The sequence below is a fragment of the Humulus lupulus genome, chromosome 5 (genome assembly GCF_963169125.1).
Source record: "Humulus lupulus chromosome 5, drHumLupu1.1, whole genome shotgun sequence".
Classification (NCBI taxonomy): domain Eukaryota; kingdom Viridiplantae; phylum Streptophyta; class Magnoliopsida; order Rosales; family Cannabaceae; genus Humulus; species Humulus lupulus.
In genome coordinates this window covers 223,874,134-223,946,222 of record NC_084797.1, presented here as the reverse complement: position 1 = coordinate 223,946,222, position 72,089 = coordinate 223,874,134, and the positions used below count along the sequence as shown (strand labels likewise).

Sequence of the window (72,089 nt, the reverse complement as noted above, 5' to 3'; positions counted from 1 at the left end):
CCTGCCTATATACATATATACTTATATTTATTATAATACTTTTTGAAAAGTGTTAAATTTTGTGTTATGGAAATGGGTTTTTGTTGTAGTGTCGTCTGAGGAAATTTGGGTTGAATATTGATTCTTGCTGTAGCATATGTGGTGTAGAAGAGGAAACTCATAACCATCTTTTCTTTGGCTGTTCCTTCAGTGCTCATTGTGCTCATATTTTGTTGGGATGGCTGGATAATAGAACCAGAATGTTCTCTGTGGAAGGAATTTTTAAATGGATAAAAAGATCCAAATTTAGTAGATTCAAGAAGTTAGTGAGTTGGTCTATCCTTTCTAGTCTCATCTATCATGTTTGGAAAGTTCGTAACATAGCATATTGGGATAGTGTGGTTTGTTCTGTTCAGTATACGATCAGAAGGATTAAGTTGGTTGTATATAATAGATTTCGTTACACAGGTTCTTTAGGAATGAATGTAGATGAGTTGATTTGGTTTCATAAGATGTTTGAGTTGTAACTAGCTTTGTTTAGCTATTCATTGCAGCTTTTGTAATCTTGGTTTTTGCAATATAATTGACTTACTTACCAAAAAAAAAAGTAATGATATGATAACTCTTATATAAGAGTGTGAGTGTGATGTTAAATTATAGATATTATTTTAAAATTAATTTAAACTTAATATTATATATATAGTAGAATAGTTTTTTAAATTTTTATCAAAGATATTTGAATTAATGTCCAATACATATTAATCAGTTTTGTTGAGTCATCAAACCACTTCACTGGTTCCCCACTTTGCAAGATTAATTGTATTCTCTCCTCATTCATAGAGACACTTCAAGTATAGTTTCCAAATTTCAATTCTTCTTCTTCCCAATTGACTTCAACTTCTTTTTCACTGCAGTGTAGGTATAGGAAGAACTGGAGCATACTGTGTAATTCAAACAAACTCACATATACCTCTTTCGTAAACTAGAAGGGAAAGGGAATTGGAACTGGGAAAAGATCAGTCACTATCAACATCGGTCACTATCCACATGCAGTAACATGAACTTTTGATGTAGTGTAGATTTGTATATGTGATTAGTTTGTATAATATATTATATTTTGTATTGTAAATACTTAAATTGTATATAATATAGCTCATTAATTTTATAAAAATTAGTTTGGGTATTTTAATAATGTTTATATATATATAATAAACAAATAATTAGAAATGCTATAATAATAAAATAACAAAAAAATATATATTTGATTAAAAATCATAATTTAATTAATGTATATTAATTTTGCTACCAAATTTTAGTAGCAAAACTATATTTTTAAATTATTTAAGATTTATTTACTACTAATTTAATAATTGTTTGCTACCAAAATTTGGTAGTAAAATCATTTTGTTGGATTTTAAAATTTTAATGACAATTGCTTTGGCTACCAGTTTAAAAGAAATTTGCTAACAAATTGTTGTAGCAAAACAATTTTAATAGACTCAAAAAGTAATTGTTTTGCTACTAAATTTATTATATTTTTCTACTAAAAATTTAGTAGCAAATAAGAACTATTAGCTACAAAAAAATTTGGTAGCAAAATACTTTTAGCTACGGGGTTTTAACTACGAAGTTGCTACCAAAAAAATTTGGTAGCTAATAATTACTCAGCTCGGGGTACAGCTGGCAGATGGATATGTGGAAAAATAGCCAAGTAGGATATTTGGTTAACGATGATGTGAGGAAGCTCGAGACTCAGTTCAATTCGTACATGATACACGTGTTATTATCATACCGCCTCTCAGGGTGACAATTGAGTTCGAGACTTATAATGACCAGATCTAACTTTGGGCGCTCTAAGTTTATTGCGAGATAGGGTTCAGATAGACTCTGAACACGAGCTCAGATGAGGCATTCAACTCATGGAAACCTGGATAAAGCGCACACTGAAGGATCCGAAGAGATTCGGAGGCTCCTTATGCGCTCATTAATGCCCAGGTGCATCGTATATTTATCATTTATTATCTGAGATAGCAGGAGTATATTCTATTATGTTACCAAATCATATCCCAATGTAAATGGGAATAATCTGTATTAAATTTATATCTTATTTATTCATGCAGTTACTCAAACATATCCAGGAAATTCCTCTATAAATATCAGGAATAAAGGACAGGGAAGGGGAAGACAATTTTTTGTATTACTAAAACTCTGCAGAAATTAAGAGAGAAAAGTAATAATATTGACTCGTAGACTAGGTGGATTTTGACCACTGAACCACGTAACAGTTGCGTGTATTCAAGAGGGTGCTTATTATTTCATTACAGTTTATAATTTAGCACTAATTTACCTGTTTGATTTCTCAATATATTGTTGACGAAAAACTGCATCAATAGTCTGGTGCTTTCATTGAGAGAAAATTAGTGCTTCGCAAGTTTCAGTCGACATTCATCATGGTGCTCACTCAATGGATGCATGATAATGAGATGGAATAGCCTAGTGGGCAGGAGGCCCATCGTACTGTTTTTCTCACTGAAAGGTACCCAAATGTTCAACAACGTCCTGGGAAACAACCAGTGGGTCAGGACGTCGCTGGGAGTTCAGCGTCACTCCCACCAAATCTTAATCCAGGCTACTTGACTGTCGTCGAGATGGAAAATGCCCATTTAAGTAGCCATCTCGCTAGGGAAAACAGGCAGATCGAAGAGGTCTTGGCTCGGTTAACCCCTCTTGCAATCGACGTTAATGTCGGAAATGTTAGGAACGAGTTTCCTAATACGCAACGGAATGGTGGTGGGTTGGCCCATTGTACAAAAACAAAATTTGTAACATATTTAAACTAGCTTTAAATATTCGGATCCATTAATATACATACTTTAATCATAAGCAAGAAAAGAATAGAAAAACATACACTACAACAGATTTGATATTTCATAATGCATGATTATAATTCTATTAAAAAAGCATTATAATAACTTAGATAAAAAAATTTAAATGCAATACTCTACAAATGGAGGTGGGCTTTAAATTAAAATAGTTTGTAAAGCCAAAAAATAATAAGGATTGAGACGAAAATATCCCAAATATTAACACTAAAGCCAAAAAATACTCATCACCCAAAGCCCTTTCTCTCTCTGTAATACTAATAGTCTAATACAGTGCAACCATTGATCCAAAGCAAACCCAGCCCCCCGATCGACCGCCCAGTCAGTAGCCACCACCGGTCACCAAGCACCAAGTTTCAAGTCACCTCCGAGTCCCAGCGGCAACCCAAAGTCCGCGCAGCTCTAACCATCTCCAGTTCACTCAACCCAAAACTCTGAGGCGCTGATCTTCTATCTCCGGCAAGCTCCAAAATATAAGGTTCTGCCCTCCTCCATTCATCTATCTATCATCACTTTTCCTGCTAAGGCCAAATGCATTTCGATTTTTAAGTTTTATTTGCAGAAACTAGGATGAGAAATTGGGATTTAAATGGTTCGAATATATGCATTTTTTTGGGAGTTATTTTCTGAATATATGTGTCTTTTGATTGTTGCAATTGGGAATGTAATGGTTCGAACTCTGAATGTATTTAATCTTCCTTTGATGATGATATTCTTTCTATGTATTATCCTAATTATATTCAATTTTGTTTGGGGTGCAAGTATTCTATTTGATTAGCATATAAATGTTAGGGTTTATTTTATATTGTTGATTTTATCCTAGGTACTGATAAATTTTATCAATATATAGATGTTTTGGATTATGATATAGTTAATATTATTGGATAATTTGTTATCAGTTGTATTTATCGTGTACTGTTAGTTGTTTTCAGAGTTTTTCACAAGTGTTGGTTTTTTATTTTCCTAATTTGATATTCTCATAAGGTGCCTGGTATATTTAAAAAATTCTTATTTTGAGATTTAGTTTTGGTTGTGCTTGCTTTATTTGCACTGACATACATATAAATATAATTAACTAATCATAATTGGTAACCATCCATAGTCGTGGTGGAGAGATAAGAAGAGAAGGATTTACTATGACTATATTATATATCGAGAGATTGAAACCGTACGTTAATTAATTGTATATATAAATAAGAAATATACATATATATATAGATATTAATAATATACATTTAAAATTAAGGAAATGCATTAGTTACGTAAGTAACACAACCGTGCAATACTCATATATATATATATTATATGTAACTTGGCACAAGTCTATCCTTTTGTAGTTGAGAATAATCAATTCATGCTCTCCTAAGCTCATTAAATAAAATGGAAATGTAAGGAAAAGAACAAGAATATTAAAAAGACATGTATCCACCAGTGGCTGTCTTCCCACTCCTCTTGTCTCACTTGCCGCAGCACTTGTCTCCCTCCTTCTCCGTTGACACCGCAGCATACCATCGAGAATTGCAGTTCCCAAAGGGAATGAATTTTAGTAATTCTGTTTCTTTCTCTCTATGTTTCTCTACTAGTATTCTCTACAAACAAGCAAATACAAGTTCTATTGTGAATCTGATATGGTATTTCTCCTCCCATATATCTTCTTATTCACTATCTTTATCTGCCTTAACTTTGGTACTAATAATATGTAAATATTCATCTATAATTGCCACTCTAGGCTCCATCTATGATCTATCTTTAGCTCAATTGGTTTATATAGAGTTGTGAGATTTTGCATTTCAGCATAGCAAAGGCTGTAACGACCCAAATTTACTAATAAGGCTTAGGGGCCTTGATTAGTATGCATGGAGGGAAATAAGTGAATTATTGTCATAATATGTGAATCTATGTGAATATGTGATAGAGATGCATGTTTAGTCGAATTAAATATGCATGTGGGTCCCGTTTGGATATTAGGGGCATGATTGTGATTTTAGCCCGTTGAGGGCATAAATGTGATATGTTTGCGATATATCTGTGTGGCACGATCTGAGACAGTTCTAGGGAGCCGTTAGTCAGAAAGTCACAACGAGGTTAAGAATCTGACTTGGGGCGAGTCGAGGGGTATATCGGGTATGAGATATCTTTTGCAATTTTCGGGTTTTGGAAATCAATATTTGGAGATATATTTGAGGTTAGAATGTCTAAGAGGGAATATTGGGGAAATTTACCATTTTGCCCTCGAGGACGTTTTGGTACCCCGAGCCTTGAGGTAACCACATAGACTTAAGTTAAATAAAACAAAAAAATAGGAAACTTCCAGACTTCTCTAAACCGACTCTATCTCTTCCTTCACCTCCCTTTGGAAGACTTTCTCTCCATTTGAAGCTTGGGGAAAACTCTTGGTGAATCAAGCTAAAGACTAAGAAGTGGAGCTGAGATTTTGGGGAGATTAAAGCTTGGAACCTAGAGGATTAGCTCAGAACTTAATTAAGCATAGGTAAGTTTCTTAATATGTTTAGTTATGTTAATTTGCAGCTTGTTTTAGGTTGAATATTAGAGTTTTGCATGTTGGAGGGAAGAAGATTCAACTTTGATTTTTATAAGGATTTTGTTTTGAGTTTCTGTTGGGTTTTGCTATTGAATCAATAGTATAGTCTTTGTGATAATTGGTTTGGAATGTTGGCTTGATTCTGGGGATAATTAGACTGGTTTTTGAGGTGAAAATTGTGAGTTTTTCTGGGCTCGAGGGGTCGGGTCGCGGCGCTGTTCTTGCTGAGCCGCAACCCCTTAGAACTTGGGGTGCCTGGAAATGAAGGCCCGCCGCGGCGCCCTTTAGGAAGGCCTCAGGTTGCGCTGGGGGCCGCGGCATGATTCCCTAGGGCCACGACGCTTAAGGTACTTTTGGGTTTTTAAGGGGTTTTAGGCTCGGGAATTCACTAGTTAAGGCTCAGGATGGATTTTATCACCCGGATTGATAGAATTCAAGGCTCCGGAGATTAGAATTATGGCTCGAAGCTATTTAGTGGATTAGAACTTGATGGCTGAAATTGTTAATGCGTTGTGACTAGGGTTTCAGCGAGGCTCGGACTAGGGAACTGTGCTCGGGACATTGGTGCCTAGAAAGCTCGAGACACAGGTAAGAAAACTACTGTTCCTATAGAGCTTGTGTTGCAAGGCTCCGCCCTATATGATTGTGTTGCGGGGCATGGCCCTTTGACTGGATTTATGTGTGTTTTAATATTTGTTCAGTATATAATGTGTATGTATTAATGATGGAACGACAAAGGCCGAGAATGGCAAGGGGTCGGGTGCAACGTTTAGCACGCGGAGTGCGAGTTGCCAGGGTGAGACCCCAAGGGATACCTAGGATATCCTTACGGTGTAGACCGCAAACCCATGGCCTGGTAAAGCGCCTGGGACGGCATGGCCGTACTTGTATGATCTGGTGTTGGCTTGATTTTATATGAAGTGTTTGTTATGCGCTTATCATCTGTTTGTGAGGGTTTTCTTGCTGGGCTTTGACTCATGGGTGCTCTATGGTGCAGGTAAAGCCAAAGGGAGGGTCGATCAACCTTGAGTATGGCGAGCGGGACGAGCAGCGCGTACATGTCCGGTCTGTCTGGCTGCCACGACCAAGGGTGTTTTTGGGAGACGTTTGTACAAAACCTGAATTTTGTCGTTTAGTTGACTCTAACTAAGTTTTGAGCTGTAAATATTTTTAGACAATGTTTTTGGGATCCCAAATGTTATTTGTCTTATGGTTTTTCAATGAAAGGTTTATTCTCAAGTTTATGACTCTGATTATGATTTAATTACACCTTTGTCTTAAAACCTCGATTAGTGAGTTAATTGCACATTTAAACTCACTTAGTAACGACTCTAAGGCAGTAGGACGTTCCAAAGGCCGTGTGGTTGTGTTTAGATGTTGATTTTGGGCTTCAGTTTTGTAATGCCCCAAAATCTCTAATAAGGTTTAGGACCTTGATTAGGAGGCCGAGAGGGTCATAATTAATTTATTATGTTATTAAATGTTTATATGGATATTTAGGTATATTAAATATGCATGTGAACCCATTTCTGATTAATTGGGGGATTTTCATATTTTGGTCATTTCGGGCATATTTGACATATATGTGATATGTGTGTGGTATTTCATTATTATTTCGTTATGCTAGGGTTACTCAGTACGGGACGATCCTAGGAGGTAAGCTAGTGGAAAAGTCACAACAGGATTTATTCTTGACTCAGAGTGAGTCAAGGGGTATTTAGCATCACCGGGTTATTGGGTAATGAGAATAAATATTTGATGATAAATTGGGAGTTAATAAGATCAGGGGGAAATTCAGGAGGTTTTGACTATTTTGCCCCTGGGGACATTTTCAGGACCCCAAGCATTAGGATTTGTTTGAGGCTACTTAAGCTTGAAGTAACCTGTTAAGAAATAAAAAGAACGTTCAGTAAGTTCTCTCTCCCTCAAAGTTCTATTTTCGTCTCTCGATCACATTTTTGAAGGAAACTTGAGTTCTAGGACATGGATTCAAGCGAGGATCAAGGCATAGCGATTCTAGGGAAGATTAGAAGCTTATTAACCGGAGGATTTAGTTGGGAAAGAACTCAATCAGAGGTAATTCAAGTTTTAAGTTCTAAGTTTTTAAATTTTTTAAGCTTAAATTGGATTTTGTATTTTGATGAGTTTTTGGATGATTTGAGAATTGGGTTTTGTTGGTTTTGGATCATGGGGATGTTTGGGAATGTTTGGATAGGTTTTTGGAAGGTTTTAATAAGGAGAAATTGAGGTTTTGGCTGGGTTTTGAGGTGGGGCCGCGACCCTATTCTTGGGCGCCGCGGCCCGAGCTTGTTCCAGGTGGGCGATGGAGCTGAAGGGCCTAGGGGCCCTAACGCTTGGGAAGGAGGGCTGCAGCGCTTGGTGCAGGTGCCTGAGGCTGGAGCCTCTGTTATGGCTGGGGGCCGCGGCTCAGACAAATGGGGTCGCAACACTTGAGGGCATTTATGGGCGAAGTGATTTTTTGATCATGGGAACTCAAACCTTAGGCCTCGGGATCGTTCCTACTATCCGATTTAGGAGGATTCTACGTCCCGGAGGATGGGTCTTGGTATCGGGATTGGGTTTTAGAACTTGAACTCATTGGATCACTGTTTGTGGTTGTGACTAGGTTATCGCTAGGGGCTTGGAATCAGGATCGTGCTTGTGGCTCGTTTATTGGTAACATGTGCTTGGAGCAAAGGTAAAAAAGCTGCACCCTATATATATGACATGCATGGTTATTATTGAGGCATGTTGAGTGTTTAAATGTGGACATTGATTGCATATTAAATGCTTATCAGATCTTACTTATTTGTAATGCATGAGAAACATGTTGTTAGGACATGCCATGAATGTTAAATATGAGATTGATCAGAGCTTGGGTCTCTGTGGTTGTGCATGATCTTAATTATGCTAGCAATTGTTAAGTAAGCATGTTGAATGCCCTGTATTCGGATATTTTACATATGATATATACCTGGTAGCATTAATTACTTGTGCGTGGCACTGGCTAACTAGCTAGATTCGGCAATGGTGTCAGATCCGTCTGTCAAGCTGTGACTTACTAGTCAAGTTCAACAACGGTACTTAGCACTAGTCGTGTGTTACTGACCTAAGAGTCAGGAGTGGCATAAACGTCATGAACGTAGAGTCAATAAAAGATTAGATCTAATCAACATCTGCATTGAATGACTCATTATGAGCATTAATTTCGGGCCGACCCTAAGTTCGATGAAAACTAAAAGCGCTTGCCTAGTTCTATGACTAGTTACTCAGAGTCGGGGCCAGAAGGCCCAGGTGACCGTATCGTCACATGGCTAGAGGGAACGGAACCCACAGTAGTGACTCTATGGTCACTTGATTGGTTTACATTGGTGTCGTGCTTATTAATCACTTGTTCTGTTCAAGCTAGTGACGTGATCACTTATTTGTAAAGGGAACGGAACCCACCTTAGTGACTTTTACAACTATCACTCTTCTATTTAGGGCTATAAGCCCAGCATGGTTATCGGAACCACCGGTGTTAAATCACTTATCTGATTAAGATTGATTTGATAGTCATCCACTCAGGAGGGCAGGATTCCTTATCCTGGATACCCCATCATCACTTGAACTTATTTGCATGCGTGATTAAGGATATTATTGCTAGGCATTCACTTTATGATTTGATGACATGTTATTACTATTCATGAGCATATTGAGTTTTCTTGTTGAGCTTTGGCTCACGGGTGCTATGTGGTGTAGGTAAAAGCAAAAGAAAGTTGGACCATCCTTGAGTTGGAGAGCTTAGGTGACGATGTGTACATATGCAGCTGCCCAACCGCCACTGCTGAGGGTTGAAAGAGGAACTAGGGTTAAACCCTATTTTTCCACTTATGTCGGCTGGTTGTAAATGTTGTAATAAACCTTTAAATTATAATTTTGGGATCCCAATGTATAGAGTAAACGTTTTAGTGAAGCGTTATATCTTAACTAAAATTTTTAGCCCTAACCCACTAATCATACTTAGTTACACTATTATAGACAAGTGACTTGATTAGTGAGTTTAGCACTGTTTAAAATGCACACCGTAACGATCCCTAGAGTTTAGGGCGTTACAAGTTTCGTCTTGATTTGGCCAACCTTTTTCTCTAGTCTAGGCTATCGGATTATAATTACTACTACTGATCATATATACACCTTTCATATATGATGAAGATATATCATGATTAGCGAAATATATATAATTAAAAAGAGTTCACCAAACAAAACACATAACATTCTTCATAACTATATATATACTTATAATGAAATATGGGCAAATACAAAAATATAGGGTTTGGTTTATTCCTAAAGAATATTATAAGTTATCATATAAATAATTAACAAAGTTCTTCAACATCTAATAATAAGATCATTTGATTATGAAAATATCATAAAATTAATCCTAATTATTCATCGGAACAAAGGAACTTGATCCATTCTCGTAGCTTCTGCATTTCTACTGGCCTGGTTGATTATTATTTCATGTAGATGACTAGTGCTTATTTGTTTTTATATAGCATTGGGTATGTATGTTAGAATAATTTGTGTCATGAATATGATAAATCTTTTGTTGATCAAACTATATTACTTTTCATTTTTTACTTGTTCCCATTTGTTCTTTTGAAGTATAGTGCTCTGTTTTCTCTGTTACTTGAGAAATGGTTTCTTTTGAGGCTAAGTTTTTAAATAGATTTTTTTTTCTTCATATTATTACCTTATGTGTATATATATAATTTATTTAAACATGAATGTATTCGTTATTATGTTACTTAAAATAAATCAAATAGTTGATATTGAATGGTTATAGTTGTTGTATAGTGCAGATGGATAAAACTTGGGTCCATCTTAACAGGTTAGTAAAAAATATATATATAGTTTAGGATTTAAGTTTAAGTTTGAGTTCAAGGACTTCATTATTGAAATATGCTCTGACTATTGTAGAGCTACAAAGGAATACGAGAAGGGAGCTAGGGAGTTTGTGAAGACTGCAATGATTAATGTTGGTTTTCCGAATAAGATTCTTTGTCCTTGCAAAAAATGCCAGAATTTAAGACATCGACTTTCAGATGAAGTTGTTGAACACTTGGTAGTGTATGACATGAAAAATCTTATATCACATGGTTCCATCATGGAGAAGATTTACATCAAAATATCAAGACAAATATTAGGTCTTTAAATGATGTATTTCAAACTGCTGAAGTATGTTCGACTAATAATGTCGAAGCATATTCGACTAATGTTGATGATTTAGATTATGATAATAGCGATGAAGATTTTCATAGGCTATTGTTGGATGCAGAATCACCATTGTATGAAGGTTGCTCAAAGTACACTAAACTTTCATCTATTGTTGGCCTATATAATCTGAAAGCAAAGCATGAATTCTTAGATGTTGGTTTCACTGAGATGTTGGAGATGATCAAAGCTATGTTGCCAGAAGATAATCTACTTCTAACATCCATGTATGCAGTTAAAAAGTTTCTGAAGAAGTTTAATCTTAACTATAAGCATATACATGCTTGTGTTAATGATTGTTGTTTGTTTATGAAAGAAAATATTGATGCCCAACAATGTCCCAAGTGTAATTCTTCAAGATGGAAACAAAATGAGCACACCAATGAGATTTTACTAGGCCAACCTACAAAGTTGTTGAGATATTTTCCCATTACACCAAGGCTTCAAAGGATGTTTAGATCCAAGGAGACAACTACAAGTCTAAAGTAGCATTTTACTAATAAAAGCACATATGGGAAGATGCGCCACCCAGTAGATTCAGAGGCTTGGGATGCAATTAATGAGAGATGGCAAGATTTTTCACTTGAACCTAACAACCTTCGATTAGGACTTGCTGCTGATTGCATTTACCCTTATAAAAGTATGAGTTCTGCATACAGTTGCTAGCCAGTAATGCTCGTTGTATACAATTTACCACCTTCATTGTGCATGAAGGACGAGTTTACCTTTCTATCTATGTTGATTTCGGGACCAAAGCAACTTGGAAATGATATAGATGTTTATTTGGAGCCCTTAATAGATGAATTACTTGAAATGTGGAACATCGTTTATGCGTATGATGCTTCTACGAAGAAATTTTTCAATTTAAGGGCAATGTTGCTATGGACCATAAATGATTTTCCTGCTTATGGAAATCTAGCTGGATTGGGGTTTTATGCCCTAATTAAAACCCAAATTCTTTGTAATCTCATTTTATTATCAATAAAAGAATAGAAATCATTTTTTGACTTGGTTAATCACTTTGCTCACATGTTTTATTTTCATGATTATTTGTTTAATATAAACTTCTATTAAATCTCGAGCATATAACTAATCTTATTTATAGTGACGTAATCACAGTGGAATATAAATATGATTATATGTTCAAAATAAGTTAGTCCTAAGATTAGTTAGTGCATAGGATTTACACTGACTTGCCAATCTACGATATGATCTACTTACACATTACAGTGTTATGTTCTTTCCAGAACATTAGCAAAGTAGATAAGATCGGATGTATTTGTTACATCGGACTGGACAGATATTGATAGTTGATAAGATAAGTAAACATACTGTTATTATCTATTCTAGTCATATCATATAGTTGACCATAGATCAATTCAATCTCAATTATGAGTGGTTAGTATTCTAACTGATTGTATTATTTGAGTTCTTTGACTTGTTCGTTACCAGCTTACCCTACGGACTAGCCCATACTTATATCTTGGGAACTCGGTACTATAATTGAGTGGGAGTGTTAATCATAGATATGAACATCTATAGCTTCTGATGAAGAAGTGAAATGATGGTTTCCTTTTAGTTTGGTTCAAGGTGTTAAATGATAGAGATCTCATTTCAGTAATTACATTAGTTTACTGAAATATCATTTACAAGGAACTAAGTGTTTTAAGGATAAAATACAATGAGGGGTAAAATTGTATTTTAGTTCTATCTCATTGTAGACCGTCTATAGAGGATTGAGTGACAATTATGGTTGTAACAATGGATAATTAATACCATATCTATATTTGTTATAGAGCATTCTATGAATTCAAAAGTGCAATTCCAAGTCTATAGTGGAGTCACGAGGAATTAATAAGTTAGTAAATTTATTTGTTAGATTTATGATAACTTATTGGAGCTTGATTTCATAGGCCCATGGTCCCCATTGTACCTTGGATAAAATCATCTAGATAGTCTCAATTAATTGATTTAATCATCAATTAGAATTATCAAAGTTGACCAGGTCAATTTTGGATAGTTTCACAGAGTTGTGTAATTTTGAGAGAAAAGAGAAATTATGGCAGATTTATTAATTAAGATAAATTGGTATCTAAATTAATAAATAAATTTAAATCAAGGTTCAAATTATAAATAATTAATTTGATAAAGGATTTAAATAATTATTTATTTAATTAAATCAATAGAAAATAATACAGGCCTTGATTTTAAGTCCAATGGGCTTATAATCAAATTGGAAATTTCATGGGCCTATAGCCCATGATAATTTCTACCTAGGGCTTCAAAATGGCTATTATTTTATTGATTTTTTAATTAAATTAAATAGCCTAATTGAGTCTATAAAAGGAGTGCTTAGAGAGAAGTCAAAACTGAAGTTTGATAAGTCACAAGTCAGATTTTGTGATAGTTTTAGATTCTCTCTAAACACAAGTCCTTTTCTAAGCCTCTTTGTTATTTTTGTTTCTTCTCTCAATATCTATCTCATGTGTTGAGAATTTCCCACACTAGTCTAGGTGGTTCTAAGGATACATTGGAAGATTGTGAAGAAAATAGAAGATCGATTCAGTTTCTTGATAATACTCTGCGACGGAGAGGATACAAAGTTAGAGAAACTGAAGGAAGGACTCTTTAATTCCGCTACGTATACTGTAAGTATTATATTATTTGTTTCTCTTTGAATTCAATTTTAGAAACATGTTTTAGGCTATCTCGTATTAATTTGTTTAATTTTTGATATACATGAAAATAAATAAAGATCCTGTATAAGCTAATCCAACAGTGTGAATAAAGAAAAATATGGTCGTCCTATTTTTAATGAGTATACAGATGTTGTTTGGTTGAAGCATAGTAAGAAGATGTCTTATTGAAATCATAGCAGATTTCTACCAAAACAACATCATTATCGAAGGAAGAAGTATACGTCCATGTTAAGTGAAAAAGCTTTAGAATGTCCAACTATATTGACTAGTATTGAAGTGGTTGAGCAAGTGAACAAATTGACTAATAGTTTTGGAAATGGTAGGAATATGGGTCACGATGAGGGAGAAAAAATGTGGAAGAAAAAGTCTATTTTCTGTAGTCTACCCTATTGGGAGATTTTGCTTGTTTGTCATAACTTGGATGTCATGCACGTTGAGAAAAATATTTGTGAAAGCATACTCAATACATTGTTGAATTGCAAAGGGAAGTCAAAAGATCACTATGAATCGAGATTAGATTTGGAAGAGATGGGTATCATGACAAATATCCATCCTTATGAAGAAAAGGGCATCATTCGTCTTCTTGCCGCAACCTACGCATTATCAAAAGTTGATAAGAAATTATTTTGTAAGAGGTTATTTGACTTGAAATTGTGTAGATGTGGAGAAACAAAAGCCAACGGGTCTTAAATCTCATGATTATCATGTGATTATGCAACAATTATTAGTTGTTTCTATAAAGGGTTTAATGGAAGAAGGTTGTAGAGTGACAATTCTTCGACTTTCTAAGTTTTTTTATGGATTGTGTCAGCGTGTGGTTAACAAGGAGGGGAATATAAAGTTAGAATTTGAAGTTGTTGAAATTCTTTGCAAACTAGAAGATTATTTTCCACCTTCTTTCTTTGATTTAATGATTCATTTAGTTGTCCATATACCACGAGAAGTTAGGCTATGTGGTTCTGTGCAATTTCGATGGATCTACCATTTTGAAAGGTACATGAAAGTACTAAAAGGCTTTGTATCAAATTATGCACAACTAGAAGGATGTATTGCGAATCGTTATCTTTCCATTGAATGTGTACACTTTTGTGAGACATTTTTAAACCATAATGATGAATTGATTTCTTTTGGTAATGTTCAATATGATGAAATCATAGAAGAACGTCCACTATCAGCTGGAAAATCTTTTGAGCTTGACCAAGTGGATGCAACAATAGCACACCGTTATGTGCTATTCAAATCATGTATTGTCGCACCATTTGTCAATATGCATATCAATGAGTTGAAAGAGAAGCATCCAAACTTGAAGGATAATCAAACTTTGTTGTGGAATCGACATTCAAAAGAATTTTCTATGTGGTTTTATGAGAAGGTTACAAACATAACTAATTTTAATTTTCTATTTTGATTGTTTTTCAAAACTTTCATGTAATAACAAATATTTTCTTTTTCAGCTATCTAGATATGAGAAGGCAGATAACATATTAGCTCAATTGGCTGAAGGCCCAAGCCGCATTGTCATTTCTTATAAAAGTTATATGATCAATGGGATGCAGTATTACAAAAAAGGAGCTGAGAAAAGTACTCAAGACAGTGGTGTGTACTTAGAGGCTCATGACAGTGGGCAATTGGATGATAAAGAAGAGTATTTCAGCGTTATCAAGGATATAATTTTACTTGATTATCGCACCTTTGAGGTGCCACTATTTTGGTGTGATTGGGCAAATATTCGAAGTGGTGTTAAGAAGCTTGAGTACTAACACTTGTGAACTTTAGTGTAGGGCAAACTCAATCCATTAGGGATCCATATATATTAGCATCGCAAGTTAAAAATACATTTTATGCAAGAGAAAATGAGTCGTCTAATTGGTATATAGCTTTAAAAAGGCTTCAAATAAAGGGTGTTTTTGGCTAGAATATAAAAAATAATGAATTTTTACCATTGATGTATATTTTTTAATCTTCCCTTATTTCTCTCTCTCTTATACGCTCTGTGATATTACTCTGTCACTTATATCCTTAATCTATGATCTATGTTTTTTTGGTGCAGTGATTTCAACTAGAAAATGACTATACTACGAATAGGAAAAGACAACAAAAAAAGAAAAGCATCCTTGAAGTATTATCTTCGTGGTGATGACTTGCTACATGACCGTCCAATTCGTAAAAGAAAGATTTCTCTATGTAAATTGGCTGCACCAGCTACTAGGGTTGTCATTGACTCACCACCAGCTCTTAGTACAAGGGTAGCAACTCGTCGCATGATTCTAATTGACTCACCTAAAGTGATAGAGGCAGCTCTTGACCAAAGTATAACTAACTCTCCTATTGCAAGTCAACAGAAGGTAGACATTTGTAGAAAATCAACTCGATTACAAAATACAAGTACTACATTTCAAGTTGAATTTGAAGCAACACCTCAAGATCATAATGAAAATAAAGAATTAGAGATGATTACCAAGAAGACTAGAGGCAGAACTATCCTAGCTAATCTTTCTAGAAGGAATGGTGAATTGATAAAAATCAATTGGAACATGAATGGGCAACCAATTGGTGAGAATTCAATACAATTTGCATCTTTTCTTAGTACTCTTGTGAGAGAGATTGTTCCTTACACTCTTTCCGATTGGAGGAAAATGACACCAAGCATGATAGATGTTCTTTGGACATCTATTCAAGTATTGTTTTGTGTAGTAGTTGTTAACCTTTAAAATTATTTTGACTTTTTTATTTATTGGATGTTAGCTCAGATGTTCCTAAATATAATTATTTATACTCTTAACCTCTTATCTTATTGTAGGCCAAGTATGGTTTACATCAAGATTGGGAAAAGAAGTATTGCTTTCAAATGATGGTTGACCTATGGAGAGCCTCAAAATCTAGGCTTGTTAAAGACATTATTAGTGCTAAAACTGAAAGTGAACGACAAGCACTAAAACAAGATTGCATCAAGAGTGATGTAGATTGGAGGGCCTTTATTAAACAGAAAACTAGTAAATAGCATATGGTATGTATATAACTAATTAATTCAATGTCTATTTAGTTTTTTTTCACTACTGAGCCAACACCCCTCTTAAATAGGCTTTACGGGCTAAATTTCAAGAGAGAAGAAAGAAAATTATTCCACACACCTTAAGCAGAAGAGGATATGTTCGAACAATTGATGATATGGTATTTCATAAACTAAAAAAAGATCTTTTAATTTAAGTTCATCTAATTGCATTATTTAACTTGCTCCATGATATTCTATGTAATATGCAGACTAAACAAAATCAAGGTGGGAAAATAATTAGGGTTCAAACATGTCAAAAAGGCCATACTAGGAAGAATGGTGAGCCAATCAACTCAACAACTTCTGAATTTTTGGTGAGTACATCTTACTCATAATTTTGGATGTTTATACTCACTCTTACTCTTATACTTTAGCTTTAAAAATTGATATGTAAGGACAATTAGACGACATTATAAGTGAAAACCCAAATTCTGAAACTACAAACAATATCGAAGAGGATGCACTGACAATATTGTTCGGTGAAGACAAGATTGGCCAAGGAAGAGGGATGTCAAAATCAAAATCAACTGTTGTTCATATGTGTCAAGACAAGATTGAAGTACTTGAAAAAGAACAACACAACATGAAGAAGCAACTTGCTGAATTGCTCAAATTTTTTAAGGAAAATGTAAAAATTCTCACTTATCCATGTTTAAATATGTTCTATCATTCTGTTAAGTCAAAATCTAACTTATTGTCTTATTTTTAGGGTGCTAAAGTATCAACAAGTGACAAACAATCTCACGTTGCTCATTCTCCAAAGGTAAACAATTATTTTGTGTCCTTTAAATATAATTTATGATATGTGTCATGGGTCATGAAAATTCTTGATTTTTAACTTTGTTCTTTGGTTTATGTTCATGTTGTTAATTAAAGCCTTCAAGTTCTTCATTGCATCATTGTGACAAGAGTGTTGTCCATGAAGAGAGTCATAGCTTTTCAGATATGAATAGTGCTTGCTACGTGCTTGATTGGAAAGGTAAAATGGTTGCTGAAGGTCGTTGGTCTTCTAGTGATACAAACATATATGTTCATGGGATTCCTCTTGGACCTGAATTCATGCGAGTGTGGGTTGACATTGCTATCTCACCGAGTGCTTATTTGTTTTGTCCTAGCCACTCAATGCTCACCATACAAGAAGTTGTTGGCTCTATTATTGCATGGCCTTCGGAGAAAGTTGTTCCAAGATGTCATTTTAAAAGTAGAGCTTACAGTTAAGGTTAGTTTTTTTTCCTCTGTGTTTATACTTTGAGTAGATATAGATTTATTGCATGTGGAAGTTAATGCGCTATGATACGAAAACTTGAGAATGTGGAAGTTGATTTATTTACCAGCTTAGGAAATTTACAGCTCTACTATATAATTTTACTTTCCCAAGACCATATTTTTAAATGGGTTCATGGTGTTTTAGGAAATGCATAGCAATGTATCTTTGTATACACATATATATAAATCTTTTAACTGTTAGAGATGGTCTAAGATGCAGAGTTGGATCTGAGGTGAGTTTTCTTCAATGAATACTTAGATATATGTTATTATATATCATCACGCACAGGTCAAACTATTCTTAGGCCGAAGAAAGTCAAAACAGAGAGGCTTAATTTGCTCCACTAATATATGGTAGGCCTGGTCATCATGACATATTAATCAATATATGATTGTAGCTAGCCTTGATTGACTATTGTGGCTCTGGTGTGCACTAAGATGTGTCTGACTTAATTGGCTCCTATTGTTTGTGCTATTAAGTCCATTATATGTTTCATTTTCATTCTTAATATCAACTTTACTTGGCTAGAGGTCATGAACTTTAAATCTGAGTTGCTACTTTACCATTTATGTTTTTTACTCTTTTAATAAAAGGGTTACTAAATCATATACTCTTTGAAAAATTGACCAATCAACAAATAATTGACATTCTTCTGCTAGTGTATTAGTTTTAGCTTAAAACAAGTAACATAGTTGTTTGTAGCAGGCCTTGATTAACAGCCCTGGCTTTGGTAGCTGCTGAATATGAAATTTTCGCTTTAGTGGTTTAATTATTTTTGTATTATTTCCGGTTTTAATTAATAATTTTTCACCTCAAAAGGCCAAAATAAGGTTACGAATTTTTGTTTCTCTAGTTTGTTGAAAATAGTTGAAGGAGTATCATTTTGATTATCAATTTCTACAATTATTTACAACTAGCCAAAACAGAAAGAGATCATACATATATATGTGATAATCATTTTAATTGTCATTTTGATTATTTTTCCTAATTCTTATATGATATTTTAATTGTCAATAAGGATGAAAGTATTTGACGGTGGTTGGGCTGAATTGATACCAGAAGCACTGGCATTAATCTTTACAAATTTACCAGATAAACTTCACTCAGTGTTACTCCTTTGCAAGTCATGGAGCAAAGTTATTTTTGGGTCTGATTGCTGGCCTGGCATGACATACATTTTGAAGGGTTGGATGACTTACTAGATATATTGACATTTTTAAGGCTGATTGAGTTAGTGTTTGAGACTTATTATAGTATTTTTTAACAGTTAATATGTTGAGTTTATTAGACACTATATATTGCCTCAAGTGTTTTGAATCACAAAACATGCTTATAGATTAGCAACATGCTAACACACATAACGTCTTTCACATTTTAATATATAAATATAGTTATAATAAGTAGCTACAACTGAAATTATGTTGAAACACAAGTCATTATAGATATAAATTAAGATTTATTGATCACCAACTGATTTAATTAGTATACACAATACGTAAAGTTTAACACTCTCAATTGATACGCCTCTCTCATTACGTACATTATGCACGCCACGTAAATACGTATTTTTAGATTTTAAATTCAAATAGAAAGTTTAGCATTAAGTTATTTGTATTAAAATTTATACGTCAATTTTTTTAAAAAAATATTTATTTTTGATATTTTGATCATGATATTATAAACAACTAAACAAAATTTTAGTTAGATATTTATCCCTTATTTTAAATTTAAATTCAAAGGTTAATAATGGACCAAAATTATAAATATCAATGCTCCTAGTAAATAAATATACAACAATTCTCATTCATTATCTACACTATCCAAAGAGAGAATTTGAAGTATTTAGAAATCTCGAAAGAGAAATGTAGTGAGCAAGAGAGAGCATATCAATAACTGGAGGAAATATTCTTGAATTTTATTTATTGCGATACTTAGTTATTTTTCAAACTATATTTAGCATCGTTTTGTTTTTTTACATGTATCTATACATGTAATATTATTGAGGCTATCGCACCTTATTAGACAGTGATTTAAGCAAGCTTTTTTAAGCAGTAGCGTATAGGTCTAAATCTGAAAACCTAGGTTTGGGAATAGCAATCAAAGGATCTTTTTTCTGAACAATAATCCCAAATTTGTCTGACAGTTCAACTTTAGTACCACTGGGCATTTTCCAGTCAAAACAGTGCAAGAACGAAGCCAGCATAAGCATAACCATCTTCTCTCCTAAGGAAATTCCAGGACACATTCTTCTCCCTGATCCAAACGGTAAATAGTTGAAAGTCTGACCTGAAAAGTTATAATTAATGTCACCTTGGCTTTCATTTCCTAGGAACCTCTCAGGTAAAAACTCCAAAGGGTTTTCCCAAACACTAGGATCTCTTTGCATGGACCAAACATTTAGAAAAATAGCAGTTCCTTTGGGTATAGTATAGCCACCAACAACGACAGATTGGCTTGGAAAACGAGGTATTAAAAAAGGTGCTGGGGGGTGTAAACGTAAAGTCACTTTAAGGACAGCATTCAAGTAAGTTAGTTTGGACAGATGAGATTCCTCTACGTTGTTGTTAAGTCCAACAACTTGTTTGAGTTCCTCTTGAATTTTATTCAATACCACTGGTTTATTTAAAATCTCTGCCATTGCCCATTCAACCGAGGTTGTTGTAGTGTCTGTTGCTCCCAAGATAGTGTCCTATATTTAAAATAACAATATTTGTATGCATAAGTCATTATATTAACATTATATTCCTATTTGAAAAATCCTCTAATGAATGAAACATAAGACAATCGTAAAATGAAGTTATGCATGTAGAGCATTGTAATTTCAGTGTGTTGATTAAACATATAAATTCCATATATAAATATAAGTACCACAAGCAAGGCTTTGATTTCGGGCATGGTAATAGGAGTTTTGGTATCTTGATCCTCATGAAGCTCCATAAGGAACTGCAGCAAGTCCTTCGTCGTGGACACATTGGCCTCGTGATTAATAATAGCGTTCTTCCGCTTAGCCATGGCGTTGTCAAACATAACTTCAAACATTTTGGTAATCTTTGTTACATCTCTTGCAATTCCTTGTATATCAAACCACTTAAGCATTGGAAAAATATCAGAGATATTAAATTTTCCTAGCAGCATCACGATATCCTCTGTCACCTTCTTAATTTGAGCGCTGTCAATAGTGGCATCTACTCCTTCAAACGATGCACCAATCGTCATGTTCATGATCGAGTTAATGGCAGTTTGACACACCAAGCGCCCAATAACAACAGGGGTATTAATCCTTTCGTAGAGGTACCTAACAGATTTTCTCACCTCTTCTCTTCTCAACCCATATAGATTATTGAGTACGGTATTACTTGACATCTCATGAGCGAAGATCTTTCGGAGCTTCTTCCATTCTGGGCCATACGACGCAAAAGCAATATCGTTTCCACCATGTGTCAAGATTAAGGCGGCAATACTAACGTCACGATTTGCGAACACTGTGTCATGTTCGCGAACCACTTGGCCAATGAGCTGCGGCGAAGAGATAACCACACATAGCTTGTTTCCCATCCAGAACTTGAAAATTGGACCATAAATCTTGGCCAGAGCGGAGTAGTCTCGGTGAAGGTTTGGACTCAGATAAGGAAGGTATCCAACTAGCGGCAGACCGCGAGGGCCTGGCGGCAGTGGTGGCTTGGATGAAAACTTCTTGGTTGTCCACCAAAACCATATCAAGGCAGAAACCGCAAAAGAGAAAAGAATGAGAATGTCAAAAAGGCCATGCCCATAATATTTGACGTTCGTGAACATAGTTGCTAGTAATACAGTATACTAGCTGGATAGGTAATTATACAATTGAGATAGCTATACATACATATATATAGTGTATCAGATTATGTATAGTCTGTGACTTCTTTTCTGTTTAAAATTACTTTGGTTAAAAGCATACGCATATATATGTGGTCCATATATGCATTTGACTTTTCTTCCGTTTGATCAAATATTCACGTAACTAATGCTTTATATCTGCACCTAATGATGCTTTTATATATGCACGTAATTGATATTTTTACCTATCAAATTAAGTAAATAAGTTAATTGAACATTCCATTAAATGTTAGTTGCTTTTTCTTTTTTTGGAAAGAAATGAGAGTTAAAAGGCAAATACCATAAACAAAAAAATATTTTTGGCAAAATAATAATAATAAACGTGTATAAAGGAAATGTTGTGTATGGCCTAAAACACACCTCTCAACACAATAGTCAAACTTATATTATCGTGTAGGTAGCCAATTTTGTTTCTCTTTTGGTAATATTGTGTGGAATGCATTCCGGTATGTAATGCAGTCTTTATTTTATAGAGATTTTTAATTGCACGGCTAGTATCAGCTTTTACAATCTAACCACAAAATTGTAGTTTTGTCCCAGAAAAAACTTGGGTACTCAAGTGTAAATTCAGACAACCAATACTCTGGTAACAGATATCTTTTTTTTTTATTAACTTTTATTATAAATTTATAAATTCACAATTTCAAATAAAATAGCAAACCATTAAAATCAAAAGAAAACTATCATAAACTTTTTTTATTTTATTTAAAACAAAGTTAGATTGTAATTTTATTAATCCTAAAAAATTGATTCATTTTTACAAATTTTTTGAAACTAAGTTAAAATTTTGACATATTAATTTTTGTCCTAAAATATTAATTTAATACAATCAAAACTAAAAATTCATTTTTATCATATTCTTAAAAAAAATTGCACATCTTTTTTTTTTAAATTTTATTCTATTTGAAATTGTGAATTTATAAGTTTATTATAATAAAAGTTAATAAAAAAAGTGATATTTGTGAAAAGTACCTGAGTTGTCTAAATTTGTACTTAAATACCTAATTTTTGTGTGTAAAAAGTAACCAAATTTAATTTTTCATTGCAGTGTTAGTATTCGCTGTTATCTTTGATGTTAGTAACAACAATTACTAATAGTGTAAGTAAAAATTAAATTTGATATTTTTGCAGTAAAAAACAAATTGGATACTTAAATACAACATTTTGTATAACTCAAGTAATTTTACTGCAAATATCTCTTAAATTGATAACTTATCAATATCTATTTTTAAATATGAAATTTATTCGTAACACTACAATATAGTATTGAGGGAATAATAAATGTGTAATTTGATAACTACCATCTCATCAGATAAGATTTCTATATGTGTCTGTGTGTGAGGGAATAATATAGTATTTTAGTATTCTATGTTTCTAACTCTTGACTATTGCTAATAGTATGAATTTACCCCTTCCCTGACATAGTATTATAACCCCTAAATGACATGATAAGTAAGTGCTTATCCTTTTTAACATCATCTACAAAACGCGTTAGTTACAAAGAAATATAATAGTTTTTTTTATAAGATTTATTTTATAGTTTTTTTTAAAACAACTATGAAATAAAGGACCGAACTCTTATTCTAGGTATTCATCCCTTTATAATTAATGGGTTTAGAATTGTATGGATAAACTACTCAATAAAACTTTATTCCTACAAATAGTAATTTTTCTAAAAAACTTAAATAATTTTTTATATATGTAAATTACAATTACATCCCTTAGCAACTAATATTTTCTAAATGGTGTTAAAATTAGGGTGCAGACACATACTTATTGTCATTTAGAAGGAAATATAATATTATATAAAAAAAATTAAGGGATAAATTAATATCAATAGCAAAAGTATAGGGAGTAAATTCCCTAATTGTTATAATATCCAATACTAAATAGTATTGAGAAGCCATTTAAGTCAAAACCACAAGCTTTTTCCAATTTCACTTTGCATCTCTCGCTCTACTTCGCAGTTGTGAAGCTCATTACCAGCCAGTCTAGACAACACCACACTACAACAAAAATTGATTTTAAGGGCGACACATGTCACCCGTAATAACTATAAAAATCGTCGCTATAGTATTGTATGATGCAAAAATAATATTATAATATTTTATAAACTTTATAATTACAATAATTTTGTTGAACTAAAATAAAATATTTAAAAATAAGTATTAAATATAAAAATCATTCAAATATATTTTTAGGACAAAGTAACATTTTTTTAAGATTTAAATATTTTTTATAATTTAATTGTGATTGTTTTTTTATTTTATTATAATATATATTCTTTCTATATAAAATAATCTATATAAAATAAATAAGTAAATATATAAAATAACTATTGATTCTTCTATAAACTAAAATATGAAGTTGGGTTATACTAGTTTTAGTTTCTGCATATATTCTTTAATAATATATTTTATATCTTGTTTACCGAAAGAACATTCTTGACAAATTTTTTTCATAAAAAAACTTTTAGCATATTTCTAAAAGTTTTACCAAGCTGGCTACCAAACTTGTCATAATTTTTTTCATAGGAAATTTTCTCATAGGAGGTCAATTAATCATATTCCAAAGCTTGATGGCGATGCTATTTATTATCATGTAGTGATGCATGCATGGTGAGGAAATGGCAGGAGTGCTCCCTTTGTCCTTTTCTCGACTTACAATTTTAATCCCCATCTTCACTTATTCCCCGTTAGAGGCGAATCACCAGAAGGGACCCATCTATTTAAAAAATAATTAAATTAAAAATAAAAAATAGTGAATTATATAAGAATAGAAATATTCCAAAAAATTTATAATATAAAATACTAATTATTTTTAAAATAAAATATAAAATCTTTAACTAATATATTGCAATAATACATAAAGAAATATATAAAATACATAAAAATAAATAAAAATTTAAACGGAATAGGTAGTGACATCCCTGCCCCTCCCCTATTGCAACATGCAAGGACAATGTTCACGACGTTTTTTGTCAACTAATATCAAATAAGAGTGATTAAGCACTTATAGACAATAAAGGAAGAAGAGAAAGAACAATGATATTTTACGTGGTTTAGTAGATAAATCTACCTACGCCTACGAGTCACTTTTATTATGTAATCTGCGTTAAAGCTTTGAAAGCAATTTCATAGAGCTTTGAGTACAAATTTTTGGGTAGGAAATAACTGGCTAAATCCAGGCTATTTATAGACCTGGTGTACATAATATTCTCTCCTTAATTTTAAGGAAGCTACAAGATATTTCATTTGAATTTGAAATAAAATAGAATATATTAAAATGTAATTAAATATATTAATTAAATAAATATCTCTTAAAAATAGGTTGTTTACACATGGTTTCAACTAAGCCCATAATTGTAGGGATTTATAACTGCACACATGCGGCTGCTCCAACGCATTTTCAAGCCTACATGATGTTTCGAGCTCAACATAATGTTAACATTGCCTTATCCTTGTCAGTCTTTCGAGACTCTCCTTCGAAGAGAACCTTTGCCTTCGAGCTCACACTGCATGCTCGAGTGCCACTGACATGGCATCTTAAAGTGATTAACTATCTACGTAAGTAATCATGCAGAATATGTTGTGAAAATTGAGCACACAAGTATACCTATCGTTTCCCAAGTAATAACTCACATGAGTGAGATTTCTCCCACAAGGACAGTAGCTAATTACCAAATAAATTGAATCTATAGTTCTATTTGGCAAATAAAAATTTGTTTTGAGACTAATTTAATTAAGCAAGAAAATAAAACTAGACAAATAACAATATTCAATCAAGAGATGAAAATTAGGGAAAAATAATTTCAACTGTTTCAATTATCTAATTCAATAATGCAAAATAATTTTCCTTCTTCTTCTTATGTGATGGCAGATTATAAAATTACCAATATTCCTATTATTAAGACATAAAGGTACTAAATTGCAAGGTAAAACAATGCATTTCTGAGATAAATTATACAAGCAATCAACATTAAGCAATAATCTAAAGCCACACAAGCTACACAAATACTTTCATTTTGCATCAAAACATATGTTTATTCATTTAGAGCATTCTTAATATTCACTATTCAGATTTCATATTAGAATCACAGATCATGTAGAAGATGACCAATCTAAAACATGTATTGAGCACAAATATGAATAAATCACATATCAATAGAAGAAATGAAAATATAAAAATTGCATTAATCCATAGATAATCTCAGACAATCTCCATTAAAATCCATGAATTGGAGTTTAGTTCATAATCTCCATTAACATGTTCTTAACTGATTCACAAACAAACATAATCAAAACAGGAAAATAAAGAGAGAAGAGAAGAAACTAGTTGGGATTGTCACGATCCGCCAACGCTTGCTCCCATCTTCTTTTTCTCCATTTTCTAGGTTTAGAGCAATCTAAATATCTCCAAAATTGTGACTCCCTTATTAAAACGAAGACCTAATTCTATTTTTCTCCCAAAATGATGAAATTTCCCTTAAAATTCTGACACGTACGGACATCAGCACCGCGGCACCACTCTAAAATTGAGACGTCTCAGTTTTTCGGAAAATGGGCTCGTCGCGGCTCAAATACACCCTAGCGCCGCGGCGCTAAAACCTACGTCGCGACCCTAATTCAGTCTGGGACATCAGCTCCCAATCTGTGATCGTTTCTCGTCGCGGCTGTAAAACAAATTAGCACCACGACCCTAATACAATTTCAGAAAAACTTGAATAACCCTTCAGTTTAGCATATTTTCTCCACAATCCACTCCAAATGCCCAAAACATATGCTTAAACCTGAAATCAAGCAAAACAAGCATAAATCTGCTCCAAAAACACATAAACCATTAAAAAGACAATGATTAAGACACTTATAAAATAGGCTAAACTTAGCCTAACAAACTCCCCCAATCTTGCTTCTTACTCGTCCTCGAGTAAGGAAACGACACATTAAACTAAAACAAATAGACATGACAAGTTAAGCCTCCAGTCTTATTTAAACCACGCCGTCATCACTCACAAAACTTCAACTGTTGAACAACCAGAATTTCAATTCAATAACTCCAACAATTAATCTAAATGCCTCAATTGGAAATTAGATTATACCTTGCAAATAACAAATGAATAATTAGATTACACCATACATGCCCCACTCATTCCAACAGTCCACTAACCAATATTCAATAAGCTTGCACACTTACCTTTCTCCATTAATGTCAACAACACATGTTATGGAATCAAAAGGACTTCAAAGGTTCATAACATTTTGGCTTAGGAAAAGGTAGATAAAAAGACATTTAGGCTTCATTATACCATAAGTACATCAAAAACCAATCATATAACCCATATTGCATTCAATTACCATCCCCTAATTCACCAAATTTCCATCGATTGAGAACTCATAATCAATGCTCCAACATCACTTTATTTATCACTTTTTTTTTTCTCTTCTTTTTTTTTCTTTGTTTTTTTAGAAGAAAAATATCAAAATTTAGTGATGTTGCAAGTACTTTTACATTTTACACTTGTCTCAATCGAGAAATTACATTGTTCCCCCAAACTTATTTCTAAGCTTATGGCATAATTCATAGGATAGGGAAAAATAATAATTGGTACATTTTTTTTTAATGAAGTAGTTAAACAATCAATCAAACAAGTTAAGACACAAATAGGCAAACTAGGGATAATAATGATAACGGTAAGCTTGAAAGGCCCAAACATTCCAAAAGATTGCCTAAATCATATTCCAAAATACATGTCATCAAGGATTTCGTCTCAAAAGGCCAGCAATGCAAGTTCTATCCTATTAATCAATTCATACCTCAAACCCAAGTAACACATGTATTACACAATCCACTTATTCACATTTGCAACATATACTAAAATTTCTAAAATGCATCAAAATTAATCCAAAGAGTAATCAAATCAAGCACATGGTTAAACACAATCTACATTTTACAAGTGACAACAAATGACAATTATTCATATAATCGGCTTAACTTTTAACACACACAACAACTAAAACAACAAAATTTTAACTAAACTAAACTAAAACAAAGAAGTAAGCCCCTCCCCCAAACTTTATTTCACATTGTCCCCAATGTGAACATGACTATCCAATAGAAGAGAACTTACCCGAATGAGCCTTAAAAGGAATTCTCAATGTACCGCCGTGGCTCTAGTCTTCAGTGCTGCGGCTCTAATGTTTTTTTTTCATGTATTGCACGATTCAACATTACAACCCCAAAACTAAAAAAAACTAAACAAAGTCTAATTAAAAATCAAAATTGAAAACAAAAACTAAAAATAAAATAAAATAAAAGTAAAAAGAAAATTGTTCATACTTGAAAACTGTTGACCCACGATTTGGCCAACTGACACGGAGTCAGAATATGCTTGATGTGAATGAATGTATACAGAAGAACGTAATGACAAAAGTAAATAAGACACAATATTTTATAGTGGTTCGGCCCCAATATCTGGTAATGACCTACGTCCACTTAGAATGATATTGATCTAAGGATCAAAGGAGTGATCAAAGAACAAGGGTTCAATGAGTTTCACTTACCTCTGAAGAACAACACAATATTGCTAGGAGAATTACTATAGTCTCTAATGATTCAAAAGCCAAAAGTCCCTTCCTTGAGCTATCTTTTGCTATTTATAGGCTCAAGGGGGATTACAAAAGATTGTTACAGATATTCTCTCCTGAATAATCGGATATCCAGGAGATTGTGTGAGATAAATTCGGGATTTACAAAGATCTTCTCATTAATGTTTCCTTGTATGCGGAACTATCGACCAGGCTGGTCGCAAGTAAGGCTGAGCTGCTTACTGCTTCTAATGCGTCTTTTGGTCGATACTCTAGCAGAATGTTTCCAGGTGTCAGCCACGTGTCCAGGGATCACTTGCCACGTCATCAATGCTAATTTTTTAGATAACATTTTCCCCCCAAGTTTATTTATCACGAGCAGTAAAATAAACTTTTGGACGAACGACTCTTCGGTAACCCCGTCTTACGTGTCAGAACCCTTCGTGTGTTCTTGAAAAAAGTAACCCACTTTTGTCTAATCACGTCCTTTCGGTTCCCCAGAAATGATTTCGACGGCCATCCCGCTTCCCCATACTTTGAAAAAGGGAAACTAATGATTACACTTTTTAATGCCAGAGACAAACTTATATAAGACCTTCGAAGTCTTCCTTTTCTTTTTACGCACGCCACTGTCTTTGCAAGAAACCCTAAAAACCAAAGTTTTAAACTTCTCCGGAGACCGTTCTTCTGCACTTCCAAGACTCAGACCGAGAGCTCCTTGATCTCCGAAGAGCTTTCCTCCATCTCCATGATCACTTTTCTTGGTAAGTTTTCGAATTCCCATGCTTCAAATCTTTCGTGGTGCATGCTTCTGAATGTGGATTGTTTGATTTTATCTGTTTCTGGTTTGAGACGCTTGTAGACAGAATGTTTTGTAGGCAAAATAGAGTTACGAGTTAGTTTAAAATTCAGGATCATGCTTTTTAGGACGTAAAATCGAAGTAAAAATTCGATCTTTAGGATAGTTGAAAAATAAGTTTTTCCCGCCCTAAGAGGAGTTGAAAAAGCTTTTTCAGAAAAACTTTTTACTTTCACCCTTTGATCCGTTTTTCAAACTGTTCGTGTAGAAAAATTTAGCTTTTTGTTAGAATGCTGTTGTATAAAAGCTTAACTTTTATACTCGACCAGCGTTATTCTAAAAAGCTTTTAAAAGTTCTCTATCCTCACCTCCCCATTCTTCTGTATGCAGACTTTAATGCTAGATTTGTGGGGAGGTGAAAGGCCCATTGACGACGACCTTCTCGCCCAGCTGCTCAAGGGAGAAGAACAACCGGCCAACTGCGTCCACGAGATCCCTTTCTCGCGATCCTTTTCTAGACCCCATCCTTCTCCTCCAATGGCCCGCTCCAAGTCTTTAGGCAAGAAAAGACCTGAGTCTGAAAACAACCCAAATTCTCCTACCCGGCCTGATTCGCAGGCTAGGGCTCCCTCGACCAGTGGTCGAGAAAATCTTGTTCCTGACCCTAATATCCAAACTAGGGCCCGCCCTCGCCATCAGAATCAGCCTGATGTCGAGTGGTATACTTCCCCGACCAGTTCAGTGACCCTTCAGATGGTTGCTAACTACTTCAGGAAATTCCCTCTCACAGGGGTTTCCATTATACGTCATGCCGCAGACCAGAGGGCTAACCTCCCCAGAGGTGCAAACAGCGCCTGGTCTCGGTATCACATTGAGGCAGGAGCTTACCTCCCTCTTCATCCTTTTTATGAGGGGGTGGCCAATTATTTCAGTCTCGCCCCCTTCCAAATAACTCCAAAAGGATATAGAATGCTGGCCGCACTCTATATCCTATATAAACTTAAGAAATGGCCAGAGCCTACGCCTCATGAGGTCAACTATCTTTTTGACCTTAAATCCAACTCGCAACAGTACGGAACGGGTTTCTTCCACTTTTGTCACCAGGAGACCAACCGAACATTCCTGAGTGACACTACACACATCTCGAACGTGGGATAGTACAGTAAGGAGTACTTCCTTAAACCAAACATAACCAGCAATAACTTGACCTTTGCTCGAGGAGGTAAGTGCTTGTCTTCGACTGGTCGATACTTTTCATCAAGTTGTTCTCTTTCATTTTTCTCAAACTGAAATCTGTCTTTCAGGCCCATGGTTACGTCCGACCCCAACACCAGACATGGTGTTGTGGTCCAATACCTTGGCCAGGATGACTGATGCAGCAAAAAGTGTCAAGATCCTGGTTACTGATGAAAACCTGAGGCGGTCTGGCCTCCTAGCTCCTCGCCATGAAACTAGAGGGTCCGTGGTGGATGAAGCCACTGCCGAGGGGGTTCCCGAGCAGCAACCTCCTGTGTCTCCTCGGAGGAGGAGGCCAACGGGGGTTACAATCAGGGAGCCCACGGGCAATCCTTCCGCAGAAAGACCTTCTGCTCCCCCAGGCAAGGGGAAACAAAAGGCCAAAGAGCCTATTGTGGACTTGGGAGAATCCTCTGATGATAACGGTAAAGTTATTTCGCTTTTAAATGGTTTGCCAATTCCCTGTCATTTGTTTGACGGGGAAGGCAACTTTACATATACTCCAAAATTAGGGCCAGACTTCTTCATGCCAGATAATGAGTATATGACTAATAGATTCAATAGTGTAGCGACCAGTAGTTGTAGCTCGGGTATTCACTTTGTTACCTCTTTTCTGTTGTATAAAGAATTTTCATCTGCCTCTTGTCTTATCATTTTCTTGTGTTTTCTTGCATACAGACATGGCTACTCCCAACATTTTTGACATGTACCAGGCTGAGGAGGAGGAGGAAGTTCCCCAACTTCAGCGGAGATCTAAGAGGATAACTGGTGAATCTAGCCGAGGTCCTCCAGCCAAGAAGGGTCGAACATAAGACCCTCCCCAGGACGCGCCAACTGAGCAAACTCCTGCCCATCCTCCAGCTCCTACAGAAAAATAGACTCCTTCTGCCACGCCAAAACCTCCTGTTGCGCCCACCAGAGAGCAGATTACTCGGGAAGAAGCTTTCGGGGCCAAAATCTTGAGCCGCACTCTGCGATCAGCTAGGGATCGCCTTGAATGCATCGGTAAAAACGTCTGTGTCAAGGATGCAATGGTTGAGGCTGAAAACATGTCGGTCGACCTGATCCTGAACAGGGCCTTGAATGAAATTTCCAGCGTAAGTACTTCTTTGTTTCTCAAGCCTTAGTCTTTTAGTCTTCACGTCAGGTTCTAACTCCTTCTTGTTTTATTTACAGGCCTTGCTGTCCGCTATTACTGCTCGTACCCGTGCCCAGGCTTCCATCGAGCAGGCTAAGGCAAAGGCCATTGAGAGGCATCAGGTGAAGGCAGCCGAGGAGCTCTCGGCTACAGAGGCTAGGCACGCCAAGGAGTTGGAGGCAATGGCTCGAGAGAGGGACGCTGCGGTGACTAAGCTATCAGAGGCTGAAGCTGCGAAGGAGGCCGCGATAAAGTTGAGGCAGCACTATCGAGATTCCAGCGTGACCCATCTTCGCGAAATCAAAAGGCTGGAAGAGATGCTCAAGTCCAAGGACGAGGCCATTGCTACTCTCGGAGGAAAAGTCAAACAGTTGGAACTTGACAACTCCAAAAATCTGGAGAGGTACAAGAGGACGACGCTCTGATGTTTCTACAACTTCTGGAAACACAATCAGGGTGCCGACTTCAGCTATCTTTCTGAAGATGTTAGGACTGCCGAGCTGGCGCGCTGTGCTGCCCAACTAGCCGAAGAGGAGGCAAGAGCGAGGATCCCTGACTCCCCAAGCCTGGCTGTCGTAGAAGAATAAGTTGTTGCTGAGGATGCTGCTATCCAGGATGCCTGTGAGGACCCTTCGGCCCCAAATGCCTCTTCAACTCTTTCATTTTTTTTTTCTTTCCTTTTGGCTACACGACCCACGGGTCGTGATGTAAAGACAATATTTTTGTTTTAAACTTTGCTGCACATGCAGCAAATCTTTTTTCTTTTACTTGAACAATTACATCCAAGCAGTGATGCTTGTGGTGTAAAAGATTGCATGATGCTATAATATTTTCATTTATTATAACATTTGTCCGTATGACCGAACTTAGCATAGTACTTTGGCATGATTTAACAAAATAATAATAATTAATTATTAGGGGCGACATTGTCGCCCCTAATAATATACCACGTGTAAACATCTGGGGGCGACATATTATAGTATTAGGAGCGACGTGTCGCCCCTAATACTTAATTATTAGGGGCGACTAATTGAGTATTAGGGGCGACATATCGAAAAAATATTTCAAAATTTTTAAATTTTTGTGGCGAAATTTCAACTTTTAGGGGCGACTATGTCGCCCCTAATATTTGAATATCAGGGGCGACCCTATAGTCGCCCCTAATGTACCCTTCAGGGACATTTTTCTACGGGCGACCAATCAGGGGCGACAAGTCGCCCCTGATACGTATTAGGGCGACTTTTTGGGTTATTAATGGCGACATGCGTCGCCCCTAAAAGTCATTTTTGTTGTAGTGTATCCTTCCGAATGGGGCCAGGTTTTTTGTAAGGCACACTAGAGCTTGTGGCCTGATAAACCTCCCCCTGAGACTCAACGATGGCAGTGTAGTTAGTGAACCGAGGTTCATAACGATTACCCTTGGCTCGTTTGTTGTCGGAGGTGGAAGGCTCGTTATATGGCCGTTTTCCACCATTCTTGCCATTTCCGTTGCCGTTCCCGTTGCCTTTGTCGTTGCCATTAGGTTTGTAACTATTGGCGGATTTGGCGGGTTCGGCGGCCTTCTTACCCTTGTTCGAGGGCTTTCCATCATCAGCAATGGCTTCTTCGAGCTTGATGTAGCGGTCAGCTCGGTCTAAAAATTCTTGGGTAGTTCTCACTCCTTCTTTTCGGAGACTTTTCCAGAGGGGAGAACAACGTTTAACCCCCGCGGTAATGGCCATCATCTTGCCTTCGTCTCCCACCGTTTTTGCTCCAGCCGCCGCTCGCATAAAGCACTGGACGTCATCCTTTACTGACTCCCCATCCTGCTGGCAAATTTCGACTAGCTGGTTTGCTTTGGTTGGGTGCACACGACCAGCATAGAATTATCCGTAGAACTCCCTTACGAACATTTCCCAGGAAACTATGCTTGCGGGAGGGAACTTGAAGAACCACTCCTGCGCAGCTTCAGAAAGTGTTGAAGGGAAGATCTTGCACCGAGCGTCTTCGGACACTTTCTGAATGTCCATTTGAATTTCAAACTTATTGACATGCGAGACTGGGTCTCCATACCCGTCAAAGTTTGGGAGTGTAGGCATTTTGAACTTGCTGGGAGTTTCGGCATTAGTTATCCTTTGTACGAAAGGAGTGTCTTTCCTCCTATCGTGGTCGATGTAAGAAGTCCTTCCCTCGACCAGCTGCTGCACAGCCTGGTTGAGGGCGTCTATCTGGGCCTGCACAGCGGCAGGAATCGATGTGGCTTCTGTTGCCAGGGGAACGTTCTCTCCATGTCACTCGCGGCGATCGTTAAGTACGTCACGCAAATCCTCGTCTCTTCTCCGCTGCTCGCTACCCCCGAGCCAGTTAAAGACATTATTTTGTCTGGGCTGCCCCCCAGCATCCCGTCCGTTGGGTTGTTCATCTTGAGGTACCTGGCTCCTGCCTTTACCTCTTTCTTCGTTCCTCCCACCGGCATTTCCTTTGCCTGAGTCGGCCTCATTATATCCGTGGCCATCTCTAAACCTCGACTGGCTATGGTGGGACCGACTGTTCCCTCTATTCCCGTCTCTGGCTGAAACGTCCCGAGCGTTAGAGGGCGGCCTGCGCTGGTCGTGGTGTCCCCGTGCATTATCATGCCGTGGGGGCCCCCGGACCGTAGAGCCTAACTCTGAGTCCCTCATGTTGCCAGGAGGGTACTGACCTCTGTTCGGTAGGTTTGGCCCATCTTCCCTACAGCATCTAGGACTGCGAGGCTGATGCTCGGCCCTATTCTGCCTTTGTTGCGGGGGATTATCCCGAGCAGCTTGGGATGGCGACCACGCCTCAGGATCTAGTGGGACATCGTAACGAGGCACCTGAGGCTGCTCGGGCCTTTGCGGACTTGAAGGCTGGATTGGTGGGCTAGGATTGGGACCCCTCTGGGGTGGTCCATCACCATGTTGGTCAGGTTGCGAAGTAGGTGCGGGCTAGGATTGGGACCCCTCTGGCGGTGCTCCATCTCAGCCTGCCTTTCGCTTAGCTCCGCCCGCTACTGTTCAATCTCCTGCTGCTGCCGTGCCACAACTCCAGCAGCAGTCTCCTGACTGGCTCTCAGATTAGCCAGCTCTTCCTGCAGCGCACCCAGGGTACTCTTCAACGTTGCATCATCCATTTCATCCTCCTCAAAGTCCAATTGTGGCTCATCCTCCGCCATGCTTGCAGGAGGAGGAGGAGGTGGCGGGTTCGACGGTGCAGCGGCAGCTGCCTGTCCAGTTTTCTTTCCAGGTTTCACCATTAGTTTTCTTAACAACGATAAATCAAGCTCTCAATGAAAGCACCAGAATGTTGACCCATGATTTAGCCAACTGACACGGAGTCAGAATATGCTTGATGTGAATGAATGTATACAGAAGAACGTAATGACAAAAGTAAATAAGACACAATATTTTATAGTGGTTCGGCCCCAATATCTGGTAATGACCTACGTCCACTTAGAATGATATTGATCTAAGGATCAAAGGAGTGATCAAAGAACAAGGGTTCAATGAGTTTCACTTACCTCTGAAGAACAACACAATATTGCTAGGATAATTACTATAGTCTCTAATGATTCAAAAGCCAAAAGTCCCTTCCTTGAGCTATCTTTTGCTATTTATAAGCTCAAGGGGGATTACAAAATATTGTTACATATATTCTCTCCTGAATAATCGGATATCCAGGAGATTGTGTTAGATAAATTTGGGATTCACAAAGATCCTCTCATTAATGTTGCCTTGTATGCGGAACTATCGACCAGGCTGGTCGCAGGTAAGGCTGAGCTGCTTACTACTTCTAATGCGTCTTCTGGTCGATACTCTAGCAGAACATTTCCAGGTGTTAGCCACGTGTCCAGGGATCACTTGCCACGTCATCAATGCTAATTTTTTGGATAACAAAAACTAAAATTAAATTAAATGATTTGGGGTGCCTCCCAACAACGCTTTATTTAACGTCTTTAGCTATACCCTCACTTCTCTACACCTTCAACTTGGGTCAAGTCCACCTCTTGCATCATTGAGAGCCATCGTGTCACACGAGGAAAATTCCCTTTTACTGTTGAGAATATTGAAATTATCCCCATTGTCATCGAAACCTTCTAACTTGCCACACAATAATCTTTTCATAAGACGTTGAACTGTTCAAAATCGTTCTTTGGTCTTCTTCTTTTTATCAATTGATTCTTGACAATCATTCACCACATCAACTCTACAACAGGTAGGAATTTCAGTTGCTGCAAAGACATTAAAACTTATTTCCTCATTTTGGACTTGCAACCTTAACTCCCCATTTTGTACATCGATTAAAGCTCGTCCTGTGGCTAAGAATGGTCTTCCCAAAATAATGGGAATGTTTGCATCTTCCTCCATGTCAAGAATTATGAAATCAATGGGGAAAATAAATTAACCCACCTTCACCAAGACATCCTCAATGGAGCGATCTGCCATCTATAAGGAAACCGTTGTAGGGCGAGCTTCTCCCAATTTTAGCCTTCGAGACATAGATAGAGGTATTAGATTCACACTTGCCCCTAAATCACATAAAGCTTTTGTTTCGACTGATCCCCCTATAGAACATGGAATAATGAAACTACCCGGATCTTTAAGCTTGAGAGGTAGTTTCTTCTAGAAGATTGCACTACACTCCTCAGTAAGTACCATTGTCTTATATTCCTCCAACTTCCTTTTCTTGGCCAAAATATCCTTCATGAATTTAACATACCTTGGCATTTGCTCTAAGGCCTCCGCAAATGGGATATTGATATGCAGTTTCTTGAATATTTCAAGGAACTTTGAGAATTGCTTATCAAGGTTGTTCTTGCGGAGCCTTTGTGGGTAGGGAATCTTGATGTGGTGATCTATGCTCACTTGTGGTGTAGCTTCTTTGGTTGGGAGGTCTTCAGTAACCTTGTTTTCACCTTGCTTCTTTTCCACTGTGCCCTGTGCCTGTTGATCTGTAGAGTCCAATAACTTTACTTAGCTAGTTAGATAGTAGTAGCAATAGTAATAGTTATAGTATTTCTATGACTGTGGATTTTGGTTCAGACCGGGATTTAGTTGGACACTCGTAGTAACACTTGTAGATTTTCTAAGTTTAACCTATAGTTTAAGAATATTAATTTTAACCTAAGGTTTGATTAATATGATTGATATTGATGGTGATATTTATTATATTATAAGGTTTAAATAGACCCAATAAGATAGTAACACTTGTCATATGTATGTTTATTGAATAATTAAGTATTTTGAGGAATAAACTTATTAAGAGTAATATTTGAATATCCTAGGGTCTGTCAGCAGCTTTGAAATCGTTAGAGGACTTAGTCAAGGTTGTTTACTCATTTCAAATTAGGCTGAAAAAGTGTAATTACGTGTTTAATATTTCAGCGTATGCCGATATATCGAAGCTATAGGGGGCGATATATCGCCATACGGGGATACGAAAAACACGTAACTTCGCAAGGCCACCTCGACAAGCCTCGGGCATATTAGCCCAGGCGATATATCGCCTACTAGGGGCGACATATCAGCTCATTTGAAGGATTTTTGAATGTTTTTAAAACCGAACTCATTTTAATCTTTAACCTCTTGATAAGTCCAGCATCTTTCTGACCGAGTCTTCAGCCTCTGCTGAACGATAATACAAATATTTTTCACTTAAAAAGCCATTATTTTATTCAAGTTAAATGAAGATCTTTTCATTCTTGAACTCTATAAATAGGACATCCCAGCCATTTAATCATTCATCAAGCTAAGTTCAGAGTCTGCAAGCTACTAGGTTATTTTTGAGTGCTTAAACACTTGGGTTGGGAATATAAGCTTAATAAACACTCGGGAAGTAAGGTTCATAGTATTTTTCAGTTCGAGGTGTAGTTCGGTTATAGAAGCATTCGAGGTATTCATTATTCTAGTTCATTTCTGTGTTATTCTTATAGTTTTCTACTCAAAATCCTAACTCTATTCTTTATTCTTGGTTAGGAAATCTAAAATCTTGAACATAAGATTTTTAGTAAGTATATTCTCGATGGTATAGTTCGTCCATTCTTTTCATCCCTTTTTCTTTAGTATACTCACCTTTATTTGATGGTTTTTAGGAGTGTTCCAAAGTCTCAATCCTGTTCTCATATCCCAGTATATTTGGTAAGGAAAATAGGATAGGATTCTATATGTTATATGTTATCTTATGATTTATGTGTTATGAAATTTTATATTATGTATGTTGGTAGGCTTGGGCATATGAATTGTATAACTAACAAGCCCCAATAAATTTATGGGCATATGACTTACTTAGCTAGCAAGCCCCTCAAATTTAATGGGCATATGACTTGTTTAGTTTACGAGCCCCAAGTAGTAATGGCCATTATAGTTTATGTGACATATGTTTATGATATGTTTTAGTATATGTTGCGATATGAATTTTATGTGTTAGATTTTCCTTGTTGGGCATTAGGCTCATTCCTTTATGTTTACATGTGCAGGAAAATAGCTATGGTAGTGGTAAAGTTCTTGGTAGCTTGGGGGTTGTGTATTGAGGTAGGATGGAATCGGTGGATTGAGCGTTCGATTCGAGGATGAAGTCGCTTCTTAGTCTTTTAAAAATTATGCATGCTTTATATGTATTTTCCGCACTTTATTTTGTAATCCATTTATTTAAAGTTATGTTATTTTTTTATTTTAAAAACAATGGGATTCCATATCCTACTTTAAATTTTATGTAGTTTAACTTTTGTCTTGCAAGTTTTAATGAAGTTATGATTATTTCACTAGTGAGTTTTATTAAAGATTAGTGTCTATGTATAGTAGTCATTAATGGTCTAAAGTCTAGAGTAGTTGGGTCATTACATGATCTTGAACCTTGTCTTCATTTGACTGCTCCACACTTGCCCCTTCATATTTATTCCCACTTCTCAATGTAATAGCTTGACACTGTTCTTTTGGATTGACTTCACTGGTGCTAGGCAGGTTACCTTGAGCACGTTGGTCATCGAGCAACCACTACTATAAAAAGGCTTTTAGGACTCCCGGGACGCGAGTCCTCTATTTGAGAGCCTTAAAATGTGAGGTTTTTTAGGACTTGCGTTGCGAGTCTTAAAATAATGTTTTTAGGGCTCGCATTGCAAATCTTGAAAATTTTTGTTTTTTATTTTTTTAAAGATAATTTATATATATTTTAAATTAAAAATTATGATTTAAATGAAACATTTATATACAAATCTGAAAACTTACATATTAAAATAACAAAACTTGTGCATTCAATGAGATAGTTACAAATCTAAAAAAATAAATTTTGGAACAAATATAAATAATTAATCTTTTCATATGAATATTCCCCACAATTCTAATTGATCTTCAATGAAACACAACAATTAACAACTATTCTAATTAATTCTAAAGATAAACAATAATTTTATATAATTAAATCTACACGAGTCCGTAAATTTTCTTAGAAAAACGGGCAGCATAACAATTGCAGATCGGACATCCCAAATTTTAAAAACCTGCAAACACAACATATAAACAATCTCAGACAGTCCATAAAAAAACACAATATATTAGGTAAACATTAACTAATTTAAAAATGAAACACAAAATACCTAAAATATTAATATACCCTAAAAACATACCCAAATAAAATAAAATTGATAATCTGAAATATTAATCTATACACTAAAATCATACACAAAATAAAATTCAAATCAATATATAATTTATAAATAACATTTAAATATTAATTAAAAAAACAAACTAAACTACCGTGGTGGACGGAGGGGCCGAGAACCACCAGTCGTCGTCGTTGACGATGTCGAGCCCCAGCCAGAAGCCTTGCGCCGATGAGCCCTTGCGTCGCTCGAACACGTCAGCGAGACGAATTGAGCGTGCGTCAGCCGAAGCTTGAAGTCGTCGCCCATGCGTTGCTCGAAGCTGTAGTCATCGCTGAGAACCACCTAGCCCGAAGTCGTCGCCCCTGCGTCGCTTGAATCCACCGTCGTCGCCGAGAACCACCTTGCCCGAAGATTTGCGCTAATGTCGGCGGTCATCTGCAGCTGTTGATGATGAGTGGCTAAGGGCTGAGTTCTTTGTGTTGAAGAATGAAGGAGGCGACAGAGTTAATATGAAATAGGTTATTAGGTTTAGGTATTATATTGATGATATAACATTTATAAAATTAAATTGAAATGTTAAAAAAACATCTTGTTAAATATTATTTTCCAATAAATAATAATAACTAATTAATTTACAATACTTAAATTTTCTATTTAAGATTTTTAGGATCCACAAATTTTTTTAGGACAGTCATTGCGAGTCCTAAAATATCATTTTCAAGGACTCTCAATGAGTGTCCTTAAAAGTCTATGAATTTTTGTTACAAAAAATTAAAATTTTAGAGCACACATAAGTTTTTAGGACTTGCACCGCGTGTCCTAAAAAAATTCTTTAAGGACTCGCAATGAGTGTCCTAAAAAGTCCAGGAGGTATTTGCTAAAAAAATCAAACTTTGAGGACACACATAGTTTTCCCTAAAAGAAATTCTTTAAGGACTCATAATGCAAGTTCTAGAAAGTCCAGGAGCTGTTTTTAGGATTCGCATCTAGGTGAGTACCCTAAAAAAGTGTCATAAAAGAGTATTTTTGTAGTAGTGAACCATCAAATAATGTCGATTTTCTGCAGGTTTCAGAGTTTTAGATATAAAAAAATCACAAAAAAAAAACTCAAAAATTATGCCCATATCTGTTCGAAATGCAGTATTTAGTGTTAAGTGAAAGAAACATCACAATATTCGAGAAATAATTGCTTACACATATATTTATATTCCAAAACTTCTCAAAATGTATGTTGTTTATGTTAATTTCTACAAGATGATCGAAGTTATGGAGTTTTTTTTTGTAAGACATTTGGTGTTGGCAGTGTCATGGTAGGTGGTGGTGTTGGTGCCGTGAGGTGAGAGAGAGAGAAGGAGAGGGGGGAGGGGAGAGAGAAGAGAAGAGAAAAGAGGAAATGGAAGGGAAAATTATACCAGGGGTATTTTGGATATAGTAGCAACAATTGGCATCATTTTGAAATGTTCAAAATCCCATCTGTAGAATTAGAACAGAAGAGACGAAAAGTTGAAGAAAAGAGTTATGAAGTAATGCAATGACTTGCTTACATTCAACAGAGACCCAACGTGTTTATATAGCTCATGAGTTTATTACAAGACAGAATATAATTCTGTTATAGCAGAGTTAGTTAGCAACAGAAAATTAACTAATCTATTTTTAGTAACAAGCTATTGGTTATCATCCCCCCTCAAACGAAAAGGGGTAGTAACCACTTTGAGTTTGTCCTTAAGATAGTGAAACTGATCGATGGGAAGAGACTTGGTGAAGATGTCTGCAACCTGATCAAATGTGGGAACATAAGGCACTGCCAATTCATTGTTGAGGAGCTGATCACGGACAAAATGCTGGTCAATTTCAATGTGTTTGCAGCGAGCATGAAAAATAGGATTGGCCGCCAACGAGGCCGCACCTTGATTATCCACCCAAATGACAGGAACATCGGCTAAGGTGACTTGTAATTCAGTGAGAAGAGAGCGGAGCCACTTGATTTCAGCTGCTGTGTTGGCTAAGGCACAAAATTCAGACTCTGTTGATGATCGTGCCACCACTTGCTGCTTCTTAGCAGACCAAGAGATGAGATTGGAGCCTAAGAAAACTGCATACCCTCCTGTGGATCTTCTGTCATCAATACAACTGGCCCAGTCGACATCTGAGTATGCTGCCAAAGACATTCGAAGAACATGGCGAATGAGAAGACCATCAGATATAGTGCCTTTCAAATATCTGAGTAGGCGTTTACAAGCCTCCCAATGAATATGTGTAGGAGCATGAATAAACTGAGAGAGTTTATTAATAATAAAGGCAACATCAGGTCTAGTTAGAGTTAGATACTGAAGAGCTCCTAATGTGCTTCTGTAAAGAGTTGTGTCTTCAAATGGAGAGCCTTCCATGAGAGAAAGTTTGTGAGAACTTGAAGTAGGACTAGAACAACTCTTAGCTCCTTCTAAATGAACCTTAACCAAGAGATCTGTGATATATTTAGATTGAGACATGTAAAGACCTTCTGGGCTGCGGTGAATCTCAACGCTGAGGAAGTAGTGAACTTGTTCCAAATCTTTTAGAGAAAATGTAGTGTTGAGATCAGTAACCAACTTCTGAATCAACTGAGTATTAGGTCTTGTGACAAGTATATCATCCACATATACTAAAAGAATGATTACGTTAGGTCCAGTACCATAGATAAAGAGAGAGGTGTCAGCCTTTGATGCAATAAACCCCCAGTGAAAAAGAGTGGATTTGAGCTTGTCATTCCATGCCCAAGGAGCCTGCTTAAGGCCATATAATGCCTTATGTAATTTGCAAACATGAGTAGGTTTGCTAGGGTCTTCAAAACCGTGAGGTTGGCACATGTACACTGTCTCATTGAGAGTACCATTGAGAAAGGCATTTGCAACATCAAGCTGTCGAATTTCCCATTGAGAAGAGACAGCTAACGTTAAAACAAGCCTGACCGTGACTGGTTTGATAACTGGACTGAAAGTGTCTTCAAAGTCAATACCTGGTTTCTGAAGATAGCCTTTAGCTACTAATCTGGATTTTAGCCTGTCAAGAGTACGATCACCATTAATTTTCACTCTATGCACCCACTTATTTCCAATGAGATGCATGTGAGGCTCATAAGGAACTAATGTCCAAGTGCCTGTGGAAAGAAGGGCAGTATACTCTTTCTGCATTGAAGCAAACCAGCCTGGATGTTGAAGAGCAACTTTGAGTGATTTGGGTTCAGTCGGCAATAATGATTCTGGTAGAGGATGCTTAGTAGCCATATATGCTTTGGGTTTATAGATGCCTTTTTGAGACCTTGTAACCATAGAGTGAGTCCTTAAAGGAACTGTTCTGACAGAAGTGGATGCAGGTGCACCATTCGAACAATCTGACTCAGCTGGGGCATGAGGTGAAGATGCAGTAGGAGAAGTAGAAATTGCAGGCACAGGGTATGGCAATGATGAACCATCAGATGAAGAAGATGATGCAGGTAATGAAACTTCAGAGGCATCCGCAGCAGCAGGAGGCATAACATGCTCAGAAGGAGAGTACACAGGAACGGCCGGTGAGGTAGTCGATGCAACAGGAGAAAACATGGGATTAGGTGCTGAAGCTACATCACGTGTAGAAAACTGAGCAGTAGGGAAAGCAGAAGAGGAGTTAGATTGTACCTGAGATGATGAAGTAACCCGAAGTGTTGGGTATATAGACTCATTGAACTTCACATGTCGAGCTATGAACATTCTGCCAGCCGTATTTTCACAAAGATAGCCCTTATGCTTGGGAGAATAACCAAGAAAAATGCACTCTTCAGATCTAAACTCGAGCTTGTGATGGTTATATGACCTGAGATGAGGAAAACAAGCACAGCCAAAGGACTTCAAGATGATGTAGTTAGGAGCCTGTTGAAAGAGACATTCATACGGGCTGAGATGATGAAGAACAGGCGTAGGCATTCTATTGATAGAATAAGTTGCACACTGAAATGCATGCCACCAGTAAGACATGTCAAGACCAGATTGAGAAAGAAGAGTGAGGCCTGTTTCAGTAATGTGCCGATGCTTCCTTTCAACTCTCCCATTCTGTTCGTGAGTGTGAGGACACGAGTGTTGAAACTGTATGCCTTGATCTTTTAGAAACTTGTCAAAAATTCTGTATTCACCACCACCATCAGCTTGAACTCGCTTTATAAGCAAGTTAAATTGTTTCTCAACCAAGGCTTTGAATTGAATAAACAATTCAGAAGATTGTGACTTAACAGTCATAGGAAAAACCCAAGAAAACCTACTGAAATCATCAATAAACACAATGTAGTATCTGTAGTTATCTTTGGAAACAACATGTGACGGCCCCCATACGTCAGTGTGAACAAGTTCTAAAGGTTGGTTAGCACGAGTTTGAGACAATGAGAATGGTAATTTGTGACTTTTACCTCTTTGACATGCAGAACAAAAGTGTATATTTTTAAGGGAATGAGGAATATGGGCTTGAGTCAATATTCTGGTGAGAATGGCAGGCGCAGGATGACCAAGTTTACAATGCCATAGATTAATATCAGTAGATAGGACTGAGTTAAAGACAGTAGCAGAGGAACTTGTAAAATAGGGAGAAATCAAGTCTTTATTCATATTTGTAGAATTACATGAAAGTGGGGTACATGTGTGATTACAAGAATGAGCTGTACAATTATTTGAAACTAAAAAGGCAGTAGACTCGGCTAGATGACATTGAACTGAAGTGTTTGACAGACTCGAACCATCATCCCCAAGGAGGTAAAGGCCATCTTTAAGTTTCCCTTTGACTAGAACAGCTCCCGTTTGCTTGTCCTTGACAAAACAGCAAGATTTATGAAATTCAAGAAAGACATCATTATCATTGGTGAGTTTAGAAATACTAACCAAATTTTTAGTGATAGATGGAACTTGCAAGACAGAATTTAAATGCAAGGGAGAAGAGGTTTTGGAAGGAATTAAAGCTTTACCAATATGAGAAATGACAAGCTTCTTACCATCACCAACCGCCACAATTTCTTGTCCACCATAAGGCACAACACTCTCAAGAGGGGTTTCATTATAGGCAATATGGTTTGTGGCACCAGTATCCACATACCAACCTTGATCATCAGCAAAATCAGGAACCGTTTGAGCTATGTAGGCAGTCGGGTCATAGTCAAGAAAGTGCTCAGTAAGATTGGCTTGAGGCTAAGATTGACCAGATACAGATTTAGGGGTGATCCAGTTCTTATCAAACCGATAATGACACATGGGAGCAGTGTGACCATATCGCAGACACACTTGACACAATGGTCGATTTGGATTGTACGAACGGTTATACTGAGAGTGTTGAGAAGTAAGAGGGCCACGGGAAAATGATCTTGAAGAAGAGTCATGTGTAGTGCCTCTGCCAACACTAGTGAACGATCGAAAACCACCATTTCTTGAGCCAAAAGTGAGATTAGCAGCCATCTTTGTGGAAAGATCCATCATAGTAGTATTTCGCTCAAGCCGAGTTTCATGAGACATGAGTAATGCTTGAACTTCCTCAAGAGAAAGATTGTCACTCCGAGACGTAATACCAGAGACAACGGGATCAAATTCGGATCCGAGACCATTCAAGAGATGGAGGCTTAGATCAAAATCAGAGATAGGATGTCCAGCTATGGCCAATGAATCACAGAGAGCTTTAAGTCTATCAATATAGTCAGATATGGACTGGTTACCTTTATGAACATTCGACAGCTGACTCTTGAGCTGTACTAGTCGAGCCTTCGATTGACTGGAAAATTTCTGCTCCAAGGCTCTCCAGACCGAATTGGAGGTAGTGTAGCTGGCCACCGTGCCAAGAATACCCTCAGTCATAGAGGACCGAATCCAAGAAAGGAGAAGTTGATCTTTCTTGCGCCACTGAGAGAATGCAGGATTAGGATCACCATTGATGAGATAATGTGGTGGTGAAAGATCAGTAAGGAGAATTTCATCCAAATCATGACCAATCACTGTTGGAAGAACTTGAGATTTCCAGGTAAGAAAATTTGTGCGATCTAACTTGATTAGGACCCCTTTAAACTTATAGAAACCCAAATTTTACAAAATAAATAAGAATTGCAATAAATAAAACTCAGAATATTTCCTCCAGCAATCGATAAGCTCTTTCTCACTCACTATATTTTTCTCTTGGGATTTTTTAAATACTTCAAATCTTCTCTTTAGATAGTATAGATAATGAATGAGAATCCTCGTGGTTTTATAGACTAGGAGCATTGACATATATTGTGTTGGTCCATTATCAACTGAATTTGAATTCAAATTGACGGATAAATGTTTAATTAAAATTTTGTTTTATAGCTGTTTTGTCAAAAAAAAAAAATATTGTTTTAGCTGTTGATATCATGACCAAAATATATCTAAAACAAATATTTTTTTTAAAAAGACACATTAATTTAAATTCAATGACCATGCTAAACTTTGTATTTGAATTTAAAATCTAAAAAAATACGTAGTTATGTGACATGATGAGATAGGTTTCATGGAGCGTGTTAAACTTTACATATTGTGTATCCTAATTAAATCAGTTGTTGATCATTAAATCTTTCTATCTATAATGACTTGTGTTTCTATATAATTTCAGTTAAGTTAGCTGCTTATTATGAGTACTAGGTAAAACTCACGTGCAATGCATGTTTGCTTAATTTTAAAGTTGTAAACATTGTTTATAATTTTAATGAAAATTGATTCGCTGTTTTAAAATATATATAATAAAATAAATTATAGTTCTGTAATATATATAACATATAATCACAACATTGACATATATATATTTACGTGGCTACATGATATATATAATACAATAATATTTAAAAAGAAATTAATAATAAAAATAAAATATGAATAGAAAAAATCATAGTGTAGACAGTAGTATACATGCAATAACTATTTTTAGTTTCTAATGTATCTCACAATGTCCTTTGTTGAATTTGATGAAGAAGAAGATATTCAATCACTTGATAAAAAAACAAACTATCACATAAATTTATAAGATAAAAAATGGTATGTATGTCTTTATTATTTTTAAATAAATATGATTTAATTAATTAAATTATCATAAACTATCTTAAAAATATCATATTTTAATTAATTAATTAATTTTTATTTAAGTTTATGTTTGTTCTAATTTTTTAATTTGGCAGTCACAACAAAAGATTTTATGTTATATGTTTAATATAATATTACGTATAATTAAATTTTATTTAAGTTATAAAATATATAGTTTTATTATTTTTAAAAAATTATTATTGTAAAATATCTCAAAAATATCCAACTTTAATTTGTTTATTTATTTAATTTTAATTAAATTTAAGTCACATTTATAATTTACAGTCAAATATAAAAATATTTTATTAAATATATAAATTATTTCATTAAAATTAATGAAAAAGAAATAAATTCATTAAAATTAAGAATTTTCGTTATTTACACATTTTTTTTATATAGAAGAGATATTTATAATAAATATTTTTCAAATACTTATATATATATACTAGATACAAGCAACGTGCACTATGCACGTTTGCTTTGTTTTATTTATAGAATTTATTAATTATTTTTATCAAATTTATATTAAGGTCATATAAATTTGAAATAAATATCATATTTTAATTAAATAATTTATTTATTTTTGTTTAAGTTTATGTTTGTTCTAGTTTTTGAATTTGGAAGTTACAACAATAGATTATATTATATATTTAATGTAATATTAAATATTATACTTAGATTTTAAATTTAAGTTTCTTACTAGTTTTTTTTATAAAAAAATAATTTGTTACTAATTCACATTAGATTATATTATATGTTTAATATAATATTATTATAATAAGTGAGTTTAAGTTTAATTAAATTTTATTGAAGTTATCAAATGTATGATTTTATTATTTTTAAATAATTATCATTATAAAATATCTTAAAAATATCATTTTTTAATTTTTTTTTAATTATTTATTATTTTAAAATAATTAACATTGTAAAATATTTAAAAAATATTCTATTTTAATTTGTTTAATTGTATATTATTTTTAAATAATTATCATTGTAAAATATCTCAAAAATATCATACTTTAATTTTTTGAATTATTTATTTTATTTTATTTAAGTTTAAGCATTTACAAACTACTGTTAAATATAAGAATATTATGTTAAATATAAGAATATTCCGTTAAAGTTAACCTTTAAAAAATAAAAAACCGTTAAAACAAAGAATTTTCGTTATCTACACACTTATTATATATAGAGATATGAGAATTTTCTTATAAGGGCTTCACTTTAAGCCCTACCAGTAGGGCTCTCAGTGTTTACAACCCGTGAACAGTTTTCGGCGCGATTTTTTTTATGACAGTGTATATTGTAGCTATTTAGAGCATCCTGCAAATTTTCAAAAAATTCCTAATAGTTTACAGTACCGAAAACTAAGTTCAAACATGTTGTTGCACGCGTGACTAATTTTTTTATGCGCGTGGAAAACAACATGTTTGAACCTAGTTTTCGGTACTGTAAACTATTCGAAATTTTTCTGAAAATTTGCAGGATGCTCTAAATAGCTACAATATATACGGTCATAAAAAAAATCGCGTGCGAAAACTGTTCACGGGTCAAGAAACACTTAGAGCCCTACCGATAGGGCTTAAAGTGAAGCCCTATAGAAAAATTATCCTATATATATATTTCAGTAGTTACGTATACGCTTATATTTGATATATTACAAGATCATTTTTACTTTGAATTGCACTTTGACAATAGCATTTACGTACCTATCCATGTTATAACACATTTAAAACAATAAAAATGGACCTAATAATAATAACATGTATATTTTTTCTTCTGAGTGAAGGGCTGAGTATTCTTATAAAAACAAAATAAAAATTGGGTGTCCTCTCTTCTAACTTTTCTCTTTCCAAATAAGTATTAAGTGGCATTTAAAGAGAGGTGGCATAAGATAAAGACATAATTTTTAAAGTGTTGTTATTTGGTACCTTAAGGTGCCTAACACTACATGAGGTGTCACCATATAATTGGTTAGCGATACCCATAATACTTATTAAATTCAAGTAAGTGAGACCCAATATTGAATTGCACTAATAGCCAAATGTTACATATTTGTGGTGTTAGGCACCACTACAGTTAGCAATTCTCTAATTTTTAAAGAACTTTTACTAAGTTGACTTTTTCTGAATTCTCTCTCTTATTAGCTGTGCCTTTCTCTTTTATGATCTCTAAGCTTCCTTTCTATTTTGCATACATGGTTCGGTTATTACTATAGGGAAATTTTAATATGTATGCTTGATAAAAGTTATAATTACACAAAAATACTAGGCATATTAAAATTTACAAAATAATGCTAATTTTTTGCACATTACCCAAAATGCCCTTTTTACTTCTTCCTCATTCTCATTTCTCTCTTCCCTCTTCTCTCTTCTCTCTTCCCTCTTTTTCTCTCTTATTTCACTCTCTCTCACCTCACAACACCACCACCACACTAAATATTATATTTCGAACAGATTTGGACATGATTTTTGGGTTTTTTTTGCGATTTTTTTCAGATCTGAAACTCTGAAATCTGCAAAAAATCGACATTGCTCGATGGTGGTTCGATGGTGCTCGATGCCAGCTCGATGAGACCTTCAAAATCATGATTTTTCATGAAAAAATGACTTAGCTCGATGGTGGTTCGATAGTAGTTCAATAGTGGCTCGATGGTGCTCGATGCCAGCTCGATGAGACCTTCAAAATCATGATTTTTCATGAAAAAATGACTTAGCTCGATGGTGGTTCGATGGTAGCTCGATAGTGGTTCGATAGTGCTCGATGGTGCTCGATGCAATTCTTGTAAGAGACATAATTTTTCACTCGGGTGTCCGTTTGGGGTGATTTTTTTTTTGATTTTGGGTATTTTTTCAAGATCTACACGTTTGACATGTTAATATGCACATTTGTGAAGTGTAACACTTGTAAAAAATACAAAAGTGCAAACATACCTCATGGTTAAGACATCTTTTGGTATATTTTTATGTTTTAAACTTCCTAAATGTGCATATTAACATGTCAAACGTGTAGATCTTGAAAAAATACCCAAAATAAAAAAAACAATCACCCCAAACGGATACCCGAGTGAAAAATTATGTCTCTTACAAGAATTGCATCGAGCACCATCGAGCCACTATCGAGCTACCATCGAACCATAATCGAGCTAAGTCATTTTTTCATGAAAAATCATGATTTTGAAGGTCTCATCGAGCTGGCATCGAGCACCATCGAGCCACCATTCGCTGGGGCCTTCAAGATCAAGATTTTCATGAAAAAATGACTTAGCTCGATGGTGGTTCGATGGTAGCTCGATAATGACTCGATGGTGCTCAATGCAATTTTTGTAAGAGACATAATTTTTCACTCGGGTGTCCGTTTGGGGTGATTTGTTTTTTGATTTTGGGTATTTTTTCAAGCTCTACACGTTTGACATGTTAATATGCACATTTGGGAAGTTTAAAACTTAAAAATATACCAAAAGATGTCTTAAACATGAGGTATGTTTGCACTTTTCTATTTTTTACAAGTGCTACACTTCCAAAATGTGCATATTAACATGTCAAACATGTAGATCTTGAAAAAATACCCAAAATCAAAAAAAAAATCACCCCAAACGGACACCCGAGTGAAAAATTATGTCTCTTACAAGAATTGCATCGAGCACCATCGAGCACTATCGAACCACTATCGAGCTATCATCGAACCACCATCGAGCTAAGTCATTTTTTCATGAAAAATCATGATTTTGAAGGTCTCATCGAGCACCATCGAGCCACTATCGAACTACTATCGAACCACCATCGAGCTAAGTCATTTTTTCATGAAAAATCATGATTTTGAAGGTCTCATCGAGCTGGCATCGAGCACCATCGAACCACCATCGAGCAGTGTCGATTTTTTACAGATTTCAGAGTTTCAGATCTGAAAAAAATCGCAAAAAAAACCCAAAAATCATGTCCAAATCTGTTCGAAATATAATATTTAGTGTGGTGGTGGTGTTGTGAGGTGAGAGAGAGTGAAATAAGAGAGAGAGAGAGAGAGGGAAGAGAGAAGAGAGAAGAGAGAAGAGAGAAATGAGAATGAGGAAGAAGTGAAAAGGGCATTTTGGGTAATGTACAAAAAATTAGCATTATTTTGAAAATTTTAATATGCCTAGTATTTATTTGTAATTATAACCTTTATCAAGCCTACATATTAAAATTTCCCTTACTATAATCATCTATGATTGAGTTCGGTAAAATTCTAGTTTTTAAAATTTTTAAACAAAAAATAAAAATGTTTTAAAATTTTTTAAACACAAAAATAAACATATATTTTTGTGTTATGTTTTTTTTTTCTTATAAAATAAAAATGTGTTTGGTAACTATTTTTGTTTTTAAAAACTAAAAATAAAAATGAATTTGGTAAATTATTTTATTTTTTCTTATTTTTATTTTTGTTTAGAAAAAAAAAATATATGTTTGGTAAACATATTTTTATCTTTTATTTTCTAAACTAAAAATTTACTCATGCATAGGAAAAAACATGTTTGAAAAATTTATGTTGGGCAAGAAATAACTGGCATATGCAACATGTTAAATGACACTATTCAACCAAAAAAATGATTTCTTTCATCTAATTCACCTGAAAACGCTAGAGATGCCCTGTCTTTGACAAACTCGGGGATTCAACTCAAGACAAAATAGGATGAACCATTTACACGTACAATAATCATATAAGAAACCGAGTTGAAATAACCAGCAATTCAAAGAATCTAACCGAACACGTTTTTAGTGTTTGTTTCCAATTATTTCACTACAAAAAAATATAGTATTACCGGCGGAGGATTCCAATGTATATTACTAGCGGCAGTCTGTCGGTAATGCTCTGTCGATAATAATCGGTCGGTAATTAGCGGAATTACTGACCGACTGACACATCCGCCGGTATTGTATTAATATCGGCGGATTAATAGAGGCGGGACTCCGCCGGTATAAAATAACACTGTCAACTTCGTTTGACTCATTTAATACTAGCGTGTTTCGCCTCTATTAATCCGCCGGTAATAAAATACTAATATTAAAATATAATAATTGATTTTATTTTATTTCATAATAAATACACATATAATACTTATTTAAAAATAATAATATTTAACATAAATTAAAATTAATAACACAATTAATATTCATCAAACAAAAATAGCATTATAATTAATCATAAAACTAACATAATAAAAATATCAATTGTCTCATTTTAATTACATATGAACTAATTATAAAATAAACATAATAAAATTTCAATTGTCTTAATATAATTAAAAAACGTAATCTAATTATTATTGTTTTGATCGGGCCAACGAGGTGTAAAATATTCATTAAGGTCAATATCTTGATCACCAATATTAGGGTGCGGCAATGGTGGTGAAGCAAACTCACTACAAGAAATCTGATCTTTACCTACCAATATATATTGGTAGGTAACCTTTACCCACCAATATTTATTCGTAAGATTTATTGGTAGGTAAATATTGCCAATATTATAATATTTTAGAAGGATGATTATCTACTAATAATATGGGTAAGTAAAGAGTGTTACCCTACACATATACTGGAGGGAATTTTTTTTGCATTTGGCGCCAATGTTTCCCTCTTATTATTTTAATTTTTAATAAAAATGATGTTGAGTTGTGTGATGATGTGTTAAAAATATCCTACATGTCATCTTACTTATTTTTAACATGTCATTTTATTTTTAACAAAGGGTACAAATCTTAAAAAGAAATAAACATTACAAAAACAAAAATTAAAATTAAATTAATTCTAACTACCAGTAAAAAAAAAATCATAATAATATATATTTTATCATTTAACCCTTTCAGACATAAAAAAATACTCTGGTTGTCTTCTCTCTCTCCCTCTTAGAAAACCAGTCGAAGAAGCGCCCATCGAGAAGAAGCGCCCATTTTCAGCGAGAGTACCTTGGAGGCCCCAACGTTGACCATCGCCTGAGAAGAAGCGCCCATCCTCAGCGAGAGTACCCCGGAGGCCCCGACGCTGACCATCGCCTGAGAAGAAGCGCCCATCCTCAGTGAGAGTACCCCTGAGGCCCCGACGCTGACCATCGCCTGAGAAGAAGCGCCCATCCTCGCCTGAGAGAGGAACCCATACTCGCCGACTGCCACCTGAGAAGAAGAACCCAGATGTGCACGAGCGGGGTGCCCCTTCCATCCTCCCCTGAAGCCCAGATTCTTCATAGCGTATCAGATTCTTCATGAATCGAAATCTCGATTCTCAAATCTTGTGGGAGTAAATCATGAACCTGAAAACTTGAGGTAACCCTCCAGCTATATACATATACTTAGAGGATTTTAAAATATTTTTTTTTGTCCTGAATTAAAGATTCTTATTTTTTTCTGAATTAAAGGATCTATTATTTACTTATTCTTTCTATATATGTTTAATGCAAGAGTCCTATAATACTGGAGATTACATAAATGTTGTTGTCAATAGACAGAAAGCAGAAACAATAAGTAGCGTCTTGTATCCTGATGACCGCTCTCATCAGGTTTATTCATCTATCGCTTATATTTCTCTGGAAATGGATTCTTTGTTACTTATTATTCACTTTTATTTTGAGTTTTAAAATGTTCAGGGGAAGGAACTTAGATTGAAGAAGCAATATTTCTTTGTCTCAGCATCCACACAGGACATCATTCGAAGATTCAAAGATGGCCACAATAACTTTGATGAGTTTCCAGAGAAGGTTCTAATTCCTATATAATTAGTGTATTTTTTAATTTCCTTGTAACCATATGAACTCAACAACCATGTAATGTTATGCCAGCTTCTTTTTCTCTGTTCGTTTCTGATTGATTTTTTTCTTTGTTATTGTTGTTCTTATTTGTGCCCAGCTGGATGTGGATATTTCTTGAATTGCATTGTTTACTGATCATAACAATAATTTACCTTTTAGATTTCGTATTTGGGATCTAGATGTATTTTCTTCCATTAATATGGTAATATGAATTTATCTTGTTTGTTATGCTTGTAAGTTTATGTTTCTCCATCTTATTCAGGTTGCTCTACAGTTGAATGATACTCATCCATCACTTGCCATAGCTGAACTCATGAGAGTTCTTGTCGATGAAGAGAATTTGGATTGGGATAGAGCATGGGGCATTGTTTGAAAAATCTTCTCATTCACAACACACACAGTATTGGCAGAAGGACTTGAAAAAATCCCCGTTGATTTACTTGGCAGTCTACTTCCTCGCCATTTGGAAGTGCGATATTTGGAATATCTCTTCTCATTTTTATATAACTTGAGCGCTTCTCTTGCAATTATTTAGTTTGACTCAATTGTGATTTTGAGAAACTTTTGCATTCTATTTTTCTAGTACCAAAATTTAAACTGTAGCAGAGTTTTTTTTTTTATTTATTTTTACTCTAATTGTAGAAAGTTGATTAGAGGTTGGAGATGCTTTATAATATCTTAAAGCTAATCAGTCATAAGTAATACCTTTTTATATAGACCCTCTAAAATTTTATTTATTTATTTCTTTATTCCAGATTATATATGACATTAATTTCAAATTTGTGGAAGAATTGAAGAAGAAGATAGGTTTAGATTACAATCGTCTGTCCCGTATGTCAATTGTTGAAGACGGTGCTGTGAAGGTATTCTACATACAACATGACCTCATACATTTTATTAACTCATGGTGCATTTTTGTTCTTTTATATGAACTTATGGCATTGATGTGTTTGTGTGTGCGAGCGTTAGATAGATAGATAGATAGAGACATTAGATTTTTATATTATTATAAAGTTTTACTTAATTCTGCATCATTTCTTCTTCATGTTCATTTTATAAATTTTTTGCAGCTCTCCATTTATCTGCTTTTCTCTTGTCAGGCAAAATCCAGTATCATGATTTTGTTGAATATTTTTAAAAGAGACAGTATTAGAGGAGGATGAATGTGCTCCACAAAAGAGTGAGAAAAGAGTGTCTCACTCTTTTGTAGATTGTAATCTGATTGGTTAACTGTATATTCTTAAGATACTCTTTACATATATACATCTATTATTTGGTAAAATCGATTACCGTTTGATTTGACAGAGTATTCGGGCGGCGAACCTATCAATTGTTTGTTCCCATACTGTAAATGGTGTTTCAAAAGTACATTTTGAGTTATTAAAGACCAAGGTGTTCAAGGTATTGTAATGTGTCATTTTTTCTTTCAAATTAATTATTTGAGAACATTTGATGAACTCACCTGACTCCTCTGTATCTCAAAAGGACTTCTATGAGCTGTGGCCTGAGAAATTTCAGTACAAGACAAATGGTGTAACTTAGGTAGAAAAGACATCGCACCTTATTCATTTTACATATTGGTTGAAAGCATCTCATTGAAATTGCATAGGAAAAATTAATGATCTGTGATTGTACTGATCTGCTCTTGTGTTTTTGTCAGCGACGATGGATTGTAGTAAGCAATCCCAGTCTTTGTGATCTTATCACAAAATGGCTTGGAACAGAAGCTTGGATTCGCAATGTTGACCTTCTGACTGGCCTCCGAGAATGTGCGACAGATGCAGATCTGCAGCAAGAATGGAAGATGGTACCTTCTAGCTAAGATCACGAGCATTGATGCAAAAGTAATGTGTTAACATGTTCTGGCCATTTCACATTGTAGGTTAGGAGGGTTAATAAAATGAGGCTTGCAGAATACATTGAAGGGCTGAGTGGTTTAAAGGTCTGGATAAAAAATTCTTATTATTTATATGCAGCACTGCAGGGCATGAGGCCTCAGGAACTGGTAGCATGAAATTTCTTATGAATGTATGTCTACTCTTAGCTACAGCTGATGGTTCAACAGTTGAAATTATTGAAGAAATTGGGGCAGAAAATATGGTACTATTATTATTCTTGTTATTTTGAATACCTCTGTTTATCATCAAAAATATGATGTCATGGGTTGAGCAGAGAAAAAATTCATTCAGAAATATTCAATAGTCATTTCAAGATGGTTGAAGCACTAAGCATGATGTCTGATTTTTTTCCTATAAGATGTGATTGCTTTTCCTGTCCATGCATTGTTCACCCAATATTGGTTGTGTGGGGACAAATTTTTTAGTAGAGTTCTTCTGTTTCTTTTTCCAGTTTTTGTTTGGTGCAAAGCTGGATGAAGTTCCCATCTTGTGTGAGAGAGGACCCAACACGAAAGTGAATCTGCAATTTGCACGGGTTGTGAGGTAGTACTTGTTTTCCCTTTTCACTGCCAGTTCATTATCATCTGATCATCAATATCCCAAGAGATGCTTGCCACAGCTAATTTAGTGAACTAGTCACATGTAATTTCTAACTGACAATAAAACTAGCTTTCAGATAGATAGTTCGGCTTACCGAATCAAATTTGTCGAAGTATTCAATATTGTGCTTCTGTCCAGCCTTTGTTTTGGATGGCCAAAAAATTAACATTCTGATGCTTTCTCGAAGCATACCTTGATAGGTTTTCCTTAGAATAGGATCAACCTGTTAGACCCAAGCACAATATTACAAAGAGTGGATAATGGTCCTAGAAGATGTGAGAGCTCCATTGCGACACTATCTTTTGCTAAGTAATTTCACAATATTACATTTATATTTGTAATATTTATAATTAATATTGTTTTATGTTTTAGGAACATTTTGACATCAACTTGAATGATGAGACAACTAAAAAATGCATTGATGAACAAATGAGAAAAGCTTGGAAGGGTCATTGTGGGTAATCAACCAACATATGAAGAGTTAGTTGAACGACTTAATGATACAACTTCCCGCCTTAATGCTACTAACGAACAACTTAGTGTAGTTGTGGATATACTTCATCATAACAATTTGATGGCACCGCCTCCACCACCTCCAATAGACCAAGCTTCAGATGCAAATTTAAGAGAGTCGCCATCTATTTCAGTTCGGGAGTCACAAGATGATTCTTAGTTTATTTACATTCATTTACTAAGGAATGAACTTTATGAAGTTTTTTTTATTTTGGTAGGGGTAGCCTTAAAATGATAACTTTATGACTTATTTTAGTATTGAACATTATAAAGAATTTTAGCATGAAATATTTTATTATTGAATGGTTTTTTTCTAGTTTATTTCTAATGTATAACATTTATAAATAACTGTTATTATCTTTTACCTACACATAACCATTAAATTTGAACAAAATATAAATTGTGTAACAAACCAATAAAATAATGCTATGTGGGCTAATAAAATGACACCACGTAGGATGCCACATATGATGCCACACAGAATGCCACGTAGGGTGCCACATATGATGCCACATCATCAGACACGTAAAACTACAAAAACCATGTCAGCATACACGTAGGATGCCATGTCATCAAACACATCATCTGATGACTCATCAATTGATTTATAACTTAGTGGGGTCCACTGATTCTTTTACCTACCAGTGTTAATAAGTGTAGGTAAAGACTCTTTCCCCACTAACTTTTACCTACCAATCTCTACCAATTCAATATTGGTAGGTAAACCATATTACCCACCATTAGGCTAGTTTTACCTACACTTACAATTGGTAGGTAAAGACCCCATTTTCTTGTAGTGACTGTGGTGCTTGTGGAGAGTGTTGCTGTGAAGATCCAAATTGTCGAGTATGTGGTCGCACCGAGGGAGACTGATGCAATAAACTCTCAAATTGGCCATACCTCTGCTGCTGCGACGAACTCACAAATTGACCATACATCTGCTGTGGATGCTGCTGCTGCGATGAATTCCCAAAGACACGACGCCTAGGATGTGACGTCTGAGATCCTGCAGGGACGTCGTGGTAATAAAAAGGAGGGGACTGGAAGGAGCATCCATACATGTTTGGATAATTCTATTGAGGTGGATAAAAATGTTGTTGTTTTTGTGGCATCGACCAAGGAGGTGGACTTTGAGAAGATATACCACCTTCAGGTTGTGATGGTAAATATCATTGCAGAAGGCTTTCAAACTGCGACTCAGTTTCTGTACTGGTATACTGAGGATTATCAGATGGACCTTGTTGAGATTTCAACATCCAGATCTCTTCACGCATTGACTTCATTATTTCCGCCATAGTAGCCATGTCTTCCTGAGGTGTATGAGCAGGTTAAGCCTCTGACTGACTTTGACTTGTGGAGCTGGAAGCTGATTTTTTCCCTTTGCCTTTGCTGTAACCTACTCCTCTTTGAAAGTCAGACCTCTCCCCAAGTACTTTACTCATAATCTCGTATTGATCGATCGACGAGGAATCAGCAGCAGATCTAGTTTTAGAACCCTCCGTCAGTCCTTAAGACTGTCTTTGAAGTCGTGCCCTCTCAAGCTCTTCCGTCATTTTTTCCTGTTCATAAAAAGTGTTAGAAACACAACAGTAACATAGTTTAATGAAAATAATAACACAAAAGTTTCTCGAGCTGCGCCGTTGACAAAAACTTTTGTCGATTTTCTCAAATGGCTATCTTTCCAAGTATCAATAACATGTTCATCAGGGTTCGCCCATACAAATGTAGAGAAAGGAAGTTAGAATGTAAAATTTTGTTAAATTAAATTAATATTTTTACTTACAAATTGGTGACGCTTAGCTGCCATTGATTTTGTGCCTTGCGTCGATGTATACTTCATTTCTTTTCTGTTTTTCTTGTTTTGGTTGGATCGCGCGATAAATTTTGGGCTAAAAATCAACTGAAAAATATCTTTCCAACTCTCCTTGGTGCAATGGTTAGGTGGGGCAATGAGAACACTCTCCAAATCTTCTGGCTTAGAGTAATATTTTTTGAAGTGAGTATGTCTGATGTTCTTTCTCTCAAGATATCTTTTCTGCATCTCTGCGTAGATAGTTTTCATAACTCTCTCGGGTTCTGGATGACTATCAACATTATAAAATTGCTACATTAAAAAATAACACGTTAGTTTAGTTTGTAAATGATTTTAATAAAAAATATATACCACGAGACTTGTTCTAAATTTTTACCTTCATCTTTTGTACGACTTATTCCTTAAATTGTTGAGGTACATGAGAAAAATCCAAGTAATGTCCTGGAAACAACAAGGTGACTTGGAGGCCTATCTCGCGAACAAAAGCTTGGTCCTCCAAGCCAACCACTTTTTCCGTCCTAGGATCAAGCTGAAGATCTAGTGGTTTCCTGGCATTCCGCCTTTGAATTTCAAGTGGTATGTTATTAGCCAGGCCAGAACCCTTTCTTCTCGGCACTTCAGCTATTCACATTTTCAAAAATAACCAAAATTTGAAATATTAATATATATTAATCATTCGTTGAGCTTGACTTTCAAGCTATGAAAAAAATTTGAAAATTATTATTAACCTGGCTCGCAGGAAGAGGGTACTTTACTAGGATCTGGCGGATCTAGACCTCCACCATCTCCGCCGTGAGAGGTGGCTATATCCGCTGACATTGTACTTAGGAACAAAAATTATTAGTTAGTATCAAATATCACCAATGGAAATGAACAAAATGATTACAAGTCCCATATATTATATTTTAAATGATTGTCTTTATTACAAAAATATCAAAACTATGTAGAATAATTACTAGCACTTTCATCATTAATTAAATTAGCATGAATCGGAGACACATGATTAACATCATCTTCACAAATATCAACTAGAAATTCATCTTCTTCATCGACTTCTTCTTCGCCTAAGTCATCATTTATGAAATTATCATCCAATTGATTGGCAGGTGAATTTTGTATAGTGCCAATATATGTTGCAGGTTCATGAGATTCCATAACCAACTGACCGAGATCCACAGTCAACACAAAATTTAATGAGCTTCTGTCATGTACAACATCAACATCTGCATCAGCTTCATCGTCCTCAATGTCCCAAATTTGACGATGATTGACATCCTCAACAATTTTCCAGTGTTGGCCTCTAAGTAGATCATCGAGATAGAATACTTGCTTAGCTTGGCTAGCAAGTATATAAGGATCATCTTTGTACCATTCGCTACTGACGTTTATACTGGTGATATTATTTTCAGTGATTTTTTTCTTCTTGCTTGGATCAGTGTTAAAACATTTGCACCTAAACAATGCAACTGAATATGCACCAGTGAAGATAACGCCAGTACTTCTTGAAGCGTGCCATAATAGTTAAAACCTTCAGTTCCCGCAACAGACACTCTACTATTCTGTGTGGTGCACTTTTGATCTCGGTCGTAAGCGATAAATCGAACGCCGTTAACTATACAACCTTCTTAGTAGGTTGCCAAGTGATCTGACCCAGATGCTAAAGCTAACAACTCATCACCATTCTCTAAAGATCCAAGTTTGTGCAAGTCATATATCTAAATAAATTAATAAACCTATATTAGAATGATAAAAATATCATTACAACAATAAAGGTTTAAAAATAATCTCAATTTTACCTTCTTATGAAACGACTAGCGAAAATTTTTTATGTGTAAAAAATTATGATCACCATCTGGGTATTTCAGTTTGATCTCTACTAGGTGTTCGCTGTAAATTTGAATGCTTTGACTATATTAGATAAAAGAATTTGGAATGAACATAAATTTCACTTTAAAGGGAATAAACTTACTCTAAGTAATCTTGAATTTCAGGAGAATTGTCAAGTATGAACCATTAAGCCATTTCACGAGTCGCAAGGTCGAGAGGCTTGAGAGTTCCCTTTGTCAGGGGACGACATTGAGATTGAAACATAGTAAGGTGTCGTGGGACATACACCTCATCTTCATTGCGATCAAGACGGTTAAATTTTGTTTCAACCTCTTTGAAATACATCGAACAAAATGTTAAAGCCTCATCAGCAACATAGCCTTCAGCTATTGACCCGTCAGGACGAGCTTTATTTCCCACGTAGTTCTTCAATTTTTTCATGTACCTTTCAAAAGGATACATCCACCTCATAAATATCGGTCCACCCAAAATCGCTTCTTCAGGCAAATGTAAGACCAAGTGAATCATTATATCAAAAAAAGCCAGAGGAAAAATCAACTCCATCTTGCACAATATCAGAACAAGGTCTTTTTTTGCTTCCTCCATATCTGTAACATTTATAGTCCTCGAACATACTTGCCTGAAAAAATTACACAGTTCAGAAATGGTGGTCGATATATCTTTTGGTAGAAACTTGCGAACACCCACTAACATTAATTGTTGCATTATAACATGACAGTCATGGGATTTCAACCCAATGATATTTGTTTCATTCTCGATTACTTTTTTCTTCAAATTTGAACAAAAGCCATCTGGAAATTTCACTTGTTGACGCCGTTTTTCGCCAACTTAAAATGTAGAGCACATAAACAATAAAAACTACGGCAAAAAAGAATAATACAGTAGAGCAATGAGCCTTTTTTACGTGGTTCAGCAGTTAATTTTGCCTAGTCCACGAGTCTTTTTTATTAGGACTTTGGAGTTTTCTGGAATTCCTTTAGGGATGGATTCTCCAGAAAACTCTCTTAAGATCACAAAAATTTCGTCCTTTTCAAGTGTTCATGACTTCTCTATTTATAGAGGGTTCTTAGAGTTCGTTCCCACATATTTCGGGAAGATACTCTTCTTCATTAATGGGAATAATGACATTAAATTATGTAACTCTTATATACAAGGAAACGTCCCCTGAAGACCAGGGTGCGTATAACCGACTAATTAATATCCCTTTATTGTAGGAAGTTACAATAATAATTATCTCTTGAATGCATGGACTGCGTCTCATCAGATAACTCACTAAGTCGTTCGAGGTTAGCAATCAGCCTCATGTCAGTCTGGGCCTCTGAGTAAATCACGAGCTGTATTACTTTCCCCAAGGCCAGCTTGGAGCGGGTAAATACCACCGAGGCCACCTCATTCCGGGTTCACACCCATGCCAAGCTCGGGCCACTTTGATCCAAGGATACCCGACAATGGATATACTCCGATGTTGTGTCTTTGGAGCTTAGAAAGGACTTCGAGGCTACCTATCTTCGAGGTTGCCACATTGCTTCGATGGTTTGGTGTCTAGATCACGACAATGTATTTTAGCTATCACGAGCTCACACCTGACGAATCCAGCTTTTGAGGTCACGACCTCAGGTCTCGAAATCTGGGTGTAACATTTTCCCCCTCAAAAGTATTAGTTCGAATCCTATGAGAAGGAAAATTTTGAACTACTTTCTTCAGGAACCGCTCTGTCACACATACTCGAGTATGGACATGCGTTAGTTGGGTATTGCTCACTCGATGTACTTGAGTGCCTTGGAAACCTGCCCATGATCGTTCGCCTGCCACCTTTATGGCACCATCTTGTCACTTATCCCTGGCGGTCAGATTTGATATGGAATCTGGCCAATGGCCCATATTAATCCAGCCTTTCGCATTTTCATGGGCTTATAAATTGGACCCCAGTCATGTTCTTCCTTTACTCTCACATTCATTTCAGAGAGAAAAAAGGAAGAAGGAAAAACGAGGACCCTCCTTACCTATTTCTTGCATGTTCTCGAAGCCGAGTAGACAAAATAACATTGGAATCTTCAACTCAGTGAGGTCGTACTTGCAACCGCTCGTTTGCTCATCCATTTCTTTGTTTCATTCGATCACATTGTGTAAGTATCAGTTCATGGCTTCTTTGTGTTATGTATATAAATTTTTCTTCTTTTTATGCACGCTTATGCTTTTATTGCATCGTATGCATTAGGATTTATTCTCATCCCTTTTATCGATCCACTAGTTTAATCGCACTAGTATTAGATTCAAACCCAACTTCTGCGAAAAAAGGTCCAAAAATGGTTCCTTTTTTTTTTTGGGTTTTTAGAACCCGTGTCTTGCACACGAAGATATCGGGTACAAAATTAAGGTCAGCCTTTAAGGAATGCATGATTCCCAAAAATATCACCTTTTCAATAACCGCCACCTTTCTTTCCTAATATTTCGGGATTTCCCATGACAAATCCACCTTCCTATCCTTTGGTGGAACACACACTCTGGGACTGGTCTCGTCTCCTTTGGATCGAGCTTGACATGTAGCCTCGATCATTCGAGCTTAGGTGCTATTTATCTCTGTACTTCTTGCTTTCTTGGCCCTCACCCTTTTACTTTCTTGTTAGATGCCGCAGAATTCAGGAAAGTGGTGGGGGTCAAAGTTCGCAATTCCCTATTCGTTAGTAATGCCGAGCCCGGAATCTCCTTTCACTCAAAATCAACGTCTACTTCGGGAACACGAACTAAGGTGTGAGCAAGAGGACACTTGAGATCACTTTCGACGTTAGATAGACAAGGTCGAAGAAGGGAAAAGGAGAAGACTAAGGGTCTCCCTTCATCCAGATCCTGATACCGAGCCTAAACCGATCCCACTCAACCCTTCGCTCAAAGCGATAGTTGCCTTCAAACCAGGTGATCTGCATTTTTCACTGATGGGGGAACCCTCTACCTCACAGCCGAGGAGGGAGTTTTTTAAGGCAGAGCATTATTGGAGCTCGGTTACGTCACTAGGCCAGATAACCGATATCCTGGCCTTTCATGGTATAGGACTGTCAGGCTCGCTAAGGTGTCGAGCCCTGACCTCCCACGAGCAAAGTTGTCGCACTCCAGGAGATGGAAATCCTGACAGCAAGCTGAGATACGCAGCTTGGAGCCAGGAGCACATGAAGGCAGGGGCCGTACTGCCCTTGAAGTATTTTTTCAAGGACTTCACAAATTTTGTTGGGTTGGCCCCCTTCTAGCTCAACACCAGATCTTACAGGGTTTTGTCTGCCCTGAGGTCGCTTTACCACTAGCTGAAGTGGGAAGGACCATCACCGAAGGAGATCATGTATCTCTTTTGTTTGAAAAGAAATCCCTCCCGAGCTCTGGGAGGGGATGGTTTCTACTATCTCTCGAGCTATCCTAAGGAGAAGAAGATGTTTGAAGATCTTCCCAACCATCCTCCTAATTTCAAGAAGGCCTTCTTCTGGATAGATGGCCTAGCCCCATCTCGATTCCATTCATTCAGACGGATTCGTAAGTATTTCAACCTCCTTATTTTGTGCTCGAACTTTGCTTTAGGCTCGTGCTTAGCTAAAATGTGCTTAACTTTCCAGCCAACTATCATTGCCCTACTCCCACTGATGAGATGAAGGAGCACAGAGAGACTCTGCTCAAACTTCCTTACGGCAGGAGATCCCTCTCCTATCTCCTGCATGAAGACAAGCTCCAGGCTTGTGGGCTCTTAGGAGGGGATCAGTCTACATCGGACTTGTCCAATAAAAAATACGACCGATGGGAGCTCCTGCCTCTGCCAACAGGTAACCTCCCCCTAAGGAGAGAGGCGAGGCCTCCACCTCCAGTCCGTCACAAGAGTCCACAATCGGGGAACGAGGCCAACTACGAGGCCTCAAGCTCGGGTTCGGATGAGCAAGGTACAGTCATCCTTAGCTCGAATATGTGGTCCCCTTCCCTACTAAAGCATAAGCCCGATAGGTTAGTATTGTGTGAGGATGATAGGAACCATTTTTATGTATGGTCTTGGGTAGATGAGCGGGTTCATAGGTTCGATAGCTGGCTCGGGAAATACGACACTCTGTATAGCCTGAATGAGGTATGGAACGGAATGGCCATCCAATATGGGACCAACGACTATAGGGACCTTTCAAGGTTGACGTCCACCAATAGGGAAGGCACTCCCCCCGCCTCTTCTGAAGATGGGGGATTTCGTGGTCGCCAAGCTCAAGCTCGAGGGAGAGTTCCAGTTAGGGTTCTCTCTGTTTGTCTTTTTATCCCATGTATGTTTGCATGATGCTAAGTTGCTTTATTTGTTTATTTTTTTGATAGCTCATATTGTGGTGTAACTGTGTAAGCAAGATGGACTCCGATCTCGACAACATCCTTGAGAGTGGCGGAGCCAAGAGGAGTAAGCATCCCAGGGGGTCGCGAAAGACCGACCGGCCCGCCAAGGTCCTTAAGAAGACTGAAAAGACACCTCCTCCCCCAGCTCTGCCTGCCATGAGCTCCACTGTGGAGAAAACTCCACAGGTCGGGGCATCCGCCATGGTCGAGCCCCCACCTCCCATCATGGTTCACTCAACACTCAACCTACCTCTGAAAAAACCCTCGGCTTCCCTAACCCGTAAGTTGTCAGTTTCTACTCACGTTGATGAGTATGTAGTCGAAAATGCTGCCGGACCTCATGGGGCTACGCTGGGCTCGGACATTCTGTCTCGAGTGGGTCAGAGCTTTAGCGGTTTCGACGCTCCTCATTGGCAGTTTTTGAACAACGCCCGAGACTGCAACACGGTTTACGAGAAGAGTGTCGAGCTTACTACCACGGTAATTTTTCTTTTCCCGCTACTAGTTGTAATTATAGGCGATCCATATGCTAATGTTGATTTCTTTGTATGCCAGGCTCTTGCTGTTTCTGCTCAGCTCAACTATAAATTGAATAATGAGATCCACTCGAGCAAGTCCTATGCTCAGGAGGCGAAGGATATTTAGCTCAAATAGAGTGATGAGCTCAAGGCAACAAAGGCAAAGGTTGAGGTTGGAGCCGAGGAGCTTAAGGCCAAGATATCCGAGCTTGAGAAGTAGAACGCCAGGCTCGCAGAGCTTCAGAAGGAAAATACTTGGCTCAAGGGGGTCAATGCCAAACTCGAAGAAGATAAGGCTGCCACTTTTGAGATCATTGAGAGTGAAAAGGCTCGTCTTCTTGAAGAGTTTAAGGAGAAAAATAATCGGGCGGTTGACCTGGCCATGTACAGAATATGGGCCAACAATGTCGACCTCGATACCAGCTTCTTGAGCCATCTTGAGACGAAACTCGTAGCCAAATGGCAGGCTCGACTTGAGGATGAGGAGGCTGCTCGTGATGGCGCAGAGGGAGCTGGGGAGGACGCTGATGCTGAGAAGGCCAATGAGATTGCTCCTTCTCTTTAGATGATACCTCAGGGCTGCGTCCCTTTACTTTTGTAATTGTTTTCTTTTATTTTTATGCCAATGGGGCTAGTACAATTTTTCTTTCTTTTTGACTTCCTTTTATTATATATGCTTTACATTTCTCGGGTTGAAATATTTTGCACATTTTATATTAAAGAGTTATATATGCTTGTTTAATCAAACAAACATAGTTTGGATTTAAGCTCAAGGTTCAATGAATTCATGCATAGTTTGCTCGAATTATCCTCTTCCGATCTCGTTATTTGTCAAGGCCGGATATTACTTTAACCATGCACCCAGAAGTACTTGTATGGTGTGTAATGCAAATGGTTTAGTTATATCTTACTTTTTAGTTACTTTTTCTCATCCTCGGTAAGCTTTCCGAGGTTCTGAGGTCGAAACTATTGTTTTGCAAGATACTCCAGCCTCGATCTTGGCTTACTCGAAGTGGGTTATGCTCCAACTTACTACCGATTAGTTTAAGCTAGTTTGTTCCAAACCTTATAAGGTCGTGTTAGGTTTGTAATCCTATCATTTACATTTTAATCTAGTTTATGTATTTGGTTACATCCAAACATTTTTGTCTTTTTACCAGTTTGGTTATATCCAAACTTATCCTTTTTTTTGCATGCTTGGTTATTTCCAAATACTTGTGTACTTTCGACAGTTTTGTTATATCCAGGCTGTTTTAGCTCGCGTATTTGGTTACGTCCAAACACTTATGTGCATTTCATATATGCTGTTTTAGTTTTTCAAGCTGGTGGTGTACGTGCCATTGATGCCCCCTGAATATCCTATGAGTGAGAACATAGATTATTAAATTAAGAGATATTGCAAAAAATACAGCATATTAAACGAAATCAACCTTTATTTGACAAAATCCAAAAATAGAAAAGCAGTACAGATAAACAAGCATGGTTATAGGCAACATCCTTCCTATGCTATTGATAGTAAGGTCGTAGGTGTTCGCCATTCCATGCTCGCGGTACTAGACTTCCATCCAATCTCGCCAACTTGTAAACACTGGGTTGGATGACTGATTCTATCTGGTAGGGTCCTTCCCAATTTGGCCCGAGCACGCCAGCTACTGGATCCCGTGTTGCCAAGAAGACACGCCTTAGCACTAAATCTCCCACATCGAATTTTTGGTCCCGAACTCTTTTGTTGAAGTACCGGGTAGCTTGCTGTTGGTATGCAGCATTTTTTAGTTGAGCTTTGTTCCTTCTTTCTTCGATCAGGTCAAGAGTTTCTTCGAGTTGAGAGTGGTTCGAGGCTTGATCATAAGCGAGGGCACGAATTGTGGGAATTTCGACCTCAACTGGAAACATAGCCTCGTAACCATATGCCAGAGAGAACGGGGTATGTCCTATCGAAGTACGGGCCGTAGTCCTATATCCCCATAGGACTTGGGGCAATTCTTCAGGCCATCTTCCTTTAGCTTCTTCCAACTTTTTCTTCAGCGAACTTTTTAGAGTCTTGTTTACAGCTTCGACCTGGCCATTCGCTTGAGGATGGGCCACAGACGAGAAACTCTTTATAATTCCATTTTTTTCACAAAATTTGGTAAACAGATCACTGTTGAACTGGGTTCCATTATCGGACATGATCTTCGTTGGCATCCCATATCGACATATGATATTTTTCACCACAAAGTCAAGGACTTTTTTGGAGGTTATTGTTGCCAAAGGTTCAGCTTCTGTCCACTTCGTGAAGTAATCTATGGCGACAACTGCGTACTTTACTCCGCTCTTGCCAGTCGGGAGAGAGCCTATGAGGTCGATTCCCCATACTGCAAATGGCCATGGAGAGGTCATCATAGTCAGTTCGGATGGCGGAGCTCGAGGAATCGTGGCGAATCGTTGGCACTTATCACACCTTTTCACGTAGTCGAACGAGTCAGACTTGATGGTAGGCCAGAAGTATCCTTGGCGTATGATTTTCTTGGATAGGCTATGCACCCTAGTATGATCTCCACAGAACCATTCATGAATTTCTTCTAAGACTTTTTTGGCTTTGGGTGGAGTCACACATAGAAGTAGTGGCATAGAATATCCTCTTCTATATAGCCTTCCATCTATAATGGTATAACGTGGGATTTGATACATCAACTTTCGAGCCTTGGTCCATTCTTTCGGAAGGATGTCGGTCTCGAGATATTCAATTATCGGAGTCATCCAGGTAGGCTCGGAATCGATCATACACACGCCTTCCTTCTCTAGCTCATTAATACTAGGCACCGAGAGATGTTCAATTGGTACGAGAATCAGCTCGTAATTCTCGGTAGAGGTAGCGAGCCAGGCTAAGGCATCCGCATTCAAGTTTTGTTCTCGGGGGACCTGTTCTATCGCATAGAACTCAAAATGTTCCAATGCTGATTTTTCCTTTTCCAAGTATGCTGCCATTTTCGTACCACGAGCCTGGTATTCTCCCAAAATTTGGTTAACTACTAGCTGGGAGTCGCTATAGCAATGTATTGCTTTAGCTTTGAGCTCTTTTGCTATACGAAGTCCCGCCAGTAAAGCCTTGTAATCGACCTCGTTATTTGACGCATCGAAGTCAAATCTCAAGGCAGAGTCAAATCTGCTTCCTGCAGGAGTGATCAAAATTACTCCTGCCACTGATCCATTTTCATTAGATGACCCATCAACGTAAAGTTTCCACAGCTCGTGGGCCAAGGTTATAACTTCATCGTTGGTCATGCCAGTACACACCACTATGAAGTCTGCTAAGGCCTGCGCCCTAATGGTCGTCCTCGGATGATAGGTGATCTCGAATTGCCCGAGTTCTACTGCCCATTTAAGAAGTCGGCCTAAAGCTTCTGGCTTAGACAAGACTTTTCTTAGTGGTTGATCAGTTAGTACATGGATGGGGTGCGCTTGAAAGTAGGGTTGAAGTTTTCGAGATGGGTGAATTAAGCTGAGAGCTAGCTTCTCCATCAAAGGTGTTGACGCTATTTTTCGTCAACTTAAAATGTAGAGCACGTAAATAGTAAAGAACTATGGCCAGAAAAACACAATTAAACAAGGAGGGTTTTTTACGTGGTTCAGCAGTTAACTCTGCCTAGTCCACGAGTCTTTGTTATTAGAACTTAGGCAATTTCTGGAAATTTTTCAGGGATGAATTCTCCAGAGTTTCTCTTAGGATCACAGAATTTCGGTCCTTTACAAAGGTACACAACTTCTCTATTTGTAGAGGAAGTCTCAGGATACTCTTCCACACGTTCAGGGAAGTTATCCTTTATATTAATAAATTTAATGGCTTTAAAGCCTATAACTCCTATATACAAGGAAATATCCCCTGAAGACTAGGGGGCGTATAACTGACTAATAAATATTCCTTTATTGTAGGGAAGTTACAACAATAAATGTAGACCGCGCCTCTTCAAGTGACTCACTAAGCTATTCGAAATCAGCAATCAACATCATCAGCATCATGCCAGTCTAGGTCTCTGAGTAACATTCGAGTTATATTATTTTCTCCAAGACCACATTGTTTCGAGCTCATACTCATGTTAGGCTTGGAACTCTTAATCCGAGGTCACCTGAGAATGGACGCCTTCTGATGCCTGTCTTTCGAGCTTATAAGGACTTCGAGGTCACCCATCTTCGAGGTTGCCACCAACTATGAAGATTTGGCTCCTAGGGTGTGAACACGTATTCTAGATATTGTGAGCTCACACCTGACGAATCCAGCTTTTGAGATCACAATTCTGAAGGCTCGAAATCTGGGTGTAACATTTTCCCCCTCAAAAGTATTTGTTCGAATCCTATGAGAATGAAACTTTTGAACTACTTTCCTCGGGAACTGCACCGTTACACATACTCGAGTATGGACACGTGTCAGTTGGGTATTTCCCATTCAAGGTACTCGAGTACCTTGGAAATCTGCCCACGATCGTTTGCCTGCCACCTTTTCGGTACCATCTTGTCATTTATCCCTGGCCATCGGATTTGATAAGGATCATGTCCAATGGCTTGGATTAATCCATTTTTACCACTTCTGATGGTCTATATATAAGGCTCCAGTCATCTTCTTCCTCTTACTTTTACGTTTATCAGAGAAAAAAGAAGAGAGAAAAAATGAGAGGCCATCCCAGAAAGTTTTCGCTTTTGCATGTTTTCCCACCCAAAGAAGTAAAGGACCACCAGCCTGTTCGAGACCGTGAGATCATACCTTCCTCTTTAGTCATCCGTTTCTCTGCAACCACCATTTTCAGTTTGTAAGTCTCTGATCTTAACTTGTATGCATATCTTCTTTTTCTTTACGCCAGTTTCTGCCTTTGTTGCTTTTGCATTTATGGGAATGTGCTGGTTTATTCTTTAGTTTGATATACTAGGATATTTTGACTGATAGATATTAGTTTAGGTTCCCCATTACTGGTTTTGAATCCAGTTCAAATGTAGGAAGACCCTAATATGGTCTTCTTTTTTTTTTTTTTTGGGTTTTCAAATTTTGGAGGACATATCTTGTACACCAAGATATCGAGTACAAAATCGTGATTTTAAAGAATGCACGATACCCGAAAATACCATTTTTAAATAACCGCCACCTTTTTTTCCTGATATTTCGGGATTCTAAAAAATTAGACCCACTTCCCTCCCTTTTTCGTGGAATACACGTCATGACACTTAATCGGGTCTCCAGGATCGAGCTCGTCTCGTATCCAAGCATTTTTGAGCTTGACCTACCAAGATTGTTATTCTTGATTCCTTGCATGCATGACCCTCACCATTTTTTCTTTCTCGCTAGATGTCACAGAATCTGGAAAGACGCAGGGGGTCATTGCTTGCCATCCAGTATTCGCCAAAAACTCCGAGCCCAGAGTCGTTGTTTGCCCAGAACCAGCACCTAATTTGTGAACACGAGCTAGCTCGCGAACAAGAAGAAACTTGAGCTCATTATCGTCGTCAAATCGTCGAGGTGATAGAGAATAAGAGAAAAATCCTTCGAGAGGCTCTTTATCCAGAATTTGACTCAGGGCCTAGACCGATCCCCCTTGATTCCAGGCTAAAAGTTACAATCACGTACAACCCGAGAGATCTTTGATTCTCATTGATGGGGGAGCCCTCCACCTCGCAGCCGAGGAGGGAAATTTTCGAGGCGGAGCATTATTGGTGCTCGGTTACCTCGCTAGGTCAGATAAACGATATCTTGGCCTTTCATGGTATAAGATTATCAGGCTCGCTAAGGTGTCGAGCCCCTACCTCCCACGAGCGAAGCAGCCGCGCTCCAGGAGATTGAAACCCTGAGAACAAGCTGAGATATGCGGCTTGGAGCCAGGAGCATATGAAGGCAGGAGCAATACTGCCTCTCAAGTCTTTCTTCAAGGACTTCACGAACTTCATTGGGTTGGCTCCATTCCAGCTCAACACTAATTCTTATAGGGATCTGTCTGCCCTGAGGTTGATATACCACGAGCTGAAGTGGGAAGGACCGCCGCCAGAGGAGATCCTGTATCTTTTTTGTTTGAAAAGCAATCCTTCCCGAGCTCAGGGAGGAGACGGCTTCTATTACCTTTCGAGCTATCCCAAGGAAAAAAGATGTTTGAGGATCTTCCCAACCATCCTCCTGACTTTAAGAAGGCCTTCTTCTTGACAGATGGCCTAGCTCCGTCCCGATACTATTAATTCAGACGGATTCGTAAGTACCCCAACCTTCTTTATCTTTGTGCTCGGACTTTTGTCTATAGGCTCGTACTTAGTTGAAATGTATTTTATTTTCCAGCCAACTATCATCGTCCCACTCCTTCTGACGAGATGAAGGAGCATAGAGAGGCTCTGCTCCAACTCCCTTATGGCAGGAGATCTCTCTCATACCTTGTGCATGAAGGTAAGCTCCAAGCTTGCGGGCTCTTGGGAGATGGCCAGTCTACCTCAGATTGGTCCAACAAAAAATATGATCGCTGGGAGCTCGTGCCTTTGCCAACAGGCATCCTCCCCCCAAGGAGAGAGGTGAGGCCCCCGCCTCCAGTTCGCCGAAGGAGCCCGCAATCAGGGAACGAGGCCAACGATGAAGCCTCGAGCTCGGGCTCGGATGATCAAGGTACAGTCATCCTAAGCTCGACAATGTGGTCCCCCACCCTATTAAAACACAAACCCGATAGGTTAGTATTGTGCGAGGATGATAGGAACCATTTTTATATATGGACTTGGGTAGATGAACAGGTTCATAGGTTCGATAGCTGGCTCGGGAAATACGACACTATGTATAGCCTGAACAAGGTATGGGACGAAATAGCCGTCCAATATGGGACCAACGACTATAGGGACCTTTTGAGGTTGACGTCCACCTATAGGGAAGGTACCCCCCCCCCCCCCCCCCCGCCTCTTCTGAACATGGGGGAATTTCATGGTCTCCGAGCTGAAGCTCGGAGGGGAGTTCCAGTTAGGTTTCTCTCCACTCGCCTTTTCATCACTTTGTATATTTGCATGATGCTGAGTTACTTTTTATATTTTTTCTTTTTGATAACTCATATTGTGGTGTGACTGTGTAGGTGAGATGGACTCCGATCTTGACAATATTCTCGAGAGTGGCAGAGCCAAAAGGAGCAAGTTCCCTAGGGGGTCGCGAAAGATTGACCGGCCTGCCAAGGTCCTTAAGACGACCGAAAAGACACTCCCTCCACCAGCTCCGCCTGCCGCGAGTTCCGCTGTGGGGCCGACTCCACAGGTCGGGGCATCCACTATGGTTGAGCCCCAACCTCCCATCCTGGTTCACCCGACACTCGGTCCCCCTCCTAGAAAACCATCTGCTTCCCTAACCCACAAGTTGTCAGTTTCCACTCACGTTGAGGAGTATGTAGTTGACAATGCAGCTGGGTCCCATGGGGCTATGCTAGGCTCGGACATCTTGTCTTGAGTGGGAGAGAGCTTCAGCAGTTTTGATGCTCCTCACTGGCAATTTTTGAATGACGCCCGAGACTGCAACACACTCTATGAGAAGAGTGTCGAGCATACCGCCGCAGTAACTTTTCTTTTCTCGTTACTAGCTATATTTATAGACGATCCATATGCTAATGTTGATTTCTTTGTATGCCAGGCTCTTGCTGTCTCTGCTCAGCTCAACTATAAGTTGAATAACGAGATCCATTCGAGCAAATCCTATGCTCAGGAGGCGAAGGATCTTTAGCTCAAACTGAGTGATGAAGTAAAGGCAACTGAGGCAGGAGTCGAGGAGCTTATAGCCAAGACATCCGAGCTTGAGAAGCAGAACGCTAGGCTCGCGGAGCTTGAGAAA

The 72,089-nt window shown here is 36.9% G+C and overlaps 1 protein-coding gene and 1 pseudogene across 1 annotated transcript; one reads left to right on the top strand and one right to left on the bottom strand.

Moving 5' to 3' along the window:
- Positions 1–19,571: 19,571 nt before the first annotated feature.
- Positions 19,572–21,509, bottom strand: LOC133778248 (flavonoid 3'-monooxygenase-like). Its single transcript, XM_062218118.1, has 2 exons — positions 20,546–21,509; positions 19,572–20,366 (listed from the first exon to the last, which is right to left on the bottom strand). The coding sequence occupies exons 1-2, from the start codon at positions 21,470–21,472 to the stop codon at positions 19,722–19,724; spliced, it is 1,572 nt and encodes a 523-aa protein (XP_062074102.1). The 5' UTR covers positions 21,473–21,509; the 3' UTR covers positions 19,572–19,721.
- Positions 21,510–52,400: 30,891 nt separating this feature from the next.
- LOC133779996 (uncharacterized) lies at positions 52,401–55,516 on the top strand (annotated as a pseudogene).
- The last annotated feature ends 16,573 nt before the right edge of the window (positions 55,517–72,089 follow it).

Coding starts and splice junctions, on each gene's coding strand:
- LOC133778248 (XM_062218118.1), bottom strand. CDS start 21,472: ATGTTCACGAACGTCAAATATTATGGGCATGGCCTTTTTGACATTCTC. Junction 20,367..20,545: donor AAATCAAAGCCTTGCTTGTG/GTACTTATATTT, acceptor TTTTAAATATAG/GACACTATCTTGGGAGCAAC.